The following is a 51610-nucleotide window of genomic DNA, read 5'->3' as shown; positions in this document are numbered from 1 at the left end:
TGAGCACCTTGCCTGGCCTCTCAGAGGACCCTTCTGCTGTGGGACTGCTGAAAGTTGAAGAACAATTGGTACCGCTGGCCACAGCCACAGTGCACCGTCGGCAATACCGCACTGACCGAGACTCTGTGACCCCATAAACAAGATGATTCGTGAGCTGGAGAGCCAAGGGGTGGTCAGCAAGACTCACTGACCCTTTAATAGCCCCATATGGCCAGTACGAAAGTCCAGTGGAGAGTGGAGGCTGACGGTGGATTACCGTGGTCTCAATGAGGTCACACCCCCCCTGAGTGCCGCTGTGCCGGACATGCTGGAGCTTCAGTATGAGCTGGAGTCCAAGGCAGCCAAGTGGTATGCCACCATCGACATTGCCAATGCCTTTTTCTCCATTCCGTTGGCAGCAGAGTGCAGGCCGCAGTTCGCTTTCACCTGGAAGGGGGTGCAGTACACCTGGAATCGACTGCCCCAGGGGTGGAAACACAGTCCCACCATTTGCCGTGGACTGATCCAGACTGCATTGGAAAAGGGTGAGGCTCCAGAACATCTACAGTACATTGATGACATCATTGTATGGGGGAACACAGCAGGGAAGGTTTTTGAGAAAGGAAAGAAGATAATCCAGATTCTCCTAAGAGCTGGTTTTGCCATTAAACGAAGTAAGGTCAAGGAACCTGCTCAGGAAATTCAGTTCCTAGGAGTGAAGTGGTAAGACAGGCGTCGCCAGATTCCAACAGAGGTGATCAACAAAATAGCAGCTATGTCCCCACCGACCAGCAAGAAGGAAACTCAGGCTTTCCTAGGTGCCGTGGGCTTTTGGAGGATGCATATCCCTGAGTACAGTCAGATTGTAAGCCCTCTCTACCTTGTGACACGGAAGAAAAATGATTTCCAGTGGAGCCCTGAACAACAACAAGCCTTTGAGCAGATTAAACAGGAGATTACCCATGCAGTAGCCCTTGGGCCAGTCAGGACAGGACAGGATGTGAAGAATGTGCTCTACACTGCAGCTGGGGAGAACGGCCCATCCTGGAGCCTCTGGCAGAAAGTACCTGGGGAGACTTGAGGACGACCACTGGAATTCTGGAGTCGGGAATACAAAGGATCTGAGGCCAGCTATACCCCAACTGAGAAAGAGATCCTGGCAGCTTATGAAGGAGTTCGAGCTGCCTCAGAAGTGATTGGCACTGAGGCACAGCTCATCCTGGCACCCTGACTACCAGTGTTGGGCTGGATGTTCAAAGGAAAAGCTCCTTCTAGCCATTACGCCACTGATGCCACATGGAGTAAGTGGATCGCTCTGATCACGCAGCGAACCCGGATAGGGAATCCTAATCGCCCTGGGATTTCGGAAATCATCACTAACTGGCCAGAAGGTGAGAGTTTCGGATTGTCCTCTGAAGAAGAAGAGGAGCAGGTGACACGAGCTGAGGAGGCCCCACCATATAACCGGCTACCAGAAGAGGAGAAGCGAAATGGTCTCTTCACAGATGGCTCTTGCCGCATTGTAGGGACAAGCCGGAAATGGAAAGCAGCTGTATGGAGTCCTACACGTCAAGTTGCAGAAGCGACTGAAGGACAAGGTGGATCAAGTCAGGTTGCAGAGCTGAAAGCTGTTCAGCTGGCCTTGGATAACGCTGAACGAGAGAAGTGGCCAAGACTCTACCTTTACACTGACTCGTGGATGGTGGCCAATGCTCTGTGGGGATGGCTGGAGCGTTGGAGAAAGGCCGGCTGGCAGCGCAAAGGGAAACCCATCTGGGTGGCTGAGATGTGGCAGGACATCGCTGCCCGGGTAGAGAAGCTGAGTGTGAAGGTCCGTCACGTAGATGCTCATGTACCCAAGAGCCGGGCTAATGAGGAGCATCGTAACAACGAGCAGGTGGATCGAGCTGCCAGAATTGAAGTCTCTCAGGTAGATCTGGATTGGCAGCATAAAGGTGAATTGTTTCTAGCCCGATGGGCCCATGATGCCTCTGGTCATCAGGGCAGAGATGCGACATACTGATGGGCTCGTGACTGAGGGGTGGATCTAACCATGGACAGTGTCTCACAGGTTATCCATGACTGTGACACATGTGCTGCCATCAAGCAGGCCAAGCAGGTGAAGCCTCTATGGTATCGTGGACGGTGGTCGAAATACAGGTGTGGGGAAGCCTGGCAAGTTGACTACATCACACTTCCGCAAACACGCCAAGGCAAGCGCTACGTGCTGACCATGGTAGAGGCAACCACTGGATGGCTGGAGACATACCCCATATCTCACGCCACTGCCCAGAATACCATCCTGGGCCTTGAGAAACAAGTCCTGTGGAGACACGGCACCCCAGAGAGAATAGAGTCTGACAACGGCACCCACTTCAAGAACAGCCTCATAGACACCTGGGCCAGAGAGTACGGCATTGAGTGGGTGTATCATATCCCCTACCATGCTCCAGCTGCTGGGAAAGTTGAGCGGTGTAATGGACTGCTGAAAACAACCTTGAAGGCGTTGGGTGGGGGAACTTTCAAACACTGGGAGCTGCATTTGGCAAAGGCCACCTGGTTGGTCAACACCCGGGGCTCCATAAATCGAGCTGGCCCTGCCCAATCAGAACTCTTGAATACCGTAGATGGAGATAAAGTCCCTGTGGTCCATATGAGAGGTATGTTAGGAAAGACTGTTTGGGTTAGTCCCACCTCAAACAAAGGCAAACCCATCCGAGGGATTGTCTTTGCTCAAGGACCTGGTGGCACTTGGTGGGTAATGCAAAAAGATGGAGAAACACCTTGTGTACCACAAGGGGACCTAATTTTGAGCAAGAAGAGTTTGTAATGTTTCATTGTATATATGTGCATATATATATGTATAGGTAAAAAGGGGATTAATTTGGGAATGACTAGATGGAGTAGAATAAGGGGTGGATAATGTCCTAGTTCAGCAGGAGGGACCAGCTAACCCTGTGTGGGGGTGATCAAAGCTGTGTATTCTACCCCCTCTATTCATTCCCCAAGCTCAATGGGCCATTAGCAGCAGCTGCCCAGGGAGCCATTATCACCTTCACACCCAGCCTGAGGGGGGCGGAGCTGCTAATGGGCCATCAACAGTTCAACACCCCCTGGCTCCCAGAGTTAATCACCCATTGTGTGAGTCCCCGCCCAGGGGGAGGGACTGGGTGCTCCCTGAGGGTACATAAGTGGTGGGTAAGAAGACCTCAGGAACTTCTCGCCGGATCCAGAGCAGCAGCAGGACCTTGACAGGAGGAGATCACTGCTCTCGCCCAGACCACAGCCCTCGCCTGCACCAACAGGTTTTTTCTTTCCCTTTTGCTCTGGACTGGGGGGAACCACAGGGGTCTCAGCACAAGGGCAAGACAAACCCCCTTGGGTTTGTGCCCCAGGACACTGGGGGTTATACTGCTGGGGTTTTGTGAGTTGAAAGCAATTTCCCTTGTGTGTCAGTGTTGTTATTGTAATATTATTATTAAATTTTAGCTCTGACTTATAATCTCTCTCGTGGTGAGTTCATTTCCCCTGCTGGTTCACCTTTAAACCAGCACAGCATCTCATTCTTGTGATAACAGCAGACCTCCTCAGCAGCTAACACTCAGCTAAAGAGAGGCTGTAAATCCTGCATTTCTCTCCTGTCCCTAGCCATGCATGTTCATCTGCTCATCTCCACACTGCCTGGAGAACTCAAAGGAGATGATCTGACTGAAAACCAGCCCAGCAAGAGAAAGAAGTGGTTCATCCTCAGCCAAATTACTTTCCTGGACAGAATTGGTTTGTGCTTGCACAAATTCCAGCAGCAAGACAACAGACAGGGACAGAATATCATGGCTGGCAGTGGATGCTCCTCCAGGGCAAAGGACAGGACCACAGCAGCCCAGATTCAGTTTACCTTCAGCTGCTGTTTTCAAACTGTACTGAAAGATTTGACAAACTGTAACTGGGCCAAATAAAAGTATGAAGGGCAGAAACTTGGCCCAAAAATCCATCAGCCAGAAAGGATTATTAGGAAAGAAATTTGGATGCTATTTCTATGGTCTGCAAGTTAAAACTGAAAATTACATAAGTTCTTTTGGCTTGTAGAAATCAACTTTAAAAAATAGCTTTGATGTTTAAGAAGCTCCAACATGTAATAGCTGGCTCTGGCATTTTGCAAGAAGTACATAAATAGCTTAAGACCATTAGTATTTGTTGTAAACTTATTCTGTAGCTTGAGAGCCATCTGCTTATCTCCAGTTTATTGCCTTCCATCTACCTTAGTGTTTTGGATGCTTCCCCATCACTGAAGCATATGAGTGCCTTTCCTTCAAACTGCAGTGCCTCTTGGAATGCCTGGTGCTCTGCAATCTTCTTTTATTAAAGACTACTAGAGTAGCTGTACTTGGTCCTATCCATCTAGCCCAGTATTTACCTCATTCAGTAGCCAAAACCAGATGTTTAAGAAAAGCATAAGGACAGGCCATACTTCTGATGATACCTCCCTGTTTTTTCTCAAGTTGCAACTTTGATATGTAGGAAGGCCAAGGATCATAAGAATGTACGAAGTGGATCAGAACACAGATGCATTTCTCCCACCTCTTATCATGGTAACTGTTCAGCTATGAGAATATGTGGCTGATTTTGAGACTGCTACACATTCTAGCAGCATTCTAGTAGCATCGCATAGATAGTGGTGGGGAAAAAATCTGCATGAAACAGGAAAGCTGTCTTGGTAGCAGTTACACTCTGATTTCATTCCCCATGGAATTCTGCACTGTGTAGGTGACAGAGCACCTAATGGCTGTTGTCCCCAGCTTTGCTATGTCTCACTCAGAGTTTTGTGGTGTAGTAAAAGCTATTGATGAATCTGCCAAAACGCCCACACTAGTGACTGGCAGCGCTGCTGCCTGGAGCTGATGTCCAGTGATTTATAGGTATCATCCTGTACACAGATCATGGTAGAAGACACACCAAGATGCAACATACAGCTATCAAAATCACCAGTTTTACCTCTCAGTTCCAAGCTATTTGATGCCCAAACCAAAGCCTAGCTGCCCACAAGTGCAAGTGTATTTAAACATTTTGCAATTCAAGAAGAAGATGGTCTTGTTCATCACAGTAAGATTGAAACATATCTTCTCTCCATTATGCTACAGTGTTTGGCCTGGCTCTGCATGGCCCTGCCTAGTCCCACTGGCCCTCTGCCTTGTTTTTCTTGAGACACAGCTGGAATAACAGTATCACTCTGGCTCCTGTGTGGTGGCAGAGGGGAGGAGGAGATCTAAACTCTCATTTCTCTCCTCATCTTTTATTTTACTTATTCCTATAAAATTCCCCATGGTTGATCTGCTGGGTGCACAGGGGCTATGTGACATAGAAAGCCCCATAACCCATGGAATCACGGAATCACAGAATATGCTGAGAATATGCTGACTTGGAAGTGACCCACAAAGGTCATTGACTCCAACCCTTAGCCCTGCACAGGACCACAATGCCCCCATAACCCAGGAGAATGCAAGCTGTGTTCAAACTTTTAAAACACACCAACTTTCAAAGATGAAAGAAAAAGGTTGATGACTGTACTTGCTGCTATACTTGCTATAACAGATCTCTTGTGAAAACAGTCACTGCCATAGTATAACAGGTAAAATCTTTGATGGTGACCTTAGAAATAATGATGCCATTCAAAGTATTTAATAATCAGGATCAGATTTTGCAATGAAATCAAATAGAAAAGTTTCTTTCTAAACTTACTCTTCTCTGCTGATTGTTGGATTTTCTCCCAGACTTGGGCACATGAAGCTCACTGGCAAACAGATCCTTTCAGAGACCCTAGAAGGGCAGTAAGAGGATGACTTGAGAAAAGGTTTCTAAATGCTATTCTCAAGGCACCTGATGTGTAGCAGCTAAAAGAAGGACAATAACATGTGCAAGACACTGTTAATCCAAATCCCAGTAATGGAGTTATATGATAGGCTGCAGCCTCTTGCCTCTTAATTTATGAAGGATCAAGTGGTATTAGAGCCAGTCTGCTATGCATCATAAAGTGCTCATCACAGCATGTCAGTGTGTAAAAAAATGCCACTCCACAGAGAATACAGAATAAATTTACCATCTCTCTTTAAGTAGCTATTCAAGGAAGCTGATCAGCATGTTGTTGTCTGAGGAATGTTGTTTATGCTCAAAGAAATGGTGTGTGACTTACATGAAATGGTTTAGATATGGATTCTGAGCAAAATAGAAATTCATGAAACCAATGAACACAAGTTCATTGTCTGAAAATGCAGTGTTACTCTTAACTCTAAAGCAACACTATTGATTATTTTTGTCAGTTCAGAACATGGTACTACTATGTAAAAATGTTAAATTTCACTTTGAATATATACACCCTTTATACGTTTATATGTACGTGTACATGTTGGCACTTCTGGGAACTTATGACCTGTTACTCATAAGATGGTCTGGATTTATGTAGTAGTTTTTGAATATGCAATATGAACAGCATTCTGTGTTTGCAGGACTCATCTCATAAATAGTTCCTTTTCAGATATTTTCCATGATAATGCTATAGATATGAAGACCACAAAAACTTCTAAGAAAAACTTTAGAGAAAAAAATGCAAAAGATGTAAAAACTTATGAAGATTTTATTCCAAGTCTGCCAAGGGAAAAAGTCAAATACATAATTTTAAGCACTTGCCTTTGCTCAAAGAATGTAAAAATAAGTTCTGCAAGTTATTTATGCTTGCCTAGAAGCTTCTGCCATAACTGCTTCTCAGAAGTTCTGTTTGTGGAGTAATGATAAAGATGCCAAATGTATTCATCTGGGATTTATCAAATAAAATCTCATCCTACATTTAGACAACAACTTTCAATACTATCCATTTAAGTTAGATGTCTACATCTGTGTTTAGGTTCCCACAGAAAACTGGTTAAATTTTCAGTTCTTACTGTCCACAAGCAGTTCAGATGCTCTGTGTTGTTCAAAATCTACAGCTTCTTTATTGCTCTATATATGACCCAGTAGTTCAAATGTTGATTATAGAGGATAAGGAAGCTCTTGAGTGTATAAGAAAGGGATGGAGTGGTTAATAGAAAAGCAGTGAGTGCTCTTACACCATCCAAGGTTACACTATTCTTCTGTTTTTTCTAGTTTTCATATAAATTGCCAATTTCTGTCCTTTATTTTGGCTTGGGGCCCTAAGGAGATGACTTTTTTAGAAGTGTCTTTTTTTTGTTGTTTTGGTTTTTTTTTTAACTGCCACAGCTTGAGCTCCTTTAGCTCACCTTCCATGTCCCTACCCTATTTGTTCATCTTCCTCAAAACACCACTGTTTTCTTGGTGGTCTTGGGAAGTCACAGCAAAAATGCCTTCCTATGACTTCCAGCATCGGCATGTTGTCCTCAGAAAGTCAGCTGAAGTTCAAAGAATATTTAGTGTGAGGCAGTGCAGGGGTACAGGACAATCTGTACTGCTGTAAAAAAGGGGTATGTCACCTTCTTCCATTCTACCTCTACACAAGTCTGTGCTGAACATAAGAGAGAAACAGGCTTAGGGGTTATTTTTTTGTCCAGAGGACTTAGTGTTGACTTCTAGGTAAAACAGGCAGAAGCATGAGTCACCAGCCCAGAGGATAAGCACAAGATAGAGGAAAACTTGGGGAAAAATTTAAAGGAAATTATTTGTTTGAAAGAAGATTTGAAAGAGAAGAGAAATTGTCTATCTGTGAAAGCAGGAAAGCATTCTTTGAGTAAAGATGTATGTGCAGCTCCATTTTGTAATCGAGGAAAACAGTGACCTTACCAGATAGGTATTGGACAGAATAGATTTTGCATAATGTTAGGCACTCTTCTGAGCACTGTTAGGTGAAGGAGTTTGGCTGATCTGGTCATCTGCCTTCCTTTGTCAGTGGAGAAAAACAGGTACCTCTGTGGTGATTCACATCGCTTGGTGTCTCTCTTCATTGTTAAAAAAGAAGCCTCCATGTGGGTGGTAGGGAAACGGTGTCCAGGCTTATAATAGTATTCTCTACAGATACCTCCAAAGTCCTCATTCTTGAGGGACCTTCATAATACTACCTATACTATCTATGAACTGCAGGTAATGAAACTGTCTTAGTGTACTGCCTGCTTCTGCTCGGTAAACATTGCTTGTGGAATAAGATCATTTATCTGAGATAGAAAAGTTTCTTTTAGTAACTGTTATAGTTACTCTGGTTGCAGTATCATGAGATCACCCACATGAAGAAAATGTTTATTGGATTGTTTGAGTGATTGCTTCCTTTGCTGTATTTTTGGCAAAGCTTTTGGGCAATAGAGGAAGTAAATGGACCAAAAAAGTCTTATTCACCTCCCCACCCACATTGTCAGCCATGATTATATCAGCCGTGATATAATAACACATGTTAAAACATTCTGTAAGTCAGGAAGAATTTTAATGGGTGATAATGGTGGAAGCTTATAGTGTAGGTTGTGACTAATTTTGCAATGGTTGTGGAAAGTGCAGTGGATGGCTCAGGGAACTGAGTATGGGCTCTGGATTATTTCAGCAGCCAACATAAAATAGCAGTGGTTTACGGTCCAATAACTGTATAGTGATTTATCTGCCATAGTGTGAGTGACAGAAGAGCACAGCCATATCTAGCCTCTTTGTAGGGGAGGCAAAATGCTGGACACATAGGGAAGCCAACCTTCCCACAGAGCTGGTGCCTGGTTGGAGGGGCCCCAGCCTGGTTGCTGGGACATTGAGAAGATTGAGAGGTTTGTTGAGGAATATGGCTAGGTAACATTTACACAGTACTAAGAAGATACGAAGAACTATAAGAGTATTGCCTTTGTTGTTTTGCATATGTTGGTGAATCTAAAAGACTGTGAATCCTGCTGCAAATCTGATATCTCTATTTGCAAATAAAGCTCAGCTTTCAACAGTACCCTCAGTAGCAGAATATTTATTTAGTCTATTACAAGAGACATTGCTATTTGCTTTTCTCACTATTTATACAGATCTGGTTGTAAGAGGAAACCTTTCCATGATATTCATGATATTGTTTTTTGAACTAATTTTAGAACGGTTTCTCAGTTACAGCTTGGCTTTCTTTTCTTTTTCCATTCAATTATGAAATGTCTGAAGACCAGCTCTCAATCCTCTGCATTACAGGTTGGCAAAAAGCCCTTGCATAGAAAGGACCTCCCCTGATTTTGAGTGCCCTTCCTATGGGACAAGAGGTAGGGTATTGCTGTGGCTGTTGCAGTTAGACCCTTGGTTGCAGGCTGCCTCTCTGCTGTCCTGAACAGCACTGGAGACATGGTGCTGGAAGTCTGGCTGTCTGCTGCAAGATCTCCCTCTCTCCCATGTAGAAGGGGTTCTGGGAGAAAATTCATGAGCAAGTGGTCCAGCTGCTGAAGTTCAGACACCCAGGCTGGGAAACTTACCCCTCTGGACTTTCTTTAAAGTCAGGGAAGAGAAATAGGTCCTCCGAGTCACCTCCAGAGGAATTTGTTCCCTTCCAAGTACTAGGCAGCATGCTTTTTGCAAGGAGGTGGTATCTTAAACAACTAATTTCACCTCTTAGACTTAGTGGGATCAATAGCCCATGTATGTACCTGCAAGCTGGATTTTGTGCCCTGAAGCAGAAAATTCACATAATTCAGATCTAAATGAGAATGACCAAAGAAGCAGTTTGTTGGGATGCTGAGCTGTATGTATACTGTTCCTACTCTCACTTCTATTATCTTCATGGGTCTCCAATCAGGTCCACAGGGTGGCCAGGGGAGATAGAAAGCAACTGCAAAGAAAGCAGATGTGGTGTGATCAGGTGCTACTGGTGTTATCTGAATTTCATTTAACAACAAAATCTCTAGTGTGCATCAGAACTCCTGGAGGCATTGAACTTACAGCAGTTCAAGAGCTATTTTCTGTTAAGACTATCTCTCTTTAGATGATGGACTCCTTTTTCCCCTGCTTTGAAGATATGTATGGGGAAGAGAAGATTAGGACTACTTGTAGAGCATTAGAAATGCACTCTAGCTTTTGTCAGTGGGATCCTAAGCCTGTGTACTAAAACGCTGTTAAGTGCTTCCTTTCCCACTTTACAATTAAATGTCCTTAATGCGACCTCCACTCCTGTGGTGCTGACAGAGGTCCTTGTCTGACATCTTTCCATCTATTTCTGTGAAAGGAAGATGTTGGAAGGTATGTCTGTTCCAGGGAATGGAGCTGAGATTCCTTAGCTATTGGGGACACTCCCAAGCCATGTGGGCTTACCAGTTCAAGTCCTAAATAATGCTCACTGAAGTCATGTAAGAGTGCATCTGAAACAAGGTTTGTGAAACTGAGTGCAGTGTCAGGTGAGCACAGACTGCTTTGGGTCCTGAGCAGTGTAATGTCCTGAGCAGTGTAATATCCAGATACATTCCTTCCACCTTCACAGAACTTCTGTGAAAAAAATTAACTCTCTTCCAGCTGAAACCAGGGCAGGTTTACATTAAGGTGTTCTCTGTGACATTTCTAGCTCCTTTAAGGCTCTGACTGAAATTTTTTTGTGGTTATGCAGTGTATCACATCCCTAACAGACTGGATAATCTGGCCCTCAGTGCCAGGGAGAAATCAGAATTTGACCCTTGCATGAGTGGTCATATGGAGATCATCCCTCTCACTGATGAGGATATTCCTCATATTCTGCTTTGTGTGTTCTAGTCCCCCCTTGTCACCTCCTCTTCTCATCACGCAAGAACAGGTTTATGACTGAGAGTATTTTTTCCCCTGTGGGGAAAAGAAAAATCTAGAACCAGTCTATAAATAGCTGAAATCTGATTACCCTCATGAAAATAGGCTTTGAGTGTATATATATATACATATGTATACATACACACACACACACACACATATATATATATATGTATATATATATATTTCAGGCTCTGTCTCAGTAACACTTAGTAAAAATTTCCATATAATCCACAGCCAAGTCCACATGACAGAGGGTATTGTTCAAGGTGTAAAGTGCCTGCATCTACACCTCTGTAGAAGAGAAACAGTTATGACAGGAGTGCATAGATGTGACACCATACTTGGCAATTTTGATCTTTATCACAAACCTGAAGGGTGAGTGAGGTAAACCATTATACAGCCAGAACAATGGCCAGGGAGGACAGTTACCCTGTCATTCTAGTATTGACTTTGTTACAGCTGACTTAAAACACAGTTTGGAAGGAGCCTGATAGAAACTAAGAAAAATCTCCACAAAAATGGAGATGAGGAGCAGGAAGAAACTGGGGGAGAAAACTCCCAAATTTAGGAAAATGCTGCCAGCAGTTTAACAAATTAGGGACTTTTCCAGGGTTTGAAGGGTATTTGAAGGGATTTCTCACTTGCAGAAAGACCTCATTCTGATCTCTCCTTATGGTCTCATGCTTTTGCCTACATAAGGAAGGACTCATACACGAGGAGCACAGCATTTCATGTCTTTCATTAGACCAAATTGCTTGGGCTTTTTGTTTGTTTGTTTTGGGGGTTTTGTTTGTTTGGTTTGCTTTGCTTTTTGGTTTTTGTTTGTTTGTTTTTGTTTGGTTTTTGTTTTGTTTGTTTGTTTGTTTGTTTGTTTTGTGAAAAGTTTCTATCCATGCCCAGAAAATCCTCCTGAAATTTCTAGGAAGTGGGAGCGCTTTTGTAGGACAACTGCCTATGGGCATGAGAATACAAGGAGAGCCTGACAATTTTTATTTCTAGAAAGATCCTTCCAGCAACTGTCGTCATTGCTATTCTCTTCTCTTTGACAGCAAGGGCAAATATGACCATGTCTCTGACTCCTGGGCACAGAGCAGTCTGCCTGCATTCCCACACTCCAGTGGCTTCATGCCATTAACCTAATTGTATCAGACATTGGAACCAGTGAAGCCTTTAACTTATATCTCTGACTGGTAAAACTGCATTAAACTTTGTAAAACTGAGCAATACAAAAAAGTGTTCTGTAGACACCTTTATTAGTAATTAGATTAAGGAACAGATTGTGAATCTACTGAATTTGGTGCATGTCTAGGCAGCAGCTGGCTTATAAATAGAAGAAAAAAAATAAGCAATTTGGCCCATCAAATGAATGTTCACGTGACTGTGTTATAACTACAGATTAAAATAAAACTGACATAAATTATGAATTCAAATTATAGTCATCAAACTGGCATTTTCACCTCTTTCCATGTAGCAGCTTTCATTCTATGTGCATGTTTCATTTGCAAAATGTGAGGCATCTGCAAATCACAAAAACCTGAAAATGATTAGTATGACAAAAAGGTGCTATTTATATAAGCTCATTACATATTTATTATTTACAGTTTTCCATTCAATTAGTGCAATTCCTGCCACAAAAGTCAGTGATGAAATACAGCGATATTGTCCTTCATTTGATACTGATACTGTTACCAATAAGTCTTTTGCTTTTTTCCTCCAAATGGCTTTGGAGTAAATAGCACTTCGTATAGAGACACTGCAACCTGAAGAGCATTCAGTTTCAGAAATTAATTCAAAGTGTTTTCTGGTAGTGCAGCTACTCATGATTCCTATCAGTTAGTGCTTTGGATTCTTTTCCGTTTTTTCCATTCAGCTATAGCTTCTTCCTTTTATTGTTACCACATTAAAAATGGATACAAGCTGAATATTATTAGTTCGGACTATCATCCTCCTGTAGTGCTCAAGTTCAGGCAAGCTTAGCCAGAAACTCCAGCTGATGCAGGACCATCCTGTCACTCATGTTATATGCTCCACAAGGTGTGAATGGGGATTTATATGCAAAGAAACAGTGCCCAAGTCCAATATTTTTCATCCCTCTGAATTGCAATAATCTTCACTGTTATCTGTGGTTATACCAGACAAACAATTTTCCAGGAAAAGTAGTTTTTTCAGGGTCTTTTTGAAATTTAGACACCCTACCTTTAAACTCTGAGTAGTTTGTCCCACTGAGATAACAATCATATGCTGTGGTCTAGCTCACACATATAAGGCATTCTCCTTGTAATAAGCAACAGTATTACTTATTAAAATGCGATTGCTTCACAAAGATGGTAATTCTTCCCCTTTCTGCCTCAACCCACAAAAAAAGATAACCATTGAAACCAAATCGGACTATAGAAGATATTGACTTCAACTGAAGGAATTAATAACACCTGGAGTAATGACAGCACAATTCTAATCCCAAGCAGAGCCCAAGACCTGCTTGTGAGGGCCATAAGAGTGTTGGTTCTGAAGTCAGTGTGACACACAATTAATTTGTAAATGGATTATTTTATTATGAAAGCAAATACATAGATGGTTTTTCCTAATCTGTACTGATCTGTGCTGGTGTATAGCAAATCCTTGACTACTGTGAATGTGTGTAAATCAGAAGTAACAGCTGTGGTACAGTGTGTGAGAACTACCACAGAGAAAAACAACATGATTAAATCAGATGTTTGCACTTTTATTAAAATAAAAATTGAAGAGCAAGAAACAAGATGCTTTATATAGACTTATAAAAGGACTAACAATACATGAGTATCAGAATTTTTTTCACAGTCTTCTGACTACACAGATTTCTATAAACTGTGTTTTCTGTTTGCTTTGTCTAAGTGTTGAAATTAATTTGATGTCTTCTAAAACAATCGAGTTCTGAGCATCTGACTTGGCACATGGGAGCAGAACTATTTCCCATTGATCTCATTGATATTGGCTGTTAGCCATGAGTTTTCTTCAAAAGCAAATTCTGAGTTCATAATTGTGAGTATTCAGCAGTTCATATTTCATTACTGAGAGCTACTTCCTCAGTCAGAGAATGATCCCATGAGAGCCATCCATCCTAAACACCTTGATTCCTGAACATAAAAACTCACATTGAGCTGTTCAGAAATAAGATATAGAAAATATTAATTTATAAGAAACATTTGATGACTAATTTCTTATATCAACAGTGGAAAACTCACTCTTAATTTCTGTGCTGCTTGCAACCAGAAATGTGGGAAACTCAAAGCAGAGTTTATGTTATGTCCTGGGACTTCAGGTGCGGGACTGGGGAGCTCAGTCACTGGTAACGACCTCCTGTGCTGAGACTGGTGGGAAGCAGTGACTTTGCTTTCTTCCGTTTGCTTATCCATGGCCAATCCAGTCTGGCTTCATATCACTAGTAAAGATAAATCTGTAGTAATCTCTACAGTTGCATCTAATAATACCACCACACCTTAGAGGTTTATACAGTTCTATACCCTCTGTGTGTGAAATATTGAGCTACAAAAATGCCTGAGCCCAGTGAATTGTTACCTCATTGTCTGACTTAGTGTGGGAAAAAAGCAGCTCACTGAGAAGCTCATTGTGTGCAATTACATGGTCAGGAATCTAACACAGTAACTCTGGAAGCCAAGGCTTCCATCTAGTGGTAAAACTAGAAGGTGCAAAAGGAGCAGACCTTGGAATGAGGATGGCCTTATTAAGCATTCTCCTTCTTGTTCCAAACCGTAGGTAACTGAGGTCATGAAAAAAGCCGGAAAGCCCTCAACATCTCCTAACATCTCCTAAGTCTGGGACAAAAAGTTTAATTTAGGCAAGAAGGGAATACAGTTCTGTGGGGTGGGCATTATCTTTTACTTAAAGCCAGGCAGAACATTCTGCATATGTTCTGGCAGTAGGCCAGGTACTGCATGAGCCGTGTACCCGACCCACAGCCTGAGGCATGGCAGAAAACAAAACCTGGCCTCTGCACAGCAACCTGGATTTTCAGTTTTCATTCTTCAGGGGAAAAAAAAGTGTGAGTCATGTATAGTGAGGAGAACACCTTCCAGGTCATGATCATCCTGTCAAGCCCCTCATAATCTTTTTTCTCTCGCATGGTTTAGAATGGCTGATAATTGCTTCTGCAAGGATATGCCAACAAAACAGAACAAATAAAGCACTTCTTGGAAAATATAATGCTATTTTAGGCTCCATAACAGCAGAAAACTCTGTAAAGAAACATGTCTGTGACCTTACGGAGCTTGTTTTTGCAAAATTAGCCTACCTCTTTTCCCCCTGACTCCACCTCAAACCTCCCCCCCTTCAAAAAAACCCCTCACCCAGTCATCACAGAACAATTCCTGGTATCCAGAGGCACACATCCAGGCACACTGTGGACTAATCTAAGTGCATATTTCATAAGCACATCAATAACCATAACCATATTCACTGTGCAAAAAAATGAAGAACAGTGACACTTGAGTGATAAAAGATAGTGTTCTGCATACTGTTGAAGTCAATAAGGTGAATGAAGTGAATTAAATTGAAATATCAACTCAGTTTCTGCTGCCTCATGTTTTCAGACAATTGGATTTCTTTTTATGCAGGAAGAATTATAGATGATAGATTGCAGTTCATTTCCATTGCAGCAAATTCTTCTGGATGTTCCTCTTGTATCTGCTTATCTCTGATGAATGTGTTAAAGATCTTCCATGAAGACCTTGCTGACTGTGTTTTGGCTCAGAAATGCAGTGACCTTTGCTTGCTGCCAGCTCTGGCCGCTCTCTGATATGTTATTTTGGCCAGTGCATTTCTGTAACTACCACAGTTTCCTGGAGATACTTTTTCTGAATAATAGTTTTAGAAAAAAGTCACAAGAGGAATGCTGGCTGCTTCAGGTACTTTCTGTCTTGATGGTCCCTTTCAGTTTGCGCTGATGCTCAGATTACAGGCCTGCAAGACTCAGCTATTGCAGTTCACCAGAGTTCACATAAATATTTCCTTCTGTTTCACTTAACCTAGTTTCACTCCCTCTAGCCTGACCTCAGAGAAAAACGTCCTTAGCACCTCTGGATGTTGTCCATCTTGGGTCAAAGGTGTGTTCTGCCTTATTTCAGGGCACATACATACATCTTCATGTTTCTTTGAGCACAGCTTAAGCTGACTTGAAAGGTTTGTAAATTTAAAGAGTAGCTTAGCCTGGAAAGTGTTATTTTGTTTTGTAGGTTACTGGAAACACTTTGCTAAGCTGCAAATGTGTTTCACCATATGTGCCCACCTGTGCCAATATCTCAGTGTTTTTTCTGACCTGACTGAAATCTCAGTCAGCTACCGTTCCTAAGACTCTTTAGGTTGCTTTAAGAACATGAGTAGATAAAGGTTTATTTATTTTTGTCTTACTTCAGTATTATTGGTAAGCCATCTCAGATATGAGCTCACTGCGAACAATATTTATACCAGGGACACCTCCAGTTACCAAAGGGCCTCATGCAGGCTTTTTGAATCTAGATATCTTAGAAGCAGCTACCCAGGGCCCAGCAGGCTGGCAGCAAGTCTGTTTGCAGCTTCTGTGCAGCCACTGCTTTAGATTGATATTTTTTCCCCCTCATATTTAGATCCCACACCATTGGTCAGCTACTATGGAAGATGGTGTTAATTGACTGAAAATTCCTCAGAGAATCTAAATGAACTCTCTTTGCCCCTGCAAATAACCACATCTGTGTGTATGATTTTACTGTTCACAGTGTGTAAAGGGGCAATGCTCTTTGAAGTCTAGCTTGAAAGTGGTAAGCAAAGTTGTGTAGCCACATCTTCCCTTTCCCCAGTCCTTTAAGCCTGTCTTGCTGAATACAGACTGGCAGGGCTGCATTACAAGGGTAGTGGAGGGAGGTAGGTGGGATGATAGTAGAGGAAGAGTAACCACATTTTCTGTTAAATCTGGCAAACGAGCAAGAACAACATGGACTCTGGTTTCTCCTGCTTCTTTCCTGATCACTCTGAGGTGACAAAAACTGCTCCTACCCAATCTAGTTAATAATTATCATGTCTCTTTTGGGTTGTTTCCCTTCAGGGAGCTACTTGTTATCAGTAAAACCTTTTCCATTCTGACAGTGCATGGAGTGATAGCATCAGTTGTTGCAGCGGATGGCTAGTGGTGTACACTCATAGTAGTGATGATATGGCAGGATTCAGTTCTTGTAGGGTGTCATCACAGGTGGAGCTGCTACTTGCTGAAAGGGTCCTAACTGGCTCTTGTATCCCTTAGTATGGCCAGAGTTCCTTCATTTGGAAAGCACTTCTGCAGGTGCCAAAGGAGATGTACTGAGATATGTTCAAGAAGCGTGCAGGAAACACAATAATCCCCTTTTATTAATTATGTCATGGCAGCAGAGGCAGGGGCAGGACAGGACCACTGTGTTTTAGGCTATGTACAGATACATTTTTCACTGGAGACACAGTGATCTAAGCAGAAAAAAGTTAACTTGCTAAAAAACCCCCCACTTTTGGGAAGTGCTCAAGATGTATTTCTCCTCTCTTTCCATCCTACCCAGTGCTCATATAATACCTTACTTGTACTGAGTCTCTCTTTCACAGATATCCCAATTAAACTGCTCCTTCTTTACTTCTCCACTTAAATTAGCCATTGCCATGTTTTATTGGGTTAGCAGAGAAGAAAGACGACAAAAATGGAAAGTATGGATCCAAGAGTGCCTACAAAAAAGTGTGTAGGTATTGTGAATGGGTCTTGCCTGGGTATGACTGATATGATCCGCCAACTCTGTGACCTATCAGAAGATCCAAACTGTCCGCTTTTATGAATCCTCCTATGGGCGTCCTTTGTGGGAAGGATAATAATGTATTAGAATTTAATTGGAATGAGAAACAGATGATCCAGTTAAAGATCAAGACAGACAGGTCATTTAAATGTTTGCCTTCTGTACACTAATTTAAAAAACTGCTGCTTGCAACACCCATTCCTCATTGAGCTATCATGAAGGGGTATTTATCACAGTTGCCAGCCAAAGACTTTGTCAATGGGTGATGGATGTGACAGGCAACAAGCTAGACATTAAAATAATTCTTCAGCAATCTTGGGAACAAAGAACTCAAGAGGCGAGACAATATCTAATTCAACAAAGACTAGCAAAGCCCTGAAAGGTCCTAACAGAGTTTCCACTAAATGGACATGAGTTCTTCCAATGAAACAAGCAAGACCAACTGATTGTCCCTTGACCCTGTGTGACAGAAGACAAGACAAAGTTCCCTTGTCAAGCTTGTCACAGAGATGGAGTTTTTAATGATAGCAGGGTTGTTTGAGGAAACAAAAGGGAAAGGGGAGGCTAAATACAGCAGGGGATAAGTGCGGTAACCTTTCACCCTCTGAAAATGCTGCCAGACAACAGCTGTAGACATAGCTCTAAAGAGGGGCATGTTTCCCTACAGAGCATCTTATTGCTTTGTCACAGAGTGTACACAAAACTTTTCTTAACAGTGATGCCAGGATAAAACAAACAAACAAACAAACAAAACAACACCAACACCACCACTAATAATAATAATAATAATAATAATAATAATAATAACAATAATAATAATAATAATAATAATAGGTACTGATATCTTATTTGTGTAATTATTTCCTGTGCATTTCTCTGTATATGAATGGCATTTCTTTATTTTCTCATGCCTGATAGGAATGCAGTCACTGCTTTTGTTAGTCACAGTCTGTGCTTATGCTGCAACAAAACCTGTTCAATTAATGAGTTTTTTCATGTGGTGAAAATTTATGGAGAATATGTGGGTTCTAAGTCAAATGGAAACACTTAGATTAAAATTTAGATCAGATGGAAAGATGATGCTCCAGATTTACAAAAAATTGAATTCATCCTCAGATAGGAGACTCATTGTTCTCACTCAGCTGGTTCTGCAGGTCAGCGTTGTCTGACATTACTTAAGCATGTACACTTAAAAAACAAGATCAACATTAAATCTGGTGTGGGCATGACACAGGGATTTCATTGCATTTACATCTAAATCAGCTCAAACAAAAATCTTTATCTTCATTTTTGATAAAATGATTTTTGCAGTTTAATGCCTCAGAGCATAATCATAGATATTTCAAGTGCAAGATATCAGAATTGGTTTTCTTTCTCATACTTTGAGAAATTTCTGAAAGAGGAATAATACCAAGCAGTTGCTGATTGCAGTTTTGGGGTGGCAGAACTCCTCCAGACTATTACCTGCATGGGCTGAAAGAGAAAAAATAACCATTTTTGAGAATTCTTCTTTGCTTTATAATAAGGTCCGTTGTTCTTCCATCTTCCCTTTTACTCAATGAAAATTTGGAACCTGTGATCTGTCTGTCTGTATGGCCAAACTTCGCGAACGAAGATTTGGGAAGGGCTCTCCCCAGGTGGGGGTGTGCCCTTCGAGCCTGCGCAGTGGAACCTGTGGTATTGCACCTCTAATACTGGATGTTTCCTTCCACCCTCCAAAAGCACCGACATTCTGCACATGATGTACAATTTTGGAATGTACCACCATCTGATATATTCAAGTATGCGTGATCTTTGAAACATTAAGTTTCATGACAACTACAATATGCAGGTATAAAATCTTGCAATGCTTTTTTTTTTAGTGTTGAGCTGTGGTATCAGCATTCCTGCATTTGTTGATTTTCTCTGAAATATTTAGGAGATTGTGTATTTTTGTGTGTCTGTGTGCATCTGTGTGTCTTTGCAGAATGTCAAGGGAATATATGAAATAGTAAGGGCCTAGGGAGCAGATTGTTGATGCCTGCTGTGATGAATTGTTTGCTCTGTTTTCCTCTGTTTTGGACTCTCTCAGTTAACTCTCTCCAAACAACCTACTTTTTATACAGCTATATAGATGTAGTGGAATTCAGCGGAGACCAACAACTGTGATCTAGTTTGTGGATTAAATAATACAACTCTCAATAACTTTACTTTCCACTCACATGTTTCATGTGTGGATTTTTTTTCCTCTAAAAGCAAAGGAAGTGGTTTTATTTTAATTTTTAAAATATAATAAAATGTATTATCCTAAGTTATATGATACAACAGCTTTATGACAGAAAAAGAGTACCTGGTCATCTACAGTTTGTCAGAAGTTTTATTCTTTGACATCAGAACCTTACTTTTTTTCAAGGATGATTTGACAGCCCTTTTTATCAGTCACTTGGGTGAAATGTAACTATCACGTATAGAAATTGTATGCATGTTGTCATGTTATTCTGGAGATAATGCATTTTGATGAAAACGTTATTGTCAGAAAAACTTAAATATGTTAATCTATAAATTTGATTTCATGTTTTTTTTTTCAACTGATAGTTAATTTAGTTAAACAAAACATGTATACTGGATTTTCTAACTTTGTTTTCCTTTCCAGTCATCATGGCTCAGGAGTTGACAGAATGCCATGGCTAAACAACAGAAGCAGTTTTGTGATTGATTGGGTGTTGGTCCACAGAATTTAGATCACTCTGCTAGCTACAGAAAATTCAGAAATGTTGAAAGAGGTAATAGAGAGGGAAAAAGCCAACCTTAAATAAAAAATGTTGAGTAAATGAAGTCAGATTCAAGTAGCCAGGAGAACAAGCAAGGTGTGAGCATTGCCTTGTCAAAGTTAGTAATCTTAGATGCCATTAAATATTTAGTGTTGTCTATTTGATTAGTGTGGTCTATTTGATCTGCTTCTCACAAGTTCCTGTTTTGAGAGATCTTTATTTATATAATAGCTGTCCATAAATTTGGAACTTTGAATTAACAGACTATATTTTCTTCTTCAAGCAAATTTGCCATTTGATGAATGTCTGTGCAGAAGGAAATTGTTCTTAAGTAAGACTCTCATTTTTAATTACCAGCCATCTTAGACAACAACAGCATATTCAGTCCACAGCAGTAACACAGTGGAGGAGGCCTGTGCTCTGTGGTGGTGGCTGAATTACAATTGCCCTGTTATTTACTTGAACTGGGACACTCAGAGGTACATGGGGACCAACATTTGACTATAAATAAATGAAGCACTACTCAGGAAACATGTTTTAATGTAAATGCCTTATAGGAAAATATCGTAAAAATATGTTGGGCATTCCTCTTCTCACAAAACACAGTAGAGTATATCCATTCTTTTTCCCTGTAACTTTCTAAATCCATGGAGCTATTTAAATTACAGTAGATTCTCTGAAGAAAACAAATTAATATTAGTTTTTATGTTAGGAGAAGAAGATTGTCTCACTGCCCATAACCAAAACACAGAATAAAATATTCATGTCTGAAATAATTGTAAATAACCCTTTATCACTTCAAACGAAATTGTAGCATATAAAGCAGTTACTGTATTGTTTCATGCATTTATTATAGTTCCTTATTTTAACATCACCTTTAACAATGGGAATGACACATATATTGGCACAGAATGAATGTGGCCCAGCAAGCCTTTTAAAAAATTGGAAATTTACATGTTTGAAATTGAGAACTCTCTTTAGAGCCCGAAAGCTTTTTTCTTTTTTCTTTTCTCTTTTCTTTTCTTTTCTTTTCTTTTCTTTTCTTTTCTTTTCTTTTCTTTTCTTTTCTTTTCTTTTCTTTTCTTTTCTTTTCTTTTCTTTTCTTTTCTTTTTTTAAATTAGTGAGATGTCAGCATATGTTTTAAGTATTTAGTTGAAGCAGGATAGGAAAATCTATGGCTGATACAAAATATTTTCAAATCCCAGTGTATATGCTCAGATTTACCCTTCACAGATGTGTCTTCTTCTGTGGTTTCATCAACAGAATTTTGGGGTTTTTTTCCGCTGGTTGGTTGGTTCTGGTTTTTTTCTTTACCTTGTAGCTCTTTGTAAGTCCAGATGAGTTTATAAATCAATCTGCTGTTGAAAGGCGATGTCTGATACTATAGGAATTTTATCCGTGAAGTTCCTATTGAACTTATAGACACAAGCCTTTATCAGTAATTTCTTGGGCTATCACTGATTTGCTTGAATTACAGATTTTCTGACTATGAGGTCACTTAGAGTGCCTCTCTGAGGCTCACTGGTATTGTATCGTATCTATAAACAAAGACCAGTATCCTGTGTAGCAAATCTAAGTAAATTTTTATTGGGGTGATTCTGGAACAGTCACATTTTCTGAACTTAGTAAACAAATTGTCTAGAATGACTATGCCAGATATTTACCTTACTTTCTCAGGACTGTACATTAATACCCCCTTGAAACCTTTGGCTCTGAAAATAAAAACAAAATGTAGATGGGAATTCTTATTATTCTATGCTGGTATTGATCAGAAACTTCCTCCATCTCAGGTAATTTTGGGGAGAGAGCTCATGTTTTTCATAGTTCTACAAGTATGTGCTAGCATAAAGTCAACTTCATCTATTACTTAGCTGTGCAATTGAGTAGATCTTTGGAGAAAATCAATAATGGAATACCTCTATAGAAGTACTAGATATCAAGCATCTGAATATATTTCAGAAAAACCTCTAGGCTGCTTTCAGCTGCTATGGGAATTGCTAATATTAGAAGGCAGAAAAAGTGGCAAAAATTTAGTTTGCCTCAATTTTTAGTTATGTTATAGGACATTTCAACTTTAGCTATAGGTAAAAACAACAAAGTGCATGTTTTAAGATGGTTGTGGTGTGTGTTTAGTAACCAGTATATCAGAGTTCCTGAGGTATTAGGCACAAATTTATGTTAGAACCTATCTTTCCCGTTGAGATCCTACAGATCTCAGGATGCTTAAGCCTTCACTTGGTACTTCCAGAGACATTAGCAGAAATTTGCTTGGTACAAATTTGCAGAGTGATATCAATTTGATTTCAAAATAATTCTTTTTCTCAAGCACTCAATGCTTGGGCAGGATCAATTATGAAAACTCTTGAACATGGTAATTCTTGGCATTCCTGCTTGATTTTAAATAATTGATGATTGTCTTAGTTATGAGAACTGTACAAATTCACTAGCTACTTGTCTCTAAAGCATACGTTATGTTGTCCCATAGTCACAAATACTAGCAATGCTCGAATATGCCAATAATAGCAAATGTTCTCAGTACTTTCGGCCAAAAACTAGTCATCAAACCTACTGTATTAAATGTTTATGTATCAATCTAGGAAGAGAACTATTGTGGAAAAATACAAATTCTTAGGTTTCTGCCTGCAATATTTTGCCATAGGAGTACTTTGGGTGAGTGTTTTATTTTACAGAATCTGTTACACAGGGCATCTTTGTATTGAGTGTAATAGAGCCTGACATCTGAATCCACTTTGTTCCTAGTAGCACTGTGGTATCAGGTAGCTGTAGCCTTCTCCTGGTTACTGCCGGGTGAAACCCAGAGCAGCTTCTTTCAGCAGCTGAACTCCCCTCGACAGAAACTATTCTCCCGCACTCAAGACTTTTGTCCCTGTCGGGGCTGATCTCAAGAAGCTCTTCCAAAGCAGCATCCCACCGGGCAGCGCGTCGGGAGACGGACGGATGAGGGGTGGCGGGCGGGAGCGGATCAGCACCACGGCCAGCGCCCGGCGCCCCCCGGCCGGCGACAGCAGGAGCCGAGGGGCACCCAGGAGCGCCGAGGAAGCGGGGAAGCGGGAATTCCTGCCTCGATGCTGATCGTTCTTATGGGGACCAGACGCCAACCAAAAGGTCAAACAATGGTATTTGACCTCCTCAACTACATCTTAAACGGAGAAAAGGACAAAGCTCTTTCAGTGACACAAATGGAATAGAAAAGACATTTCTGCATTACTATTGATTGATGGCTAGGCTTTGCGATCGAAGATTTGGGAAGGGCTCTCCCCACGTGGGTGTGCCCTTCTAGCCTGTGCAGTAGATTTTTTAGGTGAGGCACAGCATGCGCAGAACTGGCCCCACCCTTTAACTCCTCAGGTTCAAATCTGCCACAGCTGAGCATGCTTGGACAGTGACAGTGAAGTCCTTGTGACTAGAACCTACAGCCTCCGGTATTCCCAGGAGGTCTCCCATCCGAGTACTAAGCGAGGCTGACCTGCTTAGCTTCCGAGATCTGACGGGAGCAGGCGTCACGGTGTCATTTAACTGCCCGCATTACTATTAGGCTCTTCACAATGTGTTAGAATGAAAGCAATTGGTGCAGCCATAGGCTTGTTTCTTCTCCTCGTTACAGTAAGTGGGAAAATTTTTTGTCTGCTGAGAGCAAAAGTAATGGCTGTTGATTGCCAGATCTAGTGTTAAATTAAGGAGCTGAAAGAGAAAAATTATAAAGGGGAGGAAGTGGCACACTATGTTCAAAAAGATCCATTCTATCTTTCACCCTAACTCCCACCGAAGAAATGTGACAGAGGACATCCCTTACTGTGATGGCACAGGTTCTGCAGTGAGACTGATCCGCAGCACTTCTATGTATGTCCTTGGATGTGAGCAGGAAAAAGTTAGTGAACCACTAAAGAAATGCAGGAGTACAACCAGCATCGACTCTTGTTTTCAGCCAAAAGAGGAAGATAGAGACTGGATGTACTCTAAGACTCAGGACTGCTTGAAGTACCTACAGGATTTGTTAGCCTTGAGGAAAAAATATCTTGACAACATCAATAACTTGAAATCCATGCATATGGCTGCAGCTTCTCCAACATCCAATAAATCATCCAAAACTGGAAAGAAGCCATTTATTCCACTTCCTTCCAAAGAGCCTTCTAAGGTAATTTCCAAGAACTTTTGCCATGTGCTTGGTGTTAAGCCACAAAATCATTGAAACTGTATGACCTATGTTGTTTTTCTGCTTTATTGATTTCAGCAAATTGTCTTTTTAGTGTTGCATTTGAAATGTTGCTATATAACAAGGTTTTTTCTGAGTAGTGGGAAACTAAGAATGAAAGACTGGTCATGGAAAGAAATGTATATGCCTATGTTTGAGTCAGGGGTGATAAGGTTGGGGGAGTGAAAATAGGAAAAGGAAGGAGTTATGAGAGTATGAGAAGTATCTGAAAGCATGTTAGGAAAGAGTAAGCTCTGACTACTTAAGTGCATCAGAATTCTTCACTATGGTTATTTATAGCTGATAGTGATTGACAAGTACAGTAAACCCTAGATATCCTGACAGTCTTTTTATTGACATAAAATTACTTGCACAAAATAATTATAAATTTGATGAAACAAATACGATATTTTTTTTTCTAATTGGTCAGTGCAAGCTCTACTGGTAGGCTGCAGGCCATAAGAAATTCCTAGGTATTCCTTTCTCTGTTGATTAATAAATTGGTGGGTCGTTTCTAGTCAGTGTATTTCTTCACTCTTTGCTGTAATGATAGCACAAAAATAAAACTGGAATGTCATCTTTGCTGCAGATTATTTACATGTATCCTAGAAAGAAAAGCTTCCTCATGGTTGCATTTTATAGGTTCTATGTCACTAGATAGTTCAGTGGTTATTTTGGCTTTAGACTTGATTCCGCAAGGACAAAGCAAAGGACTGCAGCAGGTAGGATGATCTGTTTAGCTAACATGACCACAAGTAAGACTTTGACAGCAAACTCATAGATTAACCAGCCATTCTTTAAACTGGGTAATAATGGGAATGGTGGAAAGAAAGGATGTATGTCTGACTTAACGATTAGGCCAGGCTGACTTTTACTGCCATATTTAGGTGTTCTGTCACAGCAGAATGTCAGAATGGCTGCAACTAAGCTCTGTTGCAGGCATTGCTTGATGAAAGGGGTTAGGACAACTTATGAGTTTAGGCCTAGATAGTACATTTCTAAATTTTATATTTTGTTCCACTACCCATTTGATCAGCGGGATTTTTCATTTGGTTTTATTGGGCTTTATGTCACTAGTTTTTGAATGGTGACTCTCAGAAGCTAGGAATATTAGTAGCAAACAAAACTCAGCTCAGTGGGTTGGAGAAGGTAGCTTTTATAAAGACATCATAATTTAGCACCAGGGAAACATCCAAAGAGAATGACTAAAAGATAGGAGAGTGGCCTTCTGATGCCAGGTGCCAGGAGACAAATTCCAAAACTATAGATAAAGTCTGTGAACTGACTTTGAACACTGTCACTGTCTTGAGGCAGCGAAGATTTACAGCATTCCAATTCCCTGAAGAGCTGAGCAGTGATGTAACAGAGCAGTACATGACTAACCTTGGACTGAAACCATGAACCAGGAGGCTGGGAAAAAACTTAAGAATTCACTCAAGAAAACTGTCAAAAGCTTAACATGGTTTTGGCAAACAAGTGAATCTCCCACAGTCTGAGGCTAAGAGTGCTGTCACCTTAGTGCAGTGAGCTAGCTCTTATGTACGAACAGTCCTGGTACTAACTGGCACGCTAACTACATGAGCCGTCCCCTAGGGAACAGACAAGGACATCAGCAACATATGCCAGCCATATGAGTCATTCTTGCCAACACAAATGGCAGGGTCACAGTCAAGAAGACTTCTACAAGATTCAGAATATTCTGCTTCCTAACTACAAATTTTAAATTCACAGATTGCAAGGTTTGTCTTACCACCAGGCTTGAATGGTTTTGTCCCAAGATACCTGTCTGTTTTAAATTACCTGTCAGTGGAAATTCACTTCATTCTCTAACCTGCTGCATGATTTACGGGAAGGTAATTTGTCCAAACAACCTTGTCCTCATGGAGATTTAATCCAAAGATCCCCGTGACCTGGACTTTAGGCCAACCGTAGATTAAACTGTGTCACTTGGGTCTAGTTGGATAAAAGAATAGAGAGGTGGGTCAGATGCTGAAAGCACATAGTCATTTCTTTAAAATGTCTTTTAACCAATAAGGGCTTAGTCATAATAGCAGTCACTATTTTCAGTAGATGTGTGGTAGCAGCTATCTTTTAGCACTTCAGAGGTTGTCAATCAACCCATAATGTCAGAAGGGGAATCAGTTCATCTCTGCCTCCACAGAACAGAGAACAGGCTGGTCCTTCAGAGATGTGACATACATGTGTCCCTTGTTTGCTTGTTTGAAATCCAAGGTAGCAGTTTTCTGACCTCATATTGCAGCCTGACAATACACCTAACTTGGAATGGCAAGGAAAATGCATGTCCCTGCATTAGGTAGAACCTGGCAGGAATTATTCATCCCATATGGACCTTCAAAATTTCTAGCCAGGGTTTTATGATTGCTTCAGCCTTTACAGACAGGCATTTGCTTTTTTATCAAGACAGGCTCCTAATTTTAAACTCTGTGGCTTTCCTATGGGAATTATCACAGTGTTGAATGACTCATATTTTAGAGCACACCTCCCTTTTCCATTTCAAAAAAGACTTTAGCAATTTAGATCTGGATTCATTTCAACTAACCTAAGCATTTTAATAAGATGCTTAAATTAGTAACCAAGTTACCCTACAATTCCTTTTCAGCCAAGAGAAAGGGCTGCTTGCAAAGGAGGGTTCAGCCTACTTAAGGCCTGACTCATCTTCTGAAGGTACTGGAACCCTGCATTAATTACGGAAGGAACCCTGCATGACCACATTTCTAATGTGTGTCTCATTAGGTGCCTAGTGGTAGGCAGAATAAATTTGGCCACAAAGCCCATCTATCACTGAATCACCCAATTAAATAGCCTGATACGTGGATTCTGAGGGACTTCATAACACAGTGCCCAAGTGGAAGATGTTTGGTGTTGAGCCTGTAACAAGATGGATGTTTGTTAGACTGCTGTCCTGTTTTCACTGATGACTGCAAACTATGGAGCAGTCTGGACCTGTGTTTCTTTTCTGATGGTGTGAAGTACAGGATGAAATACAATATTTGCATCTTCCTTATACAGTTTTCTCCTTAAGAAGTCACTGTGCCCAACCTTTGGCTAACTTTTTTCCCCCTGATCTGATCAACAGGCATCTGTGGAGAGAAAAGGCCCGCAGTCCAGTTCGGATGTAAGAGAAGCAATAGCTTTCTTTGACTCAGTCATTGCAGACCTGGATTCAGAGAGATGGCTGAGAGTTCCTGATGTGGATCTGCCAAATGTGGATGTTGATTTTGATGGTGCGGTATAAACTAGCCAAAAATTACAGGGGTTGGTGTGTGAAGGATAGAGGGAGGAGTGGCATTGTACAATCATGTTTGTTTATCTAACGGGCACAGTTATCCTCCTGCTTTCCTTCCCAGTGTAGGGCCATTGCACCCAATATGTGAAACTACGGTAATACATTGCTTGTTCCCTGTTGAATAGGTGCAACTATTTTATGTGCAATCATTAGAAGAGCAAACGTAGCATTTTTAGCACTGTAATAGTGCTTGCCCCCTGCTCAAGGCTGAATTCTACCCTTGCATCTGTACCCCAAGGACACCTGTAAAAAGTATAAAGACTTTTTTTTTCTTCATTTGTTTTTCTTTTTTCTCACTGGGAAATGACTGGATGTTTTGTTTCCAACAATCAAAAAGGAATTTATTTAGAGATTAGGCTAAATAACAGTATGTTTTCAACAGAATGGATGGGATTGATGAATAAATGAAGATGTGCCCATCTGAGGTCTTTGTCTATCCTATATAATCAGTGGAGAGAAATAGATATTTCTCACCTTTATTTCAGGCTAAGGTGAATATCTGAAACAGGTTGGCTTAGCTGTTTGCTAGGCCTGTGTGTGAAGGGACTAGCTCTCACATACACATCTATGCTGCAGGCGTTGAAATACTAGATAAAGTGAATCCTGTCCTAAGAGATACCCTACAGTAAAACAAGGTTGGTTTTCTTGTCATTACCTCCAGGAAGGACCCAGCAAGCACCCTATTTTCTCACTGTGCATAGAAAAAATTCATTGTCAAGCTGTTAATGTCAGATTATTTTCTGCCTTACAGTTGCTACCAGTACGAGTGAACACAGTTTGCATTCAAATTGGATCCTCCGTGCTCCCCGGAGATACTCACAAGATACTGCCCAAACTGCAAAGACTGCAAACCAATCTCAAAGAAACAGCCAGCGAAGAACCACTGGCTCTAGGAAGAGGTTGGAAAGACACCCCATGTACTTGCCCAAAGCTGTGGAAGGGGCATATAGCACTTTAAAATTTAAGCCTAAAACACGTAAGAAAGATTGTTGAAAGAATATTCCCTCTTCACCTGAAAACAGAATATATGAAATAGGGCACATAAGACTTGCCTTTTTTCCCCCCCTACTGATCCATCTCTTACATTCTAGAAGTGGTGTGTAAAGTCGCTGAAGATTCTTTGTGTGGAACATGTTTTAAGCCATGTCTATTCCAACTTTGGACGCATATCAGGGTTTAACTCATCAAGTTTATTGTGCCTAACAGTACTGCTTCATCACTTAACTTGGGGGGAAACTCCAACTTGACAAGCCTTTTTTCTAGTGCTGTCATTGAAAGCAATGATTCAGAGATTGCCTGGTGCAGTAATTTTTCTTCTGACTTCAATACTGCAAAGCAGGTCAAGGAATTCAATGAATATATTGGAGCTTTTGCACCTGTGTTTCCAACTTCAGAGCAGTGAAGCAGAATTTTCTCCTTCTGTTGCTTGTGAAAATTTGTATGTGCCATCATTGACTCTGTGATCCGACAGTATAAAGCAGCAGTGAGATGTGATCAGGCTGTGGTACAAGAAGAAAAGAACTGCAGTGAAGTAATCAGAATTAGAAACTTGTGTTTTGAGGAATTGCCCTGGTGTGTTTTGAAAAAAACAAACTATATTGTGCTTTATTTGCTACTGGAAATGGTTCTGTTCTTGGATACATCAAGGGATTCACTACATGCAAAAATGTATGCAACTTTTTTCATATGGTTACACCACCTGCTAGTTTTCATCTATTTTAATACCCAACTGCTGAATCTAGACATCCCAGTGTACACTAGAAAATCTTCATGTCTCAGAGAAGAATGCTTTGGGAATAAATTAGAGTGAAGGCTGTTCTCAAGGGCAGAAGACAATTTGCAGACAAAGCCACTGCATCAGCTTTAGATTATACCCAATATTTGGAATTCTACTACTTCATCATTAAAGACTATATATTAGGAAGAACGCAGTCTGGAAGCATTCCTATTCATCTGAGGGGTGATATGTCTTCCATGTAATACTTGGAATTATTAAGACCCATACTCTGCCTGTTTGACTGATGTCCAGTAATGTAAAAATGCATAAAAAGTGGCAAGGAGCTAGCACCCTATGGAAATACTAACTATGGTCCTTCAGAAAGTGCAATGCCATTAATATCTCAGTAATCAGTCTGAGACACATCCCCCAGCTAATACTTTGCCTTAAGAATTTGCTCAGGTGTTTGGCATCAAGGCTTTGCTTACCCCTTTTCTTTCATCTGGTGTTCCGTTGGTTCTTGACAGTATCAGATGGATCATGGCAGCACTGGTATGACCAGGTGGTAATTTGCTAGTGGTTTCTTGTTTCTATATTCAGTAGGTTTTGTATCCACAGGCTTGGATGAATTTCCTAAAGCAATGGCCATCAATGTAGCCCATCTGATACACCAAAACCTCCATAAACCTTGTGCCCACCACACAGAACATTTGACAGGTGGCAATTCTTGCTTGTTTGTGTTCCTAGTCTTTGGGACTGAGTTACTCAAAGAGCATTTCTGCCATGAGCTGCAAGTACCTCTGAGAACTAGCTGATCTAGGCCACTTTCTGTCATAAGATAGGAAAGTGCCAAAAAAGCATATGGTCCTCCATGCAGAGCTGGCATCTCTTGTTTGATTAATGCATTTTGCTTCTTTTTCTGGTGATATTTGTGAAGGGGAGGGAAGAATTGGTTTTGTAGCGCTTTAATTTTGGATATGGTTTTGCTGTTCTTTGCTTTGTCTGTACCCTCTTGAAAATCACCAGTTTAACCAACATAATTGACGTATATTCAAGAAGAGTTTAAATTATGGTCTAGGTTTTGTCTTCCTGCTCTTGGTGCTTCTCATGATAGTTTGTATTCTCTATACCGTGTTGCTGCCTTTGTACCTCTCCAGTACTGTACTGAATGCCCTGAGCTGAATGTTATAACTGTCTTCAAAACTGTTCTGCCTTTGACATGTGATCATTTAGGCCTCTTAGCCAGGTGGGATGGCCAGAGCAAAGCATGTTCCAAACACATCCCAAGATTTTGGCATGCTTCAGGGCTGTAGCTCTGTGTATGTGTGAGACAAGGAGGACAGCACTCAAATGTGTACATTTTTTAGCAACTGTGTCACCCTGAAAACCCCTCTCCAAGCTGAATCTCATGCTGCAGTTGCTGAGGAACATTTACTGAGTCTGTGGGCATCCTTTAGGTACTAGTACCTGCAGCATGGATGCATGCTGACAGGAAACCTCACCATCTATAACAGAATTAGGCATGTTAATAATTAAAATACTAATGAAAGAGAAAGAAGAAAAAGATTCCAATGTTGTTCTTCCCTGGGCTGTGTTTTGTATTCATAGTGCCAAGGGTTTATAGGTTGGAATATCTCATCTTTTTGCTATTGTTTTAAGAATACATTGTGATGTGCAGAATCAGATTGCTTCAGCATGTTTGACCTTTCCTGTGACCTGTTGTCTGTCCTTGTAAAACAGAGGCATCTCTGGTCATCTGGCTATGACAGGGTGAGGGTTCTCCCCCTGCTGTCCAGCTCACGCTGTTCAGTGTGAAATTTGTGTTTGCTTTTATGAATAAGAGACAGAGAGGGGAAATCAGATTTGTGATTTTGGTTTGAATCCCATGATATTTTTCCCCCCTTTTCTTAACGGCCCCGTCAAGCCAGTTATCATCTTAGGAAATTTTAATTAAGCAAGTAAAATAAACTGATTTATTTTGCTGACAGCATTTTCTATCACATGTCCCATAAATGCAGGCACCTTCCTTCTACTTCTAGCATATTAGCCCTTGTATGCTGCTCACTGGATGTGGCTGAGCTCCAGCAGAGCTACAGAGAGCAGCTCCTTCATTTCAAAGCACTCTTCCGGGACAGGGAGCTGAGGATTCAAGGGTCTTAATGCTACGTATGCTAGAACAGGGTTAAGCAGAAAGGGAGCAGGAGAGAGGAAAGAGAAACATTTGTATCCCTGTTGCTAGCTGCCTCCTCAGAGAAGGCTTTAGTGTGGGCAGCAGCACTGAAAAACACAACCATGTGCCTGCTTAACACCAGCTCGCCCTAGGCAGCTTTCCACACCGTTTCCAGTAGTTGGTTGTCCTACAAAGGTGCTCCTCATCTGCTTTGAATTGTTCCCTCATGGCTTTGGAGTCAGAGCTCTCTGCACGAAGACTAAAGGGACTCTGCTATGGGTACGTCCTCTAAATGACCTTTCTGCAGCATGCAATTATTTTCAGGCATTGCAACCTAGAAATGAAGCCCCAACTATAGGTGTTCTGACAATGCCAACCATACAGAATAATTATTCATGACTGACAGAGCTTGGTATGACCTACATCTTTCTCTGAGATTGTTAGTGAGCTCTTTCAGTCATGCCCCTAGGCCATGGTAATGAAGTGCATCAACCAGGAGCTCTATCGATCAAGGCCACTGTGTGCGAGTGTCCCTGCAGCACTGATCCCTAACAACCCTTTCCCAGAGTGCATTGGAATAGCAGGCAAGATCTTTAGGGAAGCATCTCTTATTTTGTTGTTTCAAATCCAGCTCAGCTGAGGTACTGGGATATGTCAGGTTCCTCTAGCTGGTGTCACTGCTGAGCAATTGCTCTGAAGGAGCTCTGGCTATGAATTTCTGTGACACCACATCCACAGCTGTCTTTGAGAAACTAAAGACATTGTGTACATGAATCCAGCAACTGATAAGAGATGAGGAAGAAGTGTTGAAGAAATCATGTCCTGGAGGATTCAATATGATTTTGTCCTTTTATGTTGAGCAACTCAGTGTAATCATGATGCATGAAAGTGAGCTGAAATAAGTAAGTATCTTTGGCAGAAGCTGAAGAAATACAGGCAGCTAATGGAAAGTTGGCAGCTGGACAAGATGTATGCTCTGGTTTGAATCTTGCATTGCCATAGTTGCAATGAAGGCAGAAGATGTCAGCACTGCATTGAGTCATGTAGGAAGTCCTTCAAGGTAACGCATAGCAAACATCCATGGTTATCTGCTGCTCCAGGTTGATGTAGTGTATTAAAAATCTTAGATTAGCATATGGGGTTATCTTCAAGGTTTTCACAACTGTAGGGTCAGTTCATAGATCTGTTTGGGTAAATTTAGGAGAGTCTGCTTTTTCTACATGGTCTGCAAGGAGACGAAAGCTGCAAGGAGCTGGCATGTCACAGCAGGCTGTGTTTAGAAGGCTTTTGCCACCTTTTGGGCCTGTAGCTCTGCATTACGCCCATGATCAAGAAAAGTGAAGGTGCTTTAAGTCATTGGAATTACTTTTGACCTATCTTTAGTTTAACAGGTAGAAAAAAGAATTCTCAGAACAAATGAGCCCAGCTGCTTCAGACGAGACTGAGAAGAAGCAGCTAGAATCCGCTATTTGATTAGCGGTAATTTAGTGCATGCTGACAAGTTTTCTTTTAACAGGCTTGTCATATTAAAAAATTGTTCATCTTTTATAAGCCTTGACCAGGCAACATCACCTGAATGACTCAGTGATTATGATACCCTGACCCCTCACAGAAGAGGAGGTGACCCTATTAGAGAAAATATTAAAAAAAATTATGGAATTAAAAGTGATGTGTTCCTCTCTTTTATTAAAGTGAGCTTGAGAAGGGAGCAAGACCTTATCAACAAGCTTATGGGCGCTGATAGGGAGGCACTGAATGTGTGATGCCAATGTAAAATGTGTGATCAAGCACAAAAATGTCACTAGTAAGTGCTGGGGTTGGTCACATATCTTAGAGCATGAGCTCTTGAAGGACATTTCTAGAAAGGTAGCTAAAACTGTGCCTTGGCCACATGGTGGCAGTTCATTCCTAGCTATTCTGTAGCCCTTCTATTTCTGTGATCAGCAAGAGAACTGAGGATGAAAGGAAAAGGGAGGTGTTTTGTCCTGCTTCTTCAACAGACAGACAATGTGTGTATCTGTTATTCACTTCTGGGTTCCTTATTTCCCAAGCATATTTTTGGCAGTTTCCAATTAACATTAGTTCTTTAAATGAGTTTACTCTTCCAGGAATAGTAAATTATTCCTTAGGAAATAAATAACCATGACATCATAAGGGACACTGAGACCTCAGTAAATCATGTCTGAGATGGTGACCACTTGCCTCTGAGTCTGGAAACAAATGGACAAAGTAATGTCATTGACAGAACTAATGCACTCTAAGGCACAGAAAATATAAAGATGGATTAAAAATAATAAGCAGAGGACTTTAAGATTCAGAAGTTCAGTCTTGAGATAGGCCTGAGCTAAGGATTCTCCCTGATTCTGGAGTTCCTTCGAAGGCCCAGAAAAATCAATATACGAGTTTTCCAGCTTCTTGGGGTTTGTAAGACTGTTATTCCAGAAATTGTTAATCCAAAGCAGTTCAGTTAGTCAAAAGCTAACCTGTTCCTGCATCCGCTGCTGCTGTGTGTTCCAGGGATATGTTTATATTTAGGGCATACACACTAAACTTCTTGAGGCTTTCTCCTTTGTTTTATGCCAAAATACTAATTTACAGGGAACTAAAAAAAAACCAACAAAAAAGGAATATGTCTTTGCACTAGTTATGACTACAGTTCAGCAATGGCAGATTTCTTTGCTTTAAACGGCTCTACAGACTCAGAATTTTCAGACTAATAAGGCTCCCTGCATTAATAAAGCCCAGGTGTAACTGCTCACACACAGGCTCTCAATCTGTGCTTGCTTGTGGTTTGATGTATGACACTGTGTTCTTTTTAACTGACAAACACAGCATCATCATCTTCAGATAATTGTATGGGGAGCAGCAAAGGGAGAAGGGGATTGATCAGCAACACAGTGCTCTGAGCTGTTTCTAAGTTAGAGCTAGCTTTAGTATCAGTTCACTGAGAGAACTAATTCATAGAACTCTTACCTTTCAATACCTTCACTTTTCAGTTTCCAATGCACAGAATTAATTTTTTCTCCCCTCATTTCAATGGTATAGGTTATTGCTCTGCCAGGAAAGCAGCAGTTTGATGGAAGAACTCCAGTGTGAACAGAGCTGACCTGTAATTATAGTTGAATAAACTGTAGTGAGTATAGTTAGGGTGAGATTTGAAGTCACCCTTAGTGGTATTTTCAAAAGGCACATAACTAGCATCAGTGGGAGTAAAGTGACTCTGACAATTGCACTGGTGCCTGACTGCTTCTGGAAAAGTTGGTCTGGAGCCAAGTTTGAGCAAACACAGCTCCACTTCTTGGAATTAAATTAGGCTCATGAGAAGTTCAGAATTACTGCAGCCTGCCTGCCTTTAAACATACTAACTTTAAGCCCTTGAGTGGCATAACTCTGAAAGAATTGTCCCAAACCTCTCTCAGTTTTCTGCAGCCCTTGTTGCTCTCCTCCTGCAGGGCTGTGGTTGTTGTTGATGTTACCATTTAATATGGACCCCAAGAATTTGTTGACAATGTTCCTGGAAGTGCACTTACTCACAAACCCAGAATTTCTATGAATGCTGTATGAATTTGAGAAATGCTGCTGCTCTTGCATTCAGACAAATATGTCCAAGGGCTCTTACATAAATACTCCTCTGCCAGGGTATACTTGCACATGACAGCATAGCATTTTCCACAAACAAGCTGTTGTGGCAACATCCCACCACACTTCCTGTTCCTTAGGAGAAAATTTTAAACTTGTTCCACCCTGAAGTGAGATGTGAAAGATCAGTCTGATCTTTAATATGGTAAATCTGCTCAGAAAATGCAAAGAAATCAAATAAGCTAGAATAAATCTCAGATGAAGAAATTCAGTGCAACTTGTAACTGTCTTTAGTCACACTCTTGCTTCCAAATTTACTGTTTTCTTGAGGGAAACTTGAATTACTGATGTGAAGAATTTAGGACTGGGGGTCAAAAACAGCAGAGTTTTCAAAAACTCCAAACAACCACAAAAATGAAGGCATTGTTGGGTTTTTATCTAGCATTTTGTGAGCTCTGTTTTGCTCCTTTTATTCTATGAGGCATAATATGTTTTCCCTTCCTTTAGTATGCATTTATCAATTCTTGTCTAATATATTATAGAGACCTTCAGTAAAGAGACCTGGGGAAAAAAAATGTAAGTAAATATTTGAGCCTCCAGAAGAGAAGTACTAGTCCTGGATGGGGAGTTTTGTAATGAGGTCAAGGTGGACTGAAATCTGATTACATGGTGAGAAGAAATATCAATACAATTGGGGCCTCCACAGCTCTTCACATCACAGTTATAATTAATTCTGAGCAGTTTGTGCGAAAATTCAGTGCTAAGTCATATCCCCATAGAAGTTGAGTGGCTTGCGCTCAGTGTAAATCAGGAAAGCACTCAGAAGCGGCAAAGACATCTCACATCAGTGATGACAGATTCATTTGCCCATGAGATTAATTATGCCTTTACCTATTGCCAGGTTTACCTTTCCCCTCTGGGATTTCATGTGTTGAGTATCATAAAACAGACTTGTTCCTTTGGACAACCTGTGCCAGAGTGCACCAAATGGCTGACAGAGACCCACCTTGCTCGGTGATGACCCCCCAGCCCCTCCTGGGTGGAGGAAAGCTGTGAGCCAAGGCCACACTAAATGCCAACAATCCTTTGAAGGACGTGGCCTTGACTGGAAGAACTTCCTGAGCCAGTGAAGAGGCTTCTGTTCAACTAACCCTACTCTGTGGCATGGGCTGGGAAATACTCTGTTAGGAAACTCATGCAACTCACCTCTCTGCAGCCCTGATTCATTGACAGGAAGGATGATTTCATTAACAGACCACAGAAAGTACATTTATAGCTCAAAAAGCCTCACAGAGTTCATAGCATGTTATTAACTGAGCCCATTACTTTTGTGGCATGTTCTTGTTCAGCAGAAATCTTAAATAATGTCCCCATGGCATTGGACAGCCTAACAATGATGATACTTAGGTAAAAATGAGTAGTGAGGTTTCTCACTAGTAATTTTTGAAACAACAGTTTCAGTGCTTGCTAGGTGGCTTGCACAGCACACAGCTCTGCTCCTCAGGAAGGAATTGCCATCTCAATCTTCATTGCTTGCCTTAATTATTAACATGAAGACTAAACACAGACAGATGGCAAAATAAACTCTGTTAGGTTGGTGTGAATCTGAAGTTCCTTCTACCAACATAACTGGGTGCAGATATTGAGCCAAAACATATAGAAAGCTCTTGATGTGAGTCTGAGATGTCACAGTTTGCACAAAAAAAGATCCGAGAGTCAAGTTCTTGGCCTCTGGGGCCTGTATATCAAACCAGAGTGGATGGTGACATTTGTAGAGATATTCTGGCTCTTTTCAGCATGCACACACATGCTTAAGTTGGGCCTCACACTCATTTTTTTCTGGATCTGGCAGTTTGCTTTCTATGCTGAGCCGATAGTAGTTTTGTCTTTCAGCTGTTTACTTGTGTTGTGCCTGCAATCTTGCCAGAAACACTCAGGCTGTTCTGCCTGTGCTCTGATTTTCTGCTCTCAGACTCTGAAATGGTTTTGCACACAGTGTGTTTTATTTCTTCCTTTCCCCCCACTACAGCTAAATTTCTTTGATAGTACCTTATTGCATTAATGCTAGGAGAACAGGAAGAAAAAACTAACGATAGATGTAGCCAAAATGCAAAAGGATGTGGAGAAAGTGGACCGACTGATATAAGCATTTTATATTAGATATAAAAAAATGCAGACGTGAACTCTTCTTGACAGGGTACATGGACTCACATTCAGTCTGTGTAACTCTGCCTGCAGTGACTCTTACCAGCTAAACACTTATGCATCTAGTACAAGCCATGGCTCAGCTCCTTGTGCAGACACCAGAGGCTGATAGCCCTTCATGCATGATATTCTTCTTGGGGTTAGGAGTAGTAGGATGAATCACCTTCCGAAAATACCTTTTTCTCACAGTCCATGAAGGGTTCTAGGCAATTAGCTCTGACTACATGCCTGACTTTTAGCAATCCAAAATGCTAAGGTAGGTGAAATGAGTCACAAATCTTTTCTTTGCAACATGTCTGATATCTCAGAGTAATGTGCCGTTCAGCCTGCCTGCTACCCAGATCTGCTCAAATCCAGAGCTCTTGACTGTAAGTGGAAAGAACTCACACTTTAGCACACTGTACATAGCCTGAATATACCTCCATCCCTTCCTCTGCAGTTTTTATGGTGCTTTGTTGATGTTTACAGGGCTATCAGAAGAATATTGAAAATTAAATCAATGTCTGTAGCTGTGCTGGGGAAAATGTTTGAAATTACTGCTGGCTATTATGCCATTAGTATCAAATACCTAGAAAGCAATCATGACAGGACCTGCTGCTATCAGGAGTTTCACTAAGAAGATAGAAGTGACATTTAATGTAGGGAAGGGAACTAAGGGATGAACATTCAATCCTGAATGTTCCTTACATAAAGGAAAATATTATAACACATTGGTATAGGTCAAGGTTTCCAAAACTTCCAGGGATTTTAGGTACTCAGCTTAAAATACTTGGGGATTAGGTCTTTTTGAAGTATTTCAAACTGGGAATCCAAACCCTACTTTTGAAATGTTAGTGTTGACCACTCCTCTAAATTCACGCTCTCTCTCTTTCCTTCTCAGCCTTTCCCCGACTTCCACTGGGCCAGAGACTCTTTCTTACACAGGTTTTTGTAGCATTTGGCACACCAGGACCAGGGTCATGTCTAGGCCCTCTGGAAGTTGTTCAGATGCAGAAGATGCAGAGGGACACAAGCTACACACCTGCTCTGAGGAATGATTTTTGGTGGCCTCCTGCTAGTTATTTATGACATCTATTGATCTTCTTTATTAACAGGGAAGGAAGATAGCTCTGCATTGAGTTGAAAATGCATAGGATAAACAAACATAAAGAGATAAGACACTCTAAAGAGATGAGGCTGAATGACTAAATTTTCTTTCCTCATATGGCTATTTCTTCCACTTGTGTTTCTGTTTGAGGAACCATGCCTCCCGGACAAAGGATAGAGCAATCCTTGCATGCCCACTGTGTTCCCCTCAGCCCATCACTCCAAAGGCCTCTTCACAGGAATTAAATCAATTTCTTTAATTTTCCTTGGAAATTTCTTTTATTATAAAATCAAGAGGTTCAGAGAATGCTGGACCCTGTGTTTTGGCTCCTCTATGTTCAGCCCTATCACTGGCAGGATCATTTTCCAAGGGAACTAGTTTGGATGAATCATTGTGCTCTGTATTTTTCAAAACCCAGACAGGAGTCAAAAACACCTTCACGACCTGTGCTTTGTATGATTATGTTAACAATTCAAGTCACACATTCACATGAAACAGTTTGCTACTTCTCTATGGTTTAGAGACCACAGATATCTATTCCAGTGCCTCCTGGCAGATCCTGCTGTCATATCAAGATGTTAGGTTGTGGGAGATCTGCTGTTAGCTTCTCTCTGAACACAAGAGGAAATATTTCCCATCCCAGTGTAAGCCCTGTGAGGATTTGTCCTGCAGATCACAGGGTCTTTCACCTGGGTTTGGTGAAACAACATGCAAAGGGCATGTACATACACTCTACTTCTGCTCACTACCTTTGCATTAGACTAGGTCCCAGGCCATTCCCTCTGGTGCCAAAGTTGACCTTCCAGCCGGCTAGATTCAGTCTTCCTACAGACAGGCTTCAGTGGGCATCTGCATGCCTGTGTAAAACCAAGCAGTGCCATCAGCCTCCACTCAGGTTCAGACTGTAGACACTGTACACATTGAAGTCTGTATGTCAGTGTCCACACATTAATTTGAAGTCTAAGCTCTAAGACGATGGACATCTAGTCAATGGATCAAATGGAGTCTGCAGTTATTCAGCTGACCAGATGTGTGCATCTCCTCCAGGAAACAAATAACTCCACAAACTCTACTCACTCACTCATGACAAACTCAGTTCAGATGCCTTTAAGCCTGTCCTAGAGGTTGTCCCTACAGATCATGGAGAAATGGACACCACTGCTCAGCATATGGAGATTACATCACCTCTGTGTGACGAGGCAATGCCTTATTCTCTGAATTCACATTTGCACAAGATCAACAGCCTTTCCTGTTTCTCCCTGTAGACAACCAAAGCTCATGAGAGACAAGCAGCACTTCTATGGGGCTTGCCCCAAACTAGCCATGATTTTCATTACCAGTATCTCAAAATATAATTAGAAATCCCCAGAAAGCAAACAAGAGGAGATGCCTCAATCCAGTAGGGCAGTTTATTTTCTTGATCTTTGCTTGAGGTGTATCTCTTAAGGTCAAACAGGTAGCATGCTGATTCCACCAGCAGCTAATATGTCCAAGATATTCTTAGTGTCTGTAAGTCCTTGGGAATGCTATGAAGTTCTGTTCTGAAATAAATGCACTATCTTTTCATTTGGAAAGGAGGGGCAGACAGAGCAATGCTTCTTCATTGCTATTTTGCCAGGAGAGGCCTTTGTCACTTCATGCCAGGTAAATGCTGTCTCACCTGTACTGCACCGGGCCAGGTCTGCCCTGACAGTCTTGCTTGGAGGAAGACTGAATAGAGGACACTTGCTGAGGCAGATTAGTTGCATGCAGGAATCCATAATGCAAAATATTTCAGCTCCAGGCCCCTCCTACTCCTCCCTATTTTTTTAATTCTGAAATGGCAATGAGTTTCTACATGCCAGGCTTTGAATGAAATGGATAGGGGGCAGTTACATGAGCAGCACACCTGGCAAGTCTTATCAGTAGGTTGGGTGGCAACAGGCTTCTTGGTCAGGCTTGGAATAGTATTTTCTTTACCACGGCAATTGAAGTTAGGGAAGGCTGTAAATGAAGCCTAAGCTACTTGTGAGCCACATGTATGTCTAGAAATACTCTGCATTGAGCTCAACACCCGATTTGCATTATATATGCTTAAAAGTGCCTGAGAGCCGAGATCTTGTTTGGTATTTAAGACACAACCACTTGCAAAGAGACAGCCCTGGTTGTTGATTTGAAGATCAGGATTTATTTTCTGTATGTGTGTATGTATTACTATGAGCATCGCATTGTTGTGGGCAGTGGGAATCATTATAGAATTTAATGGTTGCTACTTTTAGTCCTAAGGCTTTAACTTATTATATCCAAAGAGCAGTGGTTATGCAGCTGGTACCTGTAAGGCATGACATACTCTATAAATACCATAGACAGAAAAGAATTGAGATAACATTTAAAGGATCAGATGGACATCCTGTTTTGGGGGTTATAATTATTTGGTTTGTGTGTGTGACTCAACTTGCTTTCACAGATTTTATGAATATAATTATGAAATTGCCTGATGCCCATTGTCTTGCACTTCACACTCACCTGGACCCCAGCACACATTAGCTTCACAATTTAAACCCTTTTTACTCTGGATGAAATTCTGATTCTGATGTTGAATTTGGTTCTTCTGATATAAATCTGTAATCATTATGCCTTGACTAATATTCTTTGAGATTTACAAAGTTGCAGGTACATAAGTCATTATTAAAACTTGTTATAATTGTTCCTTATATGGCATATTTTATATTTATTTTTCCTGTTGATGAGCTAGGTAACATCAAAAATGTAGGTTGAACCAGAGGGAGAAGAGGAAAGATGTTTCATCAATAAACTTTTTTAAATGGCAGGATTTGATGAAGAATAAGTTACTTTAACCATTTAATCATAATATGAAGCTATACTGCTTTTAAACGAGGAAACAGAGAGTCTGTTACCAGAGTTCTTCAGCAGGGAAGTGCCAATGGAAATTTTTAATCAAGAAGAAGAGTGCAATGAGGGAGAGAAGCATGTAGTATTTCTTGTGCTGCAGAATTTTAACAGCCCAAAGAAGAAAAGAAGAATGGACACAAATTCAGAAAATGAAGGCTTTCATAAACATGATGAAGTGCATTCAATGCTTTACAGAAATAAGGAAAATTGCTTACAATTTTCTCTGCCAGTTTGGTGGGTTTTTTCATATACTAGAAATATTTTAGAAATAGCACATATTATAGCCTTGAAATCTAAAGAGGGATGGAGATGGATGAGTTAGATTGTCTTTTATCTTGCTGTTCACACAGGGCAATTGTCTGTGAGCTAAATCAGGGCAAGTGACTATTTTATACAGGTGTGAATGACTGAAGGGTACTTCTCAAGTGTGATTCAGCTGTCATATTTTGGATGTCTGTTTTCAGATGAGATGAACTGCACTGCAGAAATGCCTGTTTCTTCTTATTGACTATAAAGGGAGCCTGGGGTGACCTGCTCAGATAATGGGAAAATATAACAAGAATGTATAAGAGTATTTGAGAAAAAGTGTATGAGTATGTAAGGAAAGAATGCATCATCACTCCTTCCCAGACTGAAGTAAAATGAATATTGCATGCACCACTGCCATCTCATGTTTAGTAAGTGCTTATCTTTCAGCCCTTGTGTTAATCTGAGTGTATCATATTAAAACAGTTTACCAAGATGATTCATGTCATATGCAGGAATATATGTACACTCACATATGTTCTTCTCTGTGCTGTTCCCTGGACAGCATAAGATGAAGCTTCACAGGAGACAAAGATCTGTTCAACATTGTCATGAAATTGAGAAAAGAAATCCTGCTGGGATATTGTGCAGAGTGTGTGAAATTAAGGCAAGGTGAGAGAACATCCTCTTTATCTCCTGCACAAGGATCAGAATGAGTTATGGGTCTCAGCAGTACAGACACTTTCCCACGAGGAAGACAGCCTGCTGAATATAAATATTGTAAGCAATGAGTCACCAAAGGTGATGTCATTGATTTATGCAAGGATTGCAGAGTTTGGATTTGGTGGGAGAAGTTTTCTTGTCTAAATGCAGCCAGACCATGGTATGCAGTGAGTTTATTTTCTTCTGATTGTCGCAGACCTTTTGCTTAACTTATCTTTGTGGTGCATTGGGTTATCTGCTCAGGAAAAATACGTATTTGGGATCTTCCTTGGTTTCTTTCAATTATTTTGTGTACATTTGTTCTGAAAGAAGGTTGGTTTTTCAGTAGTTATATAATTGCTGTGATTGCTTATATAGCAAGAGGAGGAGACAAGAATTGTCCCATTAGCTTTCCAGAGACGTGCCTGGAGTAAAAAATTGCAACACCTCTTTGGTAGATGGTGCCAGATGGAACACTGGTGTCTGGAAGGATGATGAAGAGGAAGAAATGGTTTAGTCTTTGTCAGAATGATAACTCCTCAGATTTTAGATATGCACTGCTGGTCATTGTTTCGTACCAATAGTGTTTATGCACACATTCATGCACAGACATACGTGTACGCTGGCTAAAGAAAAGACTCCAGTTTCAAGGATCACTGATCTAGAACATGTCAGGATTCATGTCCAATATATATTTGTATATATTTCCAGATGTGCTACAGTTCATTGTTTTGGGGGCACTGTCTTTGGCTTCTTTTTCTTCCTTTTAGCTCTTCTTCTGGTCAGACACAGAATTTCAGCAGGCTGAGGTAGCAAAGTTACTGCCATTTTTACCAAGCCATATGAACTACAACTCTTTCTTTTCTGTGTTCATGGGAATATTTGTAATGAAGAAGGAGTCATCTCACAAGTCACTGGATAGAAGTAGTCTCCAGCCTTATACAAAGAAATGTTCTATAACAATAACCACCCCCCCCCACATGTTTGTGTTATGTGCAGGATCTTTTTCTGTCACTATTTTCACAAAACTTGTATTCTGGATTTACTACAACCTCCATAAACTATATTGTGGGCAGGAATTTGGCCTTGGAGAGCAGTTTCAACACAATTAATAACATTTGCTGATGTTTTGCTTTTACATTTACTTTGGGAAATTAAAATTAATTTTATAATTTTTAATTTGTGTGTTAATTCTGGTTTCAGGCAGGCAGATTTCATCTTCCTTGTGACACTACATGGTTCTCCCTTGGAACATCAGTATAAAACTGTTGATTTTACTTTGGTAAGGTTGCATTCACTGGACTGAGACAACTTACGTGTTGAAAAAAAATCACTTTCCACCTCTTTCATCGAAATCTTTCAAACTACTCATTTGCTTATGCTTCCTACCAGAATAAAATAGCTAGCTAGCCACATTTTCCATTAATTCTTTTGATGAAATGTGTATTGGGAACATATCCGCAGGCAAAGCAAAATGAAGGGTCACTGAAATTTCCTTGAAAATAAGACTATTTTCTGTTTTCTGATACAAATCATAGCATGAAAAAGTTAGACAAGTTTTTACACATCAGTTTTGTTAGGATGTTTTGTTTTGTGGAAAATAATTTTTTGTTAATCGAGTGCTGCTTTAGGACCAGTTTATTACAGATAAACAAATGTTCTGAAGGTACAAGCAGAAAGGCATCCAAGATCTCCAGTGAGGCACATTTTTCCCCCAGCACTATTTATGCCTCTCAAAATTCTCTCCATGGTGTTAGTGTCTCTATTTTGTCTTGTTATGTTCTTTTACAGAGAATTTGTAACTTATTTTTGATCCTCTTTATCTGGAGAAGCTTCAGGCTGAAGACAGAAAATTTTGCTGTGCATTTGCTTCCCACATTGTGTTTGATGAAGCAGTTGGGCTATATTTGGGTTGAATTTGGAATGAATTTGGAATGAAACCTTTATTTCAGAGAAACAAAACTATGGACTGGCTCCTTATCTGGCACAAACTACTCCAGCTTACTGTGCAATTGATGTGGGCTCTTTCTTATGTTGGAAATCAAAGAACACCACATTGTCAACTTGATGCTTGCATTAATGTACCTGAGAAATTAAAATCAGCTTAGACAGTGTTCCTAAAATGAGTTGTGTTTTAGGACTGGAAGACTGGGGCTTCTCCATGGTTAGGGTTTCCCAAGGGAAACAATGATATCAGTTTTATTTAGTCTTCCCCATTCACACACATCTACAGACACACATTGTGACATTATCTTACATTTCTTATGAAAGAGAGCATTTTAAATCCTTATTCATAAATTTCCTTCCTCAGCTATGTGTGAAGCAAGCAGATATGAATATTCAGGAGTACACATCAAGCATATAAAACCCAGGATTCTGTTTAGATAAATATTTTGCTGCCATCCATCTACCAATTACCTTCCCTATTTCCAGCAGGAGAAAAGTGATCACCAACTTCATTCTCAAACGCAAAAGGAGAAAATTAGTCTGACCCATGGAGAAAACAGTCTATGCTGAAGCTCAGAAGTATCTCTTGTCTCTTTGTGGAGGAAATCAGGGGGATGAGAAGATGAAAAAAACAAACCCTAAACCAAAACCACTAAAGTAATAAACCAAAAAATATTGAGCATATGAAGATTTTGTGTATATATGTTTTCTATAAAAAGAAATGTTATACAGAATATCAGCTCTTCTGGATATTTTTTCCTGTTAGCACCTTCCATTCTTAAGCATCTGAGATCCTAAATGTAATCTTCTGATATGATCAGGTTTCCTCTCCATTGTTATGGCTGCTCCCAGTGAAAACTTTAGTGATGACTTCAGTGGGAACAAAGAGTTGCCAATGAATATATTAAAAATCTTTTAATTATTTCATCTTTAAAAACTATGTCAGCTCCACCCTTGTACTTCTTTTTAAACGTCTTGTCCTTGTTTCCATGAAAATATCAGCTGCTTGTTAATATGGCTGGAAAATATTCTAGGTGTCTTTGATTCACCTCCATGGAACAAGTTCTGCATGTATTGTGTCATAAGGCAGAGACTGGAGATAATAGATTGCAGCAATGACAGCATATGTTTCCTAGAAAGCCTTTTGGGTGTACAGAGCTCTTCCTAGATGCCTAGTTATGGCCTTCTCATAGTCTGTGCCCAGGTGCAGCAGCCAGACTCATACAGGAGTCAATTGTCTACATCTAGGGCATGGAATAAAGGAGAAAGCATAATGTTTCCAATGAATGACATATAGCTCTCTCTGTATGGGAGTGTGACAAGCAGAAGACACAACTGTACCTCAGCCTGTGCATAAGGCTTTACTCAGTTGTTTATACCAGGCTGTTATTGCAGCTTTCTTTCCACAGAGTCTTGGGATTAATCACTAAGCGTTGCTAGATTGTATTGTTTCTATCACACACTAATCCATGGATTGGGAAGGTGTAAAGGAGACAAATGTGTGTGTTTGTAGTGTCATCGACCCATGCTTTAATTTAAAGACTGTCTGATCTGGATGGAGTCCATGCAATGTACAGTGCACCTGTGCTCCCCCAAGCTTTCAGCTTGATGTAACTAGAGGAGCTGAAGGTGAAACTCCTTGACACAGCAACTCATAGTGTGATAAGAAACCTTTTCCTGATGAAGCAATGGCGTCTTGTATAGACAAATCTTTCAAACTGTCTGGAGAGGAAAAATGGAAGAGGTTCCAGAATCTGGAGGCAGAAGAGACAGAGATCTTGCTATATGCCATGCTGACAAAGCACATTAGGTTAAAGAAGCTTAAGGAATCAGCTTAAGGAAGGGAAAAAGGTGGATGCAGGTACTGCAGTTTCCTTTCTTGCCCTCTGCTTAGGGTTCTCCTAATGTGTCTTAAACTTTGCAATTCCCTTTATAACAGTGTATTTACCAGAGCAGTTCCAAGGTATCCTTTTTCTTCACATGATGAATTACAGCACCCAGAGCATACAAGCATCATCAGGGATCACAACTTGCACTTATGATGATAGGGAACAGATGGCTGCACATGAAGAGCAGGCCTTGCCTGGGAACCCCAGGTATGAGAGCTGAACCATAAATTCATGACTGAGTACCACTGATAGAAAACTTTTTTAAAAGACCACCCTGTTCTGAAGAAATGAAGTAGAAGTAGACATAGAAGTAGAAGTAGTCACAGACATAGATGTAGACATAGAAGTAGAAGTAGATGTAGAAGGAGAAGTACTTCACAGCAGGAAAAGAGGACATTTCTGACACGTATATTGCTTGACCTTCAACCTGCAATATACCAACTCAGCAAAGTCCTGTGCAACACTTGCTAAGCAAGTCTTTTTTAGCTACTCCCACTAGAGGTGCCTGACCGTTTCTTGCTCAGCACACATAATTTACTGCACACTTTGCATGTGTTTATTTGTATTAGAATTCTGAGCTTCAGTGTGAACAAAATGGTGACCATGATTTGGAGTTAGTGCTGCAAATTTCTGCTTTTAATTCTCCACTAAAAATAGGCATTCAGAAACATTCTGTGTTTATGGGTAAACTGAGAAGCATAAGAGTGCTCTTAAATTCTTGAGTCCAAATCTATATCCTCAGTCTTCCCAACTCTACAATGCCATCTCCATTGTCTCCCTACTCCAGCTCACTGCTTTCCATAGTTAGGATAAAATAGAGTGAGAAGAGAACTGAGATACTTTGTTAGCACGTCCCCAATTTGTCTGTCCACAGCACTTGTTGACAACATAAGCACCTAAGTTTTCTTTGGTCCCATCCTGATGTTTAGCATGAGGCTGTGGGCCCAGACCTCTGTGGCTCTGAGCTCTTGCTCTTCTTCAGGAAAATTCTGTCTACAAACAGATGCAAAAGAGAAAGGACACTAATTCTGTCCAATATTGCTCAGGATATTAGAATACTCAGGCTAGGAAGTCAAAAGAAATGTTGGAAGTTTAGAAGTCCACACTTCAATCAGTGTAATTCAGCTACCAAACAGGGAAAGATTGGAATCTTTCCTATTGTTACAGAAAGCTTTTCCTCAGCTATTAAACCAATTAATAGAATTTTCACAAGTTGCAGAAATCTGTTTTCAAAGTCTATTGTTGACTTAGTAAAATAAGAACAGAAGTCTTTATGAAGAATGTGCATCTAAGAGCTGACTTCTTCCTCATGAGAATTTGATTCCTGTACAGTACTCTTCAGTGATGTTATGACCATCACAAATACCCACTTTGCCTCAGAGCCCACCCAAATGGCGGATGTGATGAGTTCAATGTATTCCAAGTTTGATTCATTTGGCAATGCCCACAGAATTTATAAAGTAATTACTGCTTTCTTTAGTGGATGACTTTTTTGTGCATCTTTTTTGTTTGGTTCATTTAGTTCTATGATGAGCTTTCTTTGTCTAACCAAAAAACCTGATGCGAACATAAGAAGTGAAACTGTATGAAAATTTGGGGTGAACAGAGTTGCTACAGAATTTCAGACATCAGTTCTTGTAAACACTTTCATAAAAACTTTTTCTCTCTTCACTGCTTTGACATTGCTTTGGCCCCTCAGTTCAGGAAGGACATTGAGGTACTGGAGCATGTCCAAAGACAGGCAATGAGGCTGGTGAAGGGACTGGAGCACAAATCCTTGAGGAGCAGCTGAGGGAGCTGGAGTTGTTCAGCCTGGAGAAGAGGAGCCCCAGGGGAGACCTTATTACTTTCTACATCTACCTGAAAGGAGGTTGTAGCCAGGTGGGAGTTGATCCCTTCTCCCAGGCAACTAGTGGTAGGACAAGAGGGCACAGTCTTCAGCTGCACCAGGGTAGGTTTAGAAGTTCTTTTTACAGAGTGATTAGGCATTGGAATGGGCTGCCCAGGGAGGTGGTGGAGTCACCATCCCTGGAGGTATTTAAGAAGAGACTGGATGTGGCACTCAGTGTCATAGCCTAGTAGACAAGGAGGTGTTGGGCCAAAGGTTGGACTTGATGATCTCAGACATCTTTTCCAGCCTAGTTGATTCTAATCCTTATCTGAGATCAGAATTTAGAGATCTTTTCAACTTTCCTTTCATGTAACTATGTAAGAAAACACCAAACTGAGCCATTGTCACTAGGAAATCATTGAAACTATATTTTAAAAAATTACTTATCCATGCTAGGGATAACTATTTATCCTTCCAATGAAGACCCATGCCTTCAATGGAAATGGAAGCATTTGGCACCTCTTAAGACTGGGCCATTGTCTGAGTCCTTCTTACCTCTATGGGATCTTTACCATTAACTTCAATGAGTCATAGGGATTGGGCATATTTTGACCGTAGAATTTCTTCCTCTCCAGATAAAACAACAGGAGATAAATACCTGACGTTTCCAGACATCACAGTCCCCATTACTAGTCATGCACTAAGAGTAGTCAATCTTGCATTTGTAATGGGAGTTGCATCTCAAGAGATCATAAACCCCATGACTGAGGAGCCCAGTCAGGTAAATATGACTGAAATCTTGCTTTGAAACAGAGGCTACATACCTGTAGATATTTAAGCCGAACTTCAAGCTCCAGTGAATGTCAACAGACTTGCACTTCTGGTTGATACTCAACATTAAATGCTATGCTGAATTCAGGCTGTGGGATTCTAATTTTGCAGCAGGAAGAACTTTCCAGTCCAGAATCCAATAGTGCACTATAACATGCATTAAGTGTAGCCAAGAAGTCAGTTCACTGACAATTTAGAGAAACAAGTACTCAGGAGCAAACTCTTTCTTTGTTGGTATTTGTGTTTAGGGATAATAGGGGGAAAGTAATTTTGTAACTCACGCATGGACACAACATAATTGATGTAATGATTTATTTGCACTTGTTCCTTGCTTGTAAGAGCTACTTATACAAGGACGTGTGTCAAATTGTTCATTGAAAATACAGAATTTTACAACTCTATACTGGCCAGCTACAAAAGCATAGCATTAATTGTATATACACAGAATGCTGACTTTAGCATGCAGTGTTGTGAGGAAGAGAGAATAGTCCTGTGGAGAGGTGTTCAAAGTGATATTTGTCTTGGGTGCAGTGGGGCAGTAATCCCTTCTTTGCTTCTGCCAGTTGCATTCAACAGTGTGACAGTCACAAGATGATAGGAAAATAACTGAACTGCTATAAACTCTATTCTCATCTTCTTATAAACACTGTCCTCCCCACCATCAGTCCAATGCTATGTTTCTCCAAGGAAGTGCACAGTTTCCGACAGAGGACTAAGATATTTTTTAGGCCCTAGAGTGCAAAGTGGGGACCAGACTGTTCAAGTTTCTGTGGGGCATGGTTGTTCAAGAAGGTCCTACTAAATATTCTAGGTAGTGACAGTGAGAAGTTAATATGATGTATTATGCTTCCTTTTTGATTCTTAACAACTGGCCAGGGTTGGGATCTACTCTGGACCAGTACTTAATGGGGTTCTTGATGAGAAAATGTACAAGTACCACTTGTTTGGAGACACTGTCAACACAACTTTACGGAAAAAGAGTCACAGTCTTTCCAAGAGCATCCACCTCAGCTCAACAGCTTTTAGAAGTGCAGATGGAACAAACCTACGCAAGTATTTTCTTCCCCATCACTTTTGGCTAGAGCAATCATACAACAGGGGTCATTTTGGAATTACCTACAGCAGGCTACTTTGGAGATTTCATTTTGTGGATGTCCTTAGGATCAGTCAAATTAGCATGAGTCAGTGGAAAAAAGGACTTGCGTCGGGGGGATAATCCAGCATGTCTAAGAGAAACATCAAGGGAAGCTATAATCAGAGGTGTGAGCAGTGCTACCCACACACACATACCATGTGAAGAGAATTATTTTCACATTACTTAATATATCCACCCACCACTTAAAATCCAGGTGTTTAGATGGAGGAGTAAGATTCTCCTAATCCTCACATTGTAAAAATCCTAGAAATTGCTTTACTCACACAAAAATCAATTGTTGGCAGGCAGATCCAGACCTCTCAGCAGTTGCACGCTGCCCTGCCTGGACAGGTTTCCATGGGCTCAAGGCCTCTCAAAGAACAGGGTGGACTGAGTGAGGTAATAACTTGGAAAGGGTGAAACATCCACTGCCTTCTGTGTTTGGACTTATTTGCTGACAGGCTTTACTTCTCTTTCTACTCAGGCTTCTACCTGGAGAAATTTGAGCTACATAGAATCTAGAGAGTTCTCTAGATCCATAGGATCTAGACTTGTCCTCTCTAGTGCTGTTCTAAAGATATTCTGCAAGATCAGTTCATTACAGCAGTGCTAAATATGGGACAAATAAGTAGGAACCAGGCTTTCTGTGGATGTGCAATGAAGTGAAAACACAGAATAGAGAGCTAAAGAAGGCAAAATATATAGAGGATGCAGAGAAGTTTCTTGGGCACATAAACATGAGTTCTTTGCAGGTACTTACAGATTTTGTGGAATAATTGAGGCAACTCCCTTGGAAACAAGGCCTTAGGATTTATATTTTGCCATACCTTCAGAAAAAAAAAAGAACCTATTTCCTACTAGTCCTGATTCTGGTTTCCTATTTTATTCTCAGGATCTCCATCAGGAATGTGTTGTCTTTGATTTATGATTTGCACATTTTTACTGGTCATGGTCTTTCAGAATAATTCACAGCTAAAGCAATTTTTGGGGGCATCCAAAAGAGCAATGCTTAAAATAAAATTTCCATGACCTGCAGTGATTTAGTACCTGGCACAAATCCTAACCAACCCTAAACTCAGCAATAAATAACTTACAAGAACAACTTTCTTACTGTGGCATTACTTCCTCCACTAGTTAACAAAAAAAGGGTCCAACTCTGCATTCCACTCAGGCAAAATTTCTGTTGATGTTAGTGGGACTTTTCCCTCAGAAGTCTGAAATCTGGTCTGCAGTAGTGTCACAGTGGATTGAAGCTGCTCTGCTCTGCTACCTGTGTAAAACTGAGCTTCTCAGATGGATCTTACCTCCTGGTCACATTTGGCATCACTTCTTATCATGCAACCCAGAATGATTTAGTTTTACCTGCAGGAAAAACAATGGCCAGTTTGTGAGATAAAGTCATTTACATGTTGTTATAGAAAGAAGGAAAAACTGCTCTTTTAATGCACTTTAAGAACTGAGCATCATGGAGTCTTTTTGACTTGCTTTGTGCATTACCAACATATGCTCCCACAAGAACAGACAGAAATACACAATAAATAGTCACGAAATGCTGCTTGCTGTGCTCTACGTATAACACCTTCACATATTTCACACCATCAATAACTGCTGTAAAGTGCAATAACAAACAGCAAAATAAG

General features: G+C 40.7%; 1 protein-coding gene across 1 annotated transcript; it reads left to right on the top strand.

Moving 5' to 3' along the window:
- Positions 1–23961: 23961 nt before the first annotated feature.
- On the top strand, positions 23962–28732 carry C1H13orf42 (chromosome 1 C13orf42 homolog). Its single transcript, XM_071568389.1, has 3 exons — positions 23962–24375; positions 27530–27677; positions 28491–28732. Exons 1-3 carry the CDS (start codon positions 23962–23964, stop codon positions 28730–28732), a joined length of 804 nt encoding a protein of 267 aa, XP_071424490.1.
- The last annotated feature ends 22878 nt before the right edge of the window (positions 28733–51610 follow it).

The sequence above is a fragment of the Pithys albifrons genome, chromosome 1 (genome assembly GCF_047495875.1).
Source record: "Pithys albifrons albifrons isolate INPA30051 chromosome 1, PitAlb_v1, whole genome shotgun sequence".
In the NCBI taxonomy this organism is placed as follows: domain Eukaryota; kingdom Metazoa; phylum Chordata; class Aves; order Passeriformes; family Thamnophilidae; genus Pithys; species Pithys albifrons.
Note: the sequence above shows the minus strand (reverse complement) of the source record. Positions and strands in the feature narration are given on the sequence as shown.

What these genes read in the sequence shown, in the direction of transcription:
- C1H13orf42 (XM_071568389.1), top strand. Translation starts at nt 23,962, where the DNA reads ATGTTCAAAAAGATCCATTCTATCTTTCACCCTAACTCCCACCGAAGA. An exon ending in CTTCCAAAGAGCCTTCTAAG is followed by an intron (nt 24,376 to 27,529) that starts GTAATTTCCAAG and finishes TCTGATCAACAG; the next exon opens with GCATCTGTGGAGAGAAAAGG. An exon ending in TGTGGATGTTGATTTTGATG is followed by an intron (nt 27,678 to 28,490) that starts GTGCGGTATAAA and finishes TCTGCCTTACAG; the next exon opens with TTGCTACCAGTACGAGTGAA.